This window comes from Drosophila serrata, unplaced genomic scaffold, assembly GCF_035046125.1.
Source record: "Drosophila serrata isolate PLE 108 unplaced genomic scaffold, ASM3504612v1 contig_18, whole genome shotgun sequence".
In the NCBI taxonomy this organism is placed as follows: Eukaryota; Metazoa; Arthropoda; class Insecta; order Diptera; family Drosophilidae; genus Drosophila; species Drosophila serrata.
The window spans coordinates 93299-144447 of record NW_028256916.1 but is presented as its reverse complement, the minus strand read 5'-3'; the positions used below and the strand labels follow the sequence as shown (position 1 = coordinate 144447).

At 39.6% G+C, this 51149-nt stretch overlaps 1 long non-coding RNA gene and 3 pseudogenes across 1 annotated transcript; 3 read left to right on the top strand and 1 right to left on the bottom strand.

Moving 5' to 3' along the window:
* The first annotated feature begins 24358 nt into the window (after nt 1-24358).
* LOC110180280 (uncharacterized) lies at nt 24359-48263 on the top strand. The gene is made up of 3 exons (XR_015270716.1): nt 24359-24488; nt 47846-47973; nt 48031-48263. It is a non-coding gene; the product is annotated as an uncharacterized LOC110180280 (long non-coding RNA).
* LOC147645104 (uncharacterized) lies at nt 26162-27607 on the top strand (annotated as a pseudogene).
* On the top strand, nt 31549-42007 carry LOC147645103 (uncharacterized; annotated as a pseudogene).
* Nucleotides 45989-47031, bottom strand: LOC147645102 (uncharacterized; annotated as a pseudogene).
* Nucleotides 48264-51149: the final 2886 nt, after the last annotated feature.

Here is a 51149-nt window from a genome sequence, read left to right as displayed (position 1 = left end):
CTACCGAGGCGACGCTCTGCCGACTGTGACTTCTGCTCACGATACAGTTACTGCGGTAGTCTAGACGGCAATCGTCGGCAGTACCATGACCCGGCCGTTGAGAAATTTGTTGATGAAACATCGATGAATTGTTGATGAAACATGAAACATCGATGTTTCATCGATGTGTCATCAACAAAACATCGATGAATTGATGATGAATTGTTAATGAATTTGTTGATGAATTGTTGATGAATCATCGATTTATTGTTGTGTGGGTCCAATTACTTCGCACTTGAAGTGCTGGGATTATCTCTTGGACGTTGACGCACTAAGGTCAGTACATTCAAGTGGCCCGTATGACACCAGGCACGTGCCTGTTTGGGTTAGGTGTTAGTAGGCGCGATGGAAAATATAGGACAGAACACGAGAAAATTTACTACAGGCGTGCTGCCAGATTGTTAGCTTGCATGCTTAACAAGTGTGTTAGTATTAAAGATTTTAATTTGGGAAGGGTATCAACGTTAGAGATTAGTGTGTACAAATCATTATAATTTGCACATAGCACTCTAAAAGGTTCATGCAGTTCAAAGGAGGTTCTACAGTGGCGCGACACTAATGGGATATAGGATCTAGTAGTTCTACATGGTACGTGGAAATTAAGCTGACTCAACAAGTCAGCACTTTCCACATCACCATGGATAAGGTTAAAAATAAAGGTTATCCCTAGCATCGTTCTACGATTGGCTAAGGACGGCAAGTTTATTAATAGGAGTCTACTAGAGTAGGAAGGTAATCTTTGGTTTGCATCCCAATTTAAACCGCGTAGAGCGAAAAGTAAAAAGTTCTTTTGAACCGACTCAATGCGTTTACTATGGACGCCGCACTGAGGGCTCCAAACGCAGCATCCATATTCTAGGATAGGACGAACTAAGAAAGTATATAAGGATTTAGTAACATAGGGGTCATTGAATTTCTTCGACCACCGTTTAATAAATCCAAGCACACCTCTGGCTCTATTCACCATAGACGAAATATGATCAATAAAGTTAAGTTTTGTGTCCAAGCAGACGCCAAAATCATCAACAGAATTAATTCTTTCCAAAGAGCAGCAGTTCAGCGTGTAAGTAGCAAGCTAAGGAACGACACGAGAGAATGTCAATAGCTTGCATTTCGAGCCATTTAAGTTTAATAAGTTTACACGGCACCAAGTTTAAAAATTATTAAGATCTGTTTGTAAATCCGACTGGCAGGCAACGTCTTTGTATTGCACGCAAAGCTTGACGTCATCCGCGTACATAAGTACTCTGGAGTTAGTCAAGACTCTGGGCAGGTCATTTATAAATAATGTAAACAATAAGGGACCCAAATGGCTTCCTTGGGGGACGCCAGATGTAACCCTTAGAACATTGGATAAATTATTCTTAAAGAGGACTTTTGCGTCCTGCCATTCAAATAACTTGAGATCCAATTAAGAAGATCACTTGGAAAACCCATTGAATCGAGTTTTCTAACGATGAGAGAATGGTTAACAGAGTCAAATGTTTTACTGAAATCAGTATAGATTACATCTGTCTGACAATTATTGTGGAAGCCCTTTATAACATAGGAAGAGAGCTCCAAAAGATTTGTTGTTGTTGATCTTCGCTTAATAAAACCATATTGAAATAACCGATCTACAAAGGTGCTGTAAATGAGGGGTGATAATATTTTCAAATAATTTTGGGATGGCCGACAACTTAGAGATTCCTCTATAATTGCTGGCATCCAATTTGCTACCTTTTTTGTGGAGAGGAATAATAAACAATTCCTTCCAAATAATGGGAAAATAGGAGGTTTCCAAGGAATAGGTAAACAATTTCAGAAGGGGATAGCACAGGGCGTCGGCACAATACCTGAGCACACAGGCAGGAATTCCGTCGGGGCCTGGCGAATAAACTGGCTTGACACGATGAAGATCTAAAAGAAGAGAGCTTTCGTTTAGGATAGGACAGAAAATTAAGTTTGATTTGGGTATGTCGTAGGAATAGGTCTGGTGTAGATACGAAGAGCTTGAATAGGTTGTTTGAAAAAACTGCGAAAATAGATCGGCTATTGCTTGATCATTATTTGCGGTAGTTTTTTCAAATGAAAGCGAGGAAGGATTTGTTTCAGGCTTACATTTAGTGAAATTATAAAACTGTTTTGGGTCTTGTGAGAACTGGGCCCTACAACGATTTAAATAGTTTTTATAACACTGCGCGTTCAGCACGGTGAAGTTTGACCGAGCTGATAAATAAGATGAAAGGGCAGATTGAGAACCGGTGAATTTAATTTTAGCATACTGTCTAGATTTTTTATTTTTAAGTCGGCTCAACTCTTTAGTAAACCACGGCGGTTTATTCGAGCTTGGCAACTGCCATGTCAGTGCACATGTATAGATCGGACCAATTGAACTCGTTTATAAAATTATTCAGCCGTTCAAAGTCCGTTTTGCGAAAACATAGGACTTTATTGGCTGGACGGTCAGAAATATTCTGTACGTCACACCCAATATCAAGAGTCATTTCGAAAGTTGGATGATACGGATCTTCGGGCTGCGTCAAAGGCGACACCCTTGCTAAACTGACTCTCGCAGGATCAGAGACGAAGCAAAGATCAAGCAAGCGTTGTAAGGAATTTCGAACATGGTTGACTTGAGACAGCGAAATGTCAAAAAAGCCAGCGATAAAGTCATGTTGTGTAGGTGTATGGAGAGTATTGGTGGAATTATTTGAGCACCAAATAGCACCTGGGATATTAAAATCCCCTAGAACTACCAACTGGTCTCTATCCAAAAGTCTACTGGAAACCATCTGAATAGGGAAAGGTGATTCCAATACATAGGAAGTTCCGACAGTGGAGGTATGTAGGAACAGGTAATAAAAATGGAGCTACCTTTGAAAGATAGCTTCACACAGAGAAATTCAACATCGTTACATTCCTCGAAGGTTAATAATTTTGACGTGAGTGAGGAGTCCACCGCTATAAGAACTCCACCCCCGCGTCTGATAGGGCGATCTAGCCGATATACTGTGAACACAGCTGGAAAAACTTCGGAGCTCAGAATCTCCGGCTTTAACCAGGTTTCTGTGAGCACAATAACCTGAGATACAAACGAAAGTCTATCAGAATACAAGTTAGGAAGCTTACTACGTAAGCCTCTTGCATTCTGATAGGAAATACCTAGGGAGTGGGTTAGTTCTTTGGATCGGGATTGGAAGACGTAGAAGGCGCAGTGGTATGATCAGGCCTGGGAAGAGTTATTCCTACAGGCCGCTTTTTCTTTTTCTTCGCCTCGAACTCCTTAACAACGATGTACTCTGGCCAGAAGTTGGGAGAGCAAATAGTGTTAAAGAGCTCGTTAGGGACATCTATTTTAAAAGATGAAATGTCCCTAGCGTAAGAAAATTTGAACTTTTCCACCTTTATCTTAATTTTTTCGGCTCTGGTTTTGCCTTGTATAAAGGCGAGAACATCTTCCGATGTTTGGTCAGGGGAGAGCCGCGAGACAAAAATATGTCTCGTTGGTGGAACAGCTATAAGGGCTTTTGGCAAGGCAGATTGGTTATCTGCGGTGCCATTGTCGGCCGGTATTCCGGGCCTAACACCCTGGGCAGATATATTTGTGTGAACGGGACTTTGAGGGGTCAATATTTGCGACCCCCCAGGGGATAAAACAGAAATCACCGGCGGTACGGGCACTCCCGCTGCACATTCGGATATCGAATCTTTTCTAGCGCTCGATCTCAGCACTCTTGGAATTAATGCTGAGGTCGAGGGCTGTGCCGTGGGAGGCTGCTGCTGAGAGCCTGTTGCAGGTAGTTGGGGTCCGTCAACATGCTGCCCACCAATAGAAGTTTTTTTGCGCCTAGGAGACTCATTTAATAGCGTAAGGCTATTAAATTGGGTGTCCAGCGCCAAGAACATATCAAGAGTTTTACGAAAACTCGTTAAAATGCCCTTAAAACCGCTTTTGGTTTGCCGCATGAAAGACGTCATCTCCCTTTCTACATCACGACAGGCCTCACAACAGTAACGCAGGCCGATGTTTTTTCTTACATCGTCCACCGTCCGAGCTGCAACTCCAATACACTTGGCGTGCATGACGTTGTCGCACAGCCTGCAGCAATTGCCTTTTTGCAGGTTTTGACGAAACAGACAATATTTCCGGACATTATTAAGACTTACCACTGTACTTGTACTTGGAAAAAATAACAACAGAGATATGAAAAGGGAGAGCGAGAGAGCGGGAGAGCGAATGAGATCAGATGAGATAAGAAGTGCAGCGGCACAGCTAAAGCGAGATAGGTAGATAAAACGTTTAGCTGTTGCGATGGCGCAAACAAAAGCTAGACGAAGAAGGCACAAAAAGGAATGCAAAATATGCAAAAGCAAACACTAGCAGCACAACTAAATTGGATAATAAAACCAATTATGTACACGAATTAGAATAGCTGCATGTACACGCGACGTGAACGGGAACTTTTAAACACAAATTAGAAAATTTAAGTTAACCCCGGTGGTTAGATTCAAACTTTAATACAAAACGAGAGCGCAAGAAAAAAACACGTCCGTTCACTTGGAATGATGATGATAATAACTAGCACGAAGTTATTCCACACAGCACGCAGTAAAAGCAATGACGCTGTTTTAGTTGCACAGAATCAACTGGTCAACCAAACTTGGTCCTTTACTACAATAACTATACACAGTGCGGCGGAAACTGCGGCCGCGGAAGTTATAGAGGTACTTTCCGTGGCCGTAGTAACAATTATAGTTACTACAACAATACCAACCATAACAATGGTCGCGGCCACTACAGAGGAAACTCAAGGGGCCGTTGCAACTCGAACAGAGGCTACAATAAGAACAATACAAATAATGTAAGAGTAGCCAATGACACTTCGGGAAAGTCCTAAAACTCTTTAAATACTCAACAAAAGAGAACGTAACAGGTCATACTATTAATCTCAGCCAGAATATATTCGTCTCATTCAACCATGTCGCTACCGGAAAGAACTTGTAATTTTGGTAGACACAGGTGCCGAAATCTCAATAGTAAACGAAAATTCCGATATATTTCGAAACACACAAGAGAATAACATAATGTATATTCGAGGAATAAGCCAAGAGATCACTAAATCCAAGGGCAATACAGACTACAAAGTACATAATTCTACACGATTTTCATGTCGTAGACTTAAACTTAGCTGTCCCTTGTGATGGCATATTAGGAATTGATTTCATTAAAAAATACAACTGTCAACTAGACTTTCAGCCATCAAAAGATTAGCTTATAAAAAGACCTTACATTTGAAAATTTCCAATTTATATTCCAATAACATACAGTTCTGGCAATAACTTAATGCTTTTGCCAGCAAGATCACAAGTCATTAGAAAAATAAAATTAAATTCAAAAAGAGGACAGTGTATTAATTCCAACTCAAGAAATTGAGCACGCCTTCATAAGACTACTGAATACAACAAACGAAGATAAAGTAGTCAGTGCGAATAATTTAGCATATGAATAAGTTTTGAACTACGAAGTAGTCGAAGGAAACAATGAAACTAGAGAATAGTCAGTATTATCCCAATTTTAAAAAAATTTCCCCCCACAATTCAAATTACAACTCTCCAAGTTATGTAAAAAAATATAATAACATATACGGATTAGAAACTGGAACAATTAGCACAAAAAATTTCTACAAACAAAAACTGAGATTAAAAGATGATGAACCCGTATACATAAAAAACTATAGAAGCCCACATAGTCAGGTGAACGAAATTCAAAAGCAAGTCGGAAAATTAATCATCGACGCGATTGTCGAACCCTCTGTATCTCAATACAATAGCCCATTATTACTTGTCCCTAAAAATTAGCTCCAGGATCCGAAGAAAAGAAGTGGCAGTCAGATTAATAAAAAATTACTGTCCGATAAATTTCCACTTACTAGAATTGATGATATTTTAGATCAACTACGTCGAGCAAAATACTTTTCTTGACTTGATTTAATGTCAGGACTTCACTAAATAGAACTTGAAAAAGCTCAAGAGATAAACCTTCCTTTTCAACGAGCAATGGCTCGTATCACTTCACGCGATTACGTTTTGGTTTAAAAATAGCGCATTTTGCATTCTCTGGACTTGAACCTTCACAAGCATTACTTTATATGGATGACTAAATAGTTATAGGTTGCTTCGAAAAACATATGCTTAAAAACTTAACAGCAGTTTTTAAGAAATGTAGGAAATACAACCTAAAGTTACTTCCACACAAATGTTCATTCTTTAAGCATGAGGTGACTTTTCTAGGTCATAAGTGCACAGATAAAGGAATACTTCCAGACGACAAGAAATATGACGTTATGCTGAGTTATTCAACCCCACACGATGAAGACAGCGCAAGACATTTTGTAGCATTCTGCAATTACTATTACAATTACGAATATTTAAAAACAATACTTATGGAACCTTCTTTGCTACAATATCCCGATTTCAGTAAAAAAATGTTTATAATTACAGATGCAAGTAAGCAAGCATGTGGAGCGGTTTTAACTCAAAACCATAACGGACTCCAACTTCCCATTGCATATGTATCAAGAGCCTTTACCAAAGGAGAAAGTAATACGTGTACTACCGAGCAGAAACTAGCTTCAATACACTGGGCAATATTACATTTTCGACCATACATTTATGGCAAACATTTCACTATCAAAATAGATCAAACACACCTTTAACATACTTGTTCTCCATGACAAACCCAAGTTCCAAGCTGACACGTTTGAGGCTAGAATTAGAAGAATACTACTTCACAGTAGAATATTTAAATGGAAAAGGCAATCACGTAGCCGATGCGTTATCAAGAATAACCATCAAAGAACTACAAAATATAACCGGAAATATAAATAAAGTCACTACAAGATACCAAAGTAGACAGAAATTCTGCGCAGGAGAAAAAGAAATAGACTTGCCTAGGCAATCTATAGAAAAAAAAGGTCAACGTATACGGATTCATAAACAAATGACGAAGTACGTAAAGTAGTGACATTGCACGTAAAAAATATGCTTTATAACAACGTAAGCACAGACGCAATAATGGACCCCCTAGGAGCGACCAACACGCACCCCGCCATTAACTGCCGCATAATAAATCTATTAAGTTGTAGGCGGGTACAATCAGATTGAGCACCGCTTCCGTGATGAAGGGAGAGTACAGAGGCACACCGGACCGGAGAGTACTTTCGCACCTTTTATCGAATCTATCGAATCTCCAAATAAAAGGGTAATTTTTTTAACTAGACAGAGGGCACTTGCTACTTCCGTAATAGTACATACATATGTACATATGTACATATCTAAAACTTGGCCGGCAACCGTCACTTCATGTTAGGGATGTTAGAACCAGTTGGGAATCATATGCGCAGTCGGGCGAGATTTAAATTCGAAAAATAGACTTGCAAAACAAAGGCGATTCACCCGTAAATTTAAAAAGATGCTAAACGACCTCAATCAGAAAAATCCGCCATAAATTTAAGAAAAATATTTAAATTAACCCTAAAAATTGTGTTTATGACGGCTTTTTAAACCTTTTCTAAGTTTTAGAAACATTTTCTGAATTCTAAGGGAATTATTTTTTATGTCGATTTTTTGTAAATCTAAAAATATATTTTTATGAGTGTATGCATATCAATATAGCCATAACTTTTTACCCCTCCAAACGTCTATCGAAATGCCCATAACTTATAGCTAAGGTAAACATGGTAAAGTTTTCGGACAGCTGAGGGTCAGTTGCAAAGTAATTTGCTACGTAGAGTCCGAATCCGGCGTGATAAGTCGCCCATCACATAAGGATATTAACGAACATCGTCGGTTTTTCTGTTGTAGAGAATAGGCAACGACTACAAACATGTAGTTATATATTAAGAGCTAGCATATTATATTTATTTATTTATAAACGAAAGAAAATATCAAATGTATGTCATTATAAAACCAACCGCGACAAAAAGGAGTGTTTTTTAATAATATGCTCCGACGCACATCAAGTGGGCAGAGGCCAAGCAAGGTGTCTTAACATATGTTATTACGTAAATTACTTTCGATTCACGATTCAAAATTTAATAGAAAATAATAATTATTATAAACGAAACAAAATACACAGAAAGTATCAAGCTCGTCAAAGTTGGTCTTACACATATGAAGGGCTATTGGAAGATGTCGAGTCTTACAGGGAACAGAAAATAAAAATTCAATAATTGAAGATTTATGTAAAAATTTATGTACTCTTCTGCACACCATCACCAGACTGTCAGAACAGTGGAGCGAAGCCACAGAACACTTAACGAGTTTATACGCTCATATATCTCAGTTGATAAAACAGATTGGGATGTATGGCTACAATACTTTGTATACTGATTTAACACAACCCCCTCTATGGCACATGATTATTGTCCATACGAATTAGTATTTGGGAAAACTTCAAACTTACCAAACCATTTCAAGAGCATAGATAGAATAGAACAATTTATAATAAAGAAGATTATGCTAAGGACTCAATCTAATTAGAACCGGCAAAGAGCCAGAATAATACTAGAAACTAATAAGAAACAAGAAAGGAAGCTAACTTCGGCACGCCGAAGTTTATATACCCTTGCAGATAGAAATTCTATGACTAGGAATCCATACAATATAAATTATATATATTTTTGTTAAAAAACAATGAAGTAATACCTGCTTTCATTTCATTCACCTATACATATTATATTTGCAGCTTTTCGTTCACAGATTTCCATTTTTCTTCTACATCAAACAATAGTTTGTATGGCACCTATATGATATAGTCGTCCGATTTTCATGAAATTTGACACAAAATGTAAGACTAATATAAAATGGCTACACCTCAAATTTGATGAAAATCTGTTGAAAACTGAAAAAGTTATAATTTTTATTTGTATTAATTTCTCGATCGTTCCTATGGGAGCTATATGATATAGTAGTCCGATTTTCATAAAATTTTATACAAAATTGTAGAGTATAATAAAATGGCTATATCTCAGATTTGATCCAATTCTATTGAAAACTGAAAATGTTAAATTTTTTTTTGTAAAAATTTTCCGATCATTCCTATGGCAGCTATATGATATAGTCGTCCGATCCGGCCCGTTCCGACATATATACGAGTGAGAGTATATAGAAGGCTAACTACAAAGTTTCATTCAGATAGCTTCAAAACTGAGAGACTAGTTTGCGTAGAAACGGACAGACGGACAGACGGACAGACGGACAGACGGACATGGCTAGATCGACTCGGCTGTTGATCCTGATCAAGAATATATATACTTTATATGGTCGGAGGTGCCTTCTTCACTGCGTTGCAAACTTCTGACTGAAATTATAATACCCTGCAAGGGTATAAAAACATAACATAACATAAATACGACAAAAATAGCTTATATTTAGTATTAAAAATAGGGGACCAGGTTTATTTAAAAAATGATACGGGCCATATGCTAGACTTTAAATATACCCTATACGGTAAAGAAGATATAACCTAATAATAATATTACAATTTTAAATTCAAAAAACCAAACTCAGACAGTTCATATGGAAAGATTAAAAAATTTTATAGAATAGATTTTTCAGGATGAACATTCGTAAGAAAAAAAATAAAATAACATCAAATTTTAGTTTCTTCACTAATGATATAGGAATAAAAATACGAAAAACAATAAAAATATTAATAATTAATAAGAAATAGTTTAGTAGTGTAGCGGCACATATACATTAGTATACATATTTAGATATGTAAGCGTTGGCCGCGGCGCTGCTCGGGCAGCTATGTGGTTTGTAAGCCCAGCCAAGGGATTCTCAAGTCAAGCAGGGCATTGATAAAATAAGCCCCGAACCGAAGATACTAATAAATAACCATATTGAAATCAACCAAATAAATCCCAATGTGTACTGAATAAATTTAACTTATTACAATACAGTAGGACGATTTTCTGAAAATTTTACACAAAATTGTAGAATGATATGAAATTGCTATAACTTAAATTTGACTGAAAAAGTTCTAATTTTTAATTGTATTAATTTCTCGATCGTTTCTATGGGAGCTATATGATAAAGTAGTCCGCTTTTCAAAAAATTTTACACAAAGTTTTAAAGTTATATAAAATGGCTATATCCGAAATTGGATCAAAATCTGTTGAAAACTGAAAAAGTTATAATTTTTAATTGTATTAACTTCTCGATCGTTCCTTTGGGAGCTACATTATATACATAGTTGACCGATTTTCATAAAACTTACGCAAATATATAAAATGATATGGAAAGGCTATATCTCAAATTTAATTAAATTCTGTTGAAAACTGAATATGTTATACTTTTTTTGTAAACATTTTCCGATCATTCCAATGGCAGCTATATGATAAAGTCGTTCGATCCTACCCGTTTTGACATATATACGAGGGAGAGTATATAGTATAGTATAAATACTACGTACAAAGTTTCATTCAGATAGCTTCGAAACTGAGAGACTAGCTTGCGTAGAAACTGACAGACGGACAGACGGACATGGCTAGATCGACTCGGCTGTTGATCCTGAATAAATATACTTTATATGGTCATAGGTACCTCCTTCAATGTGTTTCTTACTTCTGACTGAAATTATAATACCCTGCAAGGGTATTAAAATGAATTCATGACATTGTAAAAAATATCCACTGCAACTGGCATGTCATTGCACATTTATAGATCGGACCAATGGAATTCGTATATAAAATTATTCAGCCGTTCAAAGTCCGTCTTGCGAAAACATAGGACTTTTTTTTTTTTTTTTTTTTTTTTCTTTATTATTTATTTACAATCTGTCTAATTAACAATAGGTAAATTTTATGAGGAGTGTTAAGCTAACAGAAATAGCAGTTCTCCAGTGAGCTCTGCTATTATATATTTTACATATTTACAGTAGTTTAATTTATAGGACTTTTTTGACTGGATATATTTTGTACGTCAGATCAAGAGTCACATCGAAAGTTGGATGATACGGATCTTCGCGCTGCGTTAGAGGCGCTACCCTGGCTCTCGCAGGATCAGCGACGAAGCAAAGATCGAGCAAGCGCTGTAAGGAATTTCACACGTGGTTGACTTGAGACAGCGAAATGTCGAACAAGCCATCGATTAAGTCATTTTGTGTGGATGTAAGGAGAGTATTGGTGGAATTACCTTAGCATAAGAAAATTTCAACTTTTTCACAATAATCTTTATTTTATCGGCTCTGGTTTTGCCTTATATAAAGACGAGAATATTTTCCGATGTTTGATCAGGGGAGAGCCGCGAAACAAAAATATATCTTGTCTCAGTCCACGCAACACACAGAATGGTGATTCCTCGGCTGTTATCGATGACTCAGCTGCCGTTGACGATGAGTCTTTCAATTACTGAACGTGGTCGGACTCGTCGCATCTCTGAGCTTGTAGCCACCCAAGTAATTGATTCCTTTTCTCTGCACTGTCAGAATGCTCTCAGTCTAGGGAAAAGTATCAAGCTGCACGCTAATAGTGTCTAAATTGATGCCAACATTCATTGAAACGTGGCTTAGCAACTCTGTCTCGGACTGGCAACTAGATTGTCTATAGGCGGTACCGTCAAATACGTTCTAGCGGCGGCGTTCTTATGGTTGTGAAATCTGATCTCATTTCAGAACTGGTTTCCATAACCAACTCAGATAATACTTTGGAGATTGTTGCGACTCGTATTCAAGTTCATGATTATTTTGTCTATGTCTCATGCTAGTACATCCGACCCTGGTCCGACGCTGCTATATATCTTCAGCACCTGTCACTCAACTTTGGGTGTCTATGAGCACCTGATACCTATAGGTGATTTTAACCTTTTCTCCATATCTTGGATGCCATCACCTGACTCAAATTTTCTTGTTCCCTCTGCCCCTTCTGACTTAGTTCTTTGTCTTATCGACATTTCTTTGGGTCAATTGAATTACGTAAGAAACTTTTTGTCTGAGTTTGTCAAAGCCCTCATCTCAAGAACTGTTCCATTATCCTGTCCTGAACACACTTATTACCCCACACTGGAGATAAGTCTAGAAACCTCATCTCCTTCAATTCCTTTTCCAGAAGTCGAACCAGCCATTTTTCTTTATACTCTTCTTTGGACATGTAAGTCCCATCGTTTCCATTACCCAACGCGTCTCACAAGCCGCCATGGTGTTCTCGGCGACTTTCTTATTTTGAACACTTGAAGTCTGAAGTCTAAATTTACCAGTACTGGGACGCAAGTCGACCTTTAACCAACTAACTTCTAACTCACAATTCCCAATGTTTAAAAAATCACCTAAGTCGGTGTAGAAATAACGAACATATTTGCTCCAATGTTCTTTTCAACAACTTAAGGATCCCTGTAAGACTCGACATTTTCCAATAGCCCTTCATATGTGTAAGACCAACTTTGACGAGCTTGATACTTTCTGTGTATTTTGTTTCGTTTATAATAATTATTATTTTCTATTAAATTTTGAATCGTGAATCGAAAGTAATTTACGTAATAACATATGTTAAGACACCTTGCTTGGCCTCTGCCCACTTGATGTGCGTCGGAGCATATTATTAAAAAACACTCCTTTTTGTCGCGGTTGGTTTTATAATGACATACATTTGATATTTTCTTTCGTTTATAAATAAATAAATATAATATGCTAGCTCTTAATATATAACTACATGTTTGTAGTCGTTGCCTATTCTCTACAACAGAAAAACCGACGATGTTCGTTAATATCCTTATGTGATGGGCGACTTATCACGCCGGATTCGGACTCTACGTAGCAAATTACTTTGCAACTGACCCTCAGCTGTCCGAAAACTTTACCATGTTTACCTTAGCTATAAGTTATGGGCATTTCGATAGACGTTTGGAGGGGTAAAAAGTTATGGCTATATTGATATGCATACACTCATAAAAATATATTTTTAGATTTACAAAAAATCGACATAAAAAATAATTCCCTTAGAATTCAGAAAATGTTTCTAAAACTTAGAAAAGGTTTAAAAAGCCGTCATAAACACAATTTTTAGGGTTAATTTAAATATTTTTCTTAAATTTATGGCGGATTTTTCTGATTGAGGTCGTTTAGCATCTTTTTAAATTTACGGGTGAATCGCCTTTGTTTTGCAAGTCTATTTTTCGAATTTAAATCTCGCCCGACTGCGCATATGATTCCCAACTGGTTCTAACATCCCTAACATGAAGTGACGGTTGCCGGCCAAGTTTTAGATATGTACATATGTACATATGTATGTACTATTACGGAAGTAGCAAGTGCCCTCTGTCTAGTTAAAAAAATTACCCTTTTATTTGGAGATTCGATAGATTCGATAAAAGGTGCGAAAGTACTCTCCGGTCCGGTGTGCCTCTGTACTCTCCCTTCATCACGGAAGCGGTGCTCAATCTGATTGTACCCGCCTACAACTTAATAGATTTATTATGCGGCAGTTAATGGCGGGGTGCGTGTTGGTCGCTCCTAGGGGGTCCATTATTGCGTCTGTGCTTACGTTGTTATAAAGCATATTTTTTACGTGCAATGTCACTACTTTACGTACTTCGTCATTTGTTTATGAATCCGTATACGTTGACCTTTTTTTTCTATAGATTGCCTAGGCAAGTCTATTTCTTTTTCTCCTGCGCAGAATTTCTGTCTACTTTGGTATCTTGTAGTGACTTTATTTATATTTCCGGTTATATTTTGTAGTTCTTTGATGGTTATTCTTGATAACGCATCGGCTACGTGATTGCCTTTTCCATTTAAATATTCTACTGTGAAGTAGTATTCTTCTAATTCTAGCCTCAAACGTGTCAGCTTGGAACTTGGGTTTGTCATGGAGAACAAGTATGTTAAAGGTGTGTTTGATCTATTTTGATAGTGAAATGTTTGCCATAAATGTATGGTCGAAAATGTAATATTGCCCAGTGTATTGAAGCTAGTTTCTGCTCGGTAGTACACGTATTACTTTCTCCTTTGGTAAAGGCTCTTGATACATATGCAATGGGAAGTTGGAGTCCGTTATGGTTTTGAGTTAAAACCGCTCCACATGCTTGCTTACTTGCATCTGTAATTATAAACATTTTTTACTGAAATCGGGATATTGTAGCAAAGAAGGTTCCATAAGTATTGTTTTTAAATATTCGTAATTGTAATAGTAATTGCAGAATGCTACAAAATGTCTTGCGCTGTCTTCATCGTATGGGGTTGAATAACTCAGCATAACGTCATATTTCTTGTCGTCTGGAAGTATTCCTTTATCTGTGCACTTATGACCTAGAAAAGTCACCTCATGCTTAAAGAATGAACATTTGTGTGGAAGTAACTTTAGGTTGTATATCCTACATTTCTTAAAAACTGCTGTTAAGTTTTTAAGCATATGTTTTTCGAAGCAACCTATAACTATTTAGTCATCCATATAAAGTAATGCTTGTGAAGGTTCAAGTCCAGAGAATGCAATAGTCATCATTCTCTGAAATGAATTTGGCGCTATTTTTAAACCAAAACGTAATCGCATGAAGGGATACGAGCCATTGCTCGTTGAAAAGGAAGGTTTATCTCTTGAGCTTTTTCAAGTTCTATTTGGTGAAGTCCTGACATTAAATCAAGACAAGAAAAGTATTTTGCTCGACCTAGTTGATCTAAAATATCATCAATTCTAGTAAGTGGAAATTTATCGGACAGTAATCTGACGATAGTCAATCACTAATTGCCACTTCTTTTCTTCGGATCCTGGAGCTGATTTTTAGGGACAAGTAATAATGGGCTATTGTATTCAGATACAGAGGGTTCGACAATCGCGTCGGTGATTAATTTTCCGACTTGCTTTTGAATTTCGTTCACTTGACTATGTGGGCTTCTATAGTTTTTTATGTATACGGGTTCATCATCTTTTAATCTCAGTTTTTGTTTGTAGAAATTTTTTGTGCTAATTGTTTTAGTTTCTAATCCGAATATGTCATTTTATTTTTTTACATAACTTGGAGAGTTGTAATTTGAATTGTGGGGGGAAATTGGGATAATTCTGACTATTCTCTAGTTTCTTTGTTTCCTTCGACTACTTCGTAGTTCAGAAATGATTCATATCCTAAATTATTCGCACCGACCACTTTACAATCGTCTGTTGTATTCAATAGTTTTATAAAGGCCTTTTGTGTTGTAGCTTTGGTACTTGCTATATAAAATCCATACTCAATTTCTTGAGTTGGAATTAATACACAGACCTCTTTTTATACCCTTGCATGGTAATTTCAGTCAGAAGTTTGCAACGCAGTGAAGGAGGCACCTCCGACTATATAAAGTATATATATTCTTGATCAGGATCAATAGCCGAGTCGATCTAGCCATGTCCGTCTGTCCGTCTGTCCGTTTCTACGCAAACTGGTCTCTCAGTTTTTAAGCTATCTGAATAAAACTTTGCAGTTAGTCCTCTATATACTCTCACTCGTATATATGTCGGAACGGATCGGACGACTATATCATATAGCTGCCATGAAATGATCGGAAAACTTTTACAATAAAAATTCTAACATTTTTAGTTTTCAACAGAATTTGATCAAATTTCAGATATAGCCATTTCATATTATTCTACAATTTTGTGTAAAATTTTATGAAAATTGGACGACTATATCATATAGCTGTCATAGGAACGATCGAGAAATTAATTCAATTAAAAAGTATAACATTTTCAGTTTTCAACAGATATTCATCAAATTTGATACATAGCAATTTTATATTATTCTACAATTTTGTAAAAAATTTTATGAAACTCGAACTAGTACAGCTTTAATAGAAACGATCAAGAAATTAATACAATTAAAGATTATAACTTCTTCAGTTTTCACCAGATTTTCATCAAATATAAGAAATAGCCATTTTATTTTAAACTACAATATTGTGTAAAGTTATAAAAAAAAACCTGACTACTATATCACATAGCTGCCATAGGAACGATCAAAAAATGAATACAATTAAAAATTATAACGTTTTCAGTTTTCAGCAGATTTTCATTAAATTTGAGATATATCCATTTTATTTCAGTCTTAAATTTTGTGTCAAATTTTATGAAAATCGGACGACTATATCACATAGGTGCCATACAAACGATCGTTAGATGTGGAGCAAAAATGCAAATCTGTGAATGTAAAACTGAAAATATAATATGTATAGGTGAATGAAATGAAAGCAGGTATTACTTCATTGTTTTTTAATATTAACATATATATTTTATATTGTATAGATTCCCAGTCATCGAAGTTCTATCTGCAAGGGTATATTAACATCGGCGTGACGAAGTTAGCTTCCCTTCTTGTTTAATTTAATTTTATTTTTGTAATGACTTGTGATCTTGCTTTTGGCTTATTCCCCGTATATCTATTATGTTACTTTCTTGTATTTTTTGAAATGTATCGGAATTTTCGTTTACTTTTGAGATTTCGGCACCTGTGTCTACCAAAAATACAAGTTCTTTCCGGTAGCCACATGGGTGAATGAGACGAATATATTCTAGCTGAGATTAATAGTATGACCTGTTACGTTCTCTTTTGTTGAGTATTTAAAGAGTTTTAGGACTTTCCCGAAGTGTCATTGGCTACTCTTACATTATTTGTATTGTTCTTATTGTAGCCTCTGTTCGAGTTGCAACGGCCCCTTGAGTTTCCTCTGTAGTGGCCGCGACCATTGTTATGGTTGGTATTGTTGTAGTAACTATAATTGTTACTACGGCCACGGAAAGTACCTCTATAACTTCCGCGGCCGCAGTTCCCGCCGCACTGTGTAAAGTTATTGCAGTAAATGACCAAGTTTGGTTAACCAGTTGCTTCTGTGCAACTGAAACGGCGTCATTGCTTTTACTGCGTGCTGTGTGGAATAATTTCGTTCTAGTTCTAGTGTTAAAACGTCTGTTATGTACGCACTTTCTAAAACCTTCGTCATCTGCTCAATCTCTGATGTGTATGGATTGGCAGTTTTATTGCGTTGCTGTATATTCATCAACTTTGCTGACAATACTTCTACAGTCTCGCCATTGACGTTACTTTTTAATTTGGCAATTACTTCACCTACCGTTATTTCGTTTCCAATCAGATTTCTGGCTACACCCTTTAGCTTTGTTTTTATTATAGAGACAGCTAGGTTTGCTTTTTATTGACTCTATTATATGTAATGTATCAATGAAACTGGTTAAGTTTTCTGCTTTACCATCGAAAACTGGTATAAGCTTTGATGCAGTGTTAATGAAGTCAATATTTGTTTGTGCCATTTTGAAGTTGTTGTTCTCAGTTATGCTTGCGCTTGAGTCTGAGTCTGAGTCTGTTATATTATCTACGTTTGATAATAAAACGTCTGGGATAGTAAGATTATTTAAATCTTATTCCTTAATTTTCGCGTTGAATTCTTCTGACTCTGTCTGATCGACGCCAGTTGGCTCTTCTAATGTTAATTCTTCATCGGTTTCAACTGTTATTGCGGTATTAAGAGTGGTCGGTATAGAGATATCTAAATTGAATTTATCTTTTGTCGATATTCGATTTTCTCTGAGCCTTTCCAAAAATTTTGATCCTTTTGATCAATGATCATCACTTAATCTTTCTCGTTTCCCATATATTAATATACGCGCCTCGTTAAATCAGTTTACTATTATTTCTGAATCTTTCTTTATTATGCTCCATTGAATTGGTTTATTTTGATTAAGAAATTTGTAGGATTTATCGAATTCTGTTTTTATTTTATTCAATTTCGCATAAAAATTGTTCCATTCCATGGTAATCTTATCTATGTAATTTTACCAAAAGGATCGTGGTTTCACCGAGTATAGGATGGTAATCCACGACCACGATCCACGATGTCCGAAACGTAAACTTTCTGAATAATCTCTTAGATATTCATATTTTGAGAATAGACAATCATTCAATAAATTTATTATTTATTTATTTATTTATTTATAAAAAGAAAATAGCAATGAACTGCCATTCTTAAAATTATATTGTACCCTTACCTCTGCACAACAAAAGGGAGTGTTTTTTAACGATGTGCTCCGACTCACATCAGGTTGGCAGAGGTAAGGATAGGTAGGTTAACCGATTTTGGACATTTAACTCGTAGGACAATTCAACATGTAACAGAAAATAGTACTTATTGTACATGGAACATAGAACACGGAAAGGATCATGCTCGTCATTATTCGTCTTACAAACGTTAAGGGCTATTGGACGAAAATGACGAGAAGGCCTTACAGGGACTGCGAGACGTAATTTGCTTAATAAATACGTGGAGCAAAATTGACCATTGAGTAGCTTAAGTAAAAAGATAACGCCGTGGCAGGTTCGACGATCCTTTAGGGTGGGAAGACTTAAAAGTCTTAGCCTGTCGGCACACGATGGAAGATGACGATGTGGATCCCAGCGTAATTCACGAAGAGCGAACAAAAGGAATTGTTTCTGAACAGATTCAATAAGGTCTTGATACTTTGCATATTGAGGTGACCACACACACGAACAATATTCAAGAATAGGGCGAACGAGTGAGATATAAAGAAGTTTTGATGTGTAAGGATCATCAAACTCCTTTGACCATCGCTTAACCAAAGCGAAAACCCCTCGAGCTTTACTAATAATTAGACCAATGTGGTCATTAAAATTAAGGGTGTGGTTAAATAGGACTCCGAGATCTGTTACCGTATAAATGCGTTCAAGATCGCACGCACCTATAGAGTAATTGGCAAGCAGGCAATTCTTCCGGTAAAATGACATAAATTTGCATTTGGAGTTGTTGAGAAAGAGGAGATTATTAATGCACCAGGATTGCATGTTATTAAGGTCAGTTTGCAAAAGGTTGTGTGAATGAGAGTTCGTCAATGGCAAACAAAGTTTGACGTCATCTGCGTACATCATCACACTTGAGTGTAGAACCACTTCAGGCAAGTCATTGATAAAGAGGCCGAACAGAAGTGGCCCAAGGTGACTCCCTTGAGGAACGCCAGAAGTAACAAAAACCCGGTTTGAGAGAGAGCGCTTAAAGGCAACACGTTGACTACGGTTGGATAAATATGTTGCAATCCAGTTAGTCAATAAAGCAGGGAAACCAAGAAGCGTAAGTAATAGTAGGTGATTTACCGAGTCAAAAGCCTTGCTGAAATCGGTGAAGATAACGTCTGTTTGAAAATTTAATTTGAAACCGTTTCTAATGACAGCACAAAATTCTAGAAGGTTAGTAGACGTTGATCTGTTTTTCATAAAGCCGTGCTGAGAGGGGGACATAATTGAGCGACATTGGTGCTGCAGCTGCGCAGTAATCAGAAGTTCGAATAACTTTGGAATAGCACTAAGCTTTGCAATACCTCTGTAGTTTTCGATATTAGATTTACTGCCCTTTTTATGGAGAGGAATGATGAAAGATTCCTTCCAACTTTCTGGGAAAAATGAAAGACAAAGCGACATCTGAAAAAGAATTGACAGAGGTCGGCATAAAGCACCAGCACAGTGTCTTAAAACACAGCTAGGAACGCGATCAGGACTAGAAGAAAAGAAAGGTTTTAGTGTCTTGAGGTTCTGAATAACATCGTCTTCGCAAATAGCGGGCATGAAAATGGAATTAGAAAGTGGAAGAGAATAAAGATACGAAGTGGTTGTATTGTAGCCAATGGATTAGTACATAGACTGGAAAAATTTTGCGAACAGGTTCGCTATATCAGGCTCGTTAGACGCAGACTCAGTACTGAGATGAAGACAAGAAGGAAAATTTCCGGATCTTCGTTTTGAATTTACAAACGCGTAAAATTGCTTAGGATTAGCCTGGAACTCATCCCTACACCGATTTAGGTAGTTTCTGTAGCATTCAGAATTGTGGGCTAAGAATTTTGTGCGAGCTGTCAAGTATCTAGAAAGGTCCACCTGTGACCCAGTCCTAGTGAATATCTTGTGAAGCCTCGACTTCAAGTTTTTAAGGTAAGATAGTCGACGAGAAAACCATGGGGGCTTGTAAGACGCATCAGGTGAAGGAAAGGATGGGACATAAATGTCAAAGGCAGAATATAAAATATCGTAAAAGCGCATAACCATGTTATTGGGGTCGTCTAGAGAATCCAAAAAAGTCCAATCAGCTAGGGATAAATAGGAGTTAATGCCATTGAAATTAGCTCTGCGGAAGCAGCGAAAAGTTGTCGGTTCAACTTCTGGACTAGGAAGTAAAGGAAACGACGCTTCAAGAATTATCTCCAGAGTGGGATGATAAGCATCTTCAGGATAGGAGATAGGGTCAATTCTTGAGACAAGGGCGTTGGCGAACTCGGACGCAAAGATAAGGTCCAAGATTTTATCACTACAGTTCTTGACGTAGTTCAATTGGCCCAAAGAAAGGTCAATAAGACCTTGGACTAAGTCATGAGCTGCAGTGGGAACCAGAAAATTGGTGTCTGGTGATGGCAACCAAGATATGGAAGGAAGGTTAAAATCGCCCATAGCTATTAAATGGTCATTAACACCCAGAGTTGAGTGAATTCCCTGGATTAAGGACAGGTGCTGTAGATAAATAGTAGCGTCAGACCGGGGTGGGATGTAAGAGCATGATACATAGAGAGAATAGTCGTGAACTTGAACACGAACCGCAACAAACTCCAAAATATTATCTGAGTAGGTTGTGGGAACCAGTTCAGAAATAAGGTCAGATTTCACGGCAATAAGAACGCCGCCGCCAGTACGCATTTGACGGTCACGCCTATAGACAATATAGTTGCCAGCGAATAATTCGCAATCGGAAACAGAGGAGTTAAGCCACGTTTCGGTGAAAGAAATAACGTTGGCATCGAAGGAGGCACTATTAGCGTGCAGCTTTCTAAGTTTCCCTAACAAACTACGAGCATTCTGATAGTGCAAAGAAAACGAGTTAATTAGTTTTTTGGAGGCCTGGTTGAGGGAGTCAGAGGCACTCCAGCCCGTGGGTTGCTCTTGTAAAGAAATTCGTGAACAATAGCATGTACGGGCCATACGGAAGCATCAAGAACCTTACTATATAACGTGTCGGAAAGTGCAATTTTAAATGAGGAAATATCTCGTTTCTGCTTAAAATTGAACTTTGAGACAGAGAATTCAGTTAAAGGAACATTAAATTTGTTGCTCAAGTGGATCGCGACATCTTTCACGGTTGCATCAGGATTAAGGCGAGAGACAAAAACTATATAAAATTGAACACTCTAGCCTTTTTTTATTCTTAGATCTTATCTAGAACGTTTGCTATGCTTAAATACTTCTTCTTTAAACATTTATTTAGCAACTTGTTTATTTTGTAAAAAAGATTTACGCTCATTATGACAACGATTATTATTAAGAGTATATGAATACAGGTCAATATTGTTTGGTTCTACAATACTTTGTTAATAACGTTAGCAGTGGAGTCCACTGACTTAACGTCTACAATTCCCATTTTGGGTAGATATACTCCTAATATATAGGTATTATAATAATTACTATGATTTTCTGTAGAACATTTATTTATTTTATTATTATTCATTCATTTAAAGAAATTTTAATTAGATATATGTAAATATTCCTGTTTTTCCTTTTCGATAATCAGAGTGAAAAATTGGTGTTAGTTTTCATATAACTGATTTACAATATTTTGCTCTATATAAACCAATATCCGTTATATGTTGTTTGTATATAGCCTAACAGTGGTTAGTATTTTTCGAGCAGCGCTTTCGCGCATCGGCTCGGGTTAGATGCTTAAAATTAAAGGCAACTTAGGAATTGGCATAAATGCAGCCCTTGTTGCGTTACTTTGCTCGTTTTCAAAGTGTTTTGTAAAATTCTTTAATATTCCGTTCATGTACTTCATTCTCCTGCGAGGTCGTTGCAATATTCCTGTAGGCCTTTAGTAGTCTCCTTTGTTGCAGGAGTTTTACCATTTTTCCACTTATTTTCCGTTTGTGGATGGGTTTGCTGGACTCCTGTCGTGCCCTGTACTCACCCATGGTGAGGCGGCGAGGCTCATCGTTGGGAAACAACTCTAGGGACTCATGTAGGCTTGGGGCGTCCCTTTGCTCGACAGGAGCAGTTGCCTCCCACGATGCTGCAGAGGGCGGATTGCCTTCCGAATTTAATTATAATTTCAGACAGAAGTTTGCAACGCAGTGAAGGAGGCACCTCCGACTATATAAAGTATATATATTCTTGATATATTCTCAGGATCAACAGCCGAGTCGATCTAGCCATGTCCGTCTGTCCGTCTGTCCGTCTTTCCGTTTCTACGCAAACTAGTCTCTCAGTTTTGAAGCTATCTGAATGAAACTTTGCAGTTAGTCTTCTATATACTCTCACTCGTATATATGTCGGAACGGGCCGGATCGGACGACTATATCATATAGCTGCAATACGAATGATCGGAACATTTTTACAAAAAAAATTTTAACTTTTTTAGTTTTCAATAGAATTGGATAAAATTTGAGATATAGCCATTTTACTATACTCTACAATTTTGCAGAAAATTTTATGAAAATCGGACTAATATATCATATAGCTCCCATAGGAACGATCGAGAAATTAATACAATTAAAAACTATAACTTTTTCGGTTTTCAACAGACTTTCATCAAATTTGAGGTATAGCCATTTTATATTTGTCTCAAATTCTGTGTCAAATTTCATGAAAATCGGACGACTATATCATATAGGTGCCATACAAACGATCATTTGATGTGGAGGAAAAATGCAAATCAGTGAATGTAAAACTGCAAATATAATATGTATAGGTGAATGAAATGAAAGCAGGTATTACTTCATTGTTTTTTAACACATATATATATAATTTATATTGTATGGATTTCTATTCATAGAAGTTCTATCTGCAAGGGTATATAAACTTCGGCGTGCCGAAGTTAGCTTCCTTTCTTGTTTTTTTTTTAATTTTTGAGCTGAATTTATTATTGTACATTACTGTAGTGTAGCAACTTATACAATAGTGAGCGAGTGATAGAGTAACTTTATAAAAATCGAACTACAATATTATAAAGCTGCCATACAAACGATCGTTAAAAAATAGGGGAAAATGCAAATCTGTGAATGTCAAACTGTAAATATAATATGTACAAGTGAGTGTTTATATACCCTTTCTCGGTATTATAATTTCAGTCAGAAGTTTGCAACGCAGTGAAGGAGGCACCTCCGACCATATAAAGTATATGTATTCTTGATCAGGATCAACAGCCGAGTCGATCTAGCCATGTCCGTCTGTCCGTTTCTACGCAAACTAGTCTCTCAGTTTTGAAGCTATCTGAATGAAACTTTGTAGTTAGCCTTCTATATGCTCTCACTCGTATATATATCGGAACGGGCCGGATCGGACGACTATATCATATAGCTGCCATAGGAGTGATCGGAAAATGTTAAAAAAAAAATTTTTATCATTTTCAGTTTTCAACTGAATTTGATCAAATTTGATGTATAGCCATTTTATTATACTCTACAATTTTGTGTAAAATTTTATGAAAATCGGACTATTATATCATATAGCTCCCATAGGAACGATCGAGAAATTAATACAATAAAATTTATAACTTTTTCAGTTTTCAACTGATTTTCATCAAATTTAAGGTATAAATTAATTCAATTAAAAAGTATAATATTTTCAGTTTTCAACCGATTTTCATTAAATTTGAGATATATCCATTTTATATCAGTCTTAAATTTTGTGTCAAATTTCATGAAACTCGGACGACTATGTCATATAGATGCCATACAAACGATCGTTTGTTGTAGAGGAAAAATGCAAATCTTTTAATGTAAAACTGCATACATATATAATATCTATAGGTGAATGAAATGAAAACAGGTATTACTTCATTTTTCTTTTTAACATAAATATATAAGTGTGGGATTCGAAATATGCGGGTTTCCTTCGCGGCGTACTAGAAGCGGGTTAAGCTATCTGGCAACACATAATTAGTTTCGATATTTAGATAATAAGCGATAGTTTTAAGACCTAATAAAAAAGCTAGAAATAAGGGAGTCGTAGTTAGAGAGAGCTAGTGTGAAGTTGAGAAAAGAAGACGCTGTGTGTGAAAACAAAAGAAAATGAACTTGTGAACCTAATCTAAGCACTTATGTTTAAACCAATCTTGTAAATAAATTATTGTATGTGAATTATTAAACTAAATTCCCCTACATAAGATGTATATTGTATGGATTCCTAGTCATCCAAGTTCTATCTGCAAGGGTATATAAACTTCGGCGAGCCGAAGTTAGCTTCCTTTCTTGTTATTTTTGTATTTTTGAATTATTTCTTTTATAAGATTTTTTTTTATGTTGTCCGGGTCTTTTTGTTTCAGGCGGTGCCGGTGCTGGTCATTGGGCTTAAAACCATTTAACCCGAATCGTAATAGAAAATTTTAAGGGACCACATCGATAAAATCAAGCCAAATATTTTTGATTTTTTAATTTTAATTTTTGTGTGTAAGGCCTTTTATCTTATATGAAATTTGTAGTAAAATATTAAAATTCGTGTTTTTAGAATATGTGTATACATATATATAAATGATAGTTTAGGCAAATATGTATGTATTTTCGTTAATATTTGGTTTATATTACATAGCTCGGACGTTGAGGTTTGCTTGGCGAACGTGAGGCGAATTTGCGAAGAGAGCGAGAGAGCTTTACTACGCACCCGCCTTCGCCCAAAACTAACATAAACTAGACTTCAAGTTTCTTTTTATGCCCTTGCAGGCTATTATAATTTAAGTCACAAGCTTGCAACGTAGTGATGGATACATTTCCGACCACATAAAGTAAATTTATTCTTGATCAGGATCAACAGCCGAGTCGATCTAGGCATGTCCGTCCGTCTGTCCGTTTTTAATCAAACTAGTCTCTCAGTTTTGAAGCTATCTGAATGAAACTTTGTAGTTAGTCTTCTATATAATCTCAATCGTATAGATGCCGGAACGGGTCGGATCGGACGACTATATCATATAGCTGCCAAAGAAAAAAACATTCTTTTCCAATTTGCAACACATTTTAATATAATTTGAGATGTGTCCATTTTTTATTATTTTACAATTTCGGTCTTAATTTTATGAAAATCGGATTTCTATATCATATAGCTGACATACAAACGATCGTTAGATAAAGAAGTCTAGCAGGGGCATTGATGAAATGAGCCCCGAACCGAAGATACTAATAAATAACCATATTGAAATCAACCAAATAAATCCCAATGTGTACTGAATAAATTGAACTTATTACATGGCGACCGTGACAGTGAATAGTGCAATCTTCAAATTGAAAACAAAAGTGAAAATCAATAAAAAAAAATAATATCATAAAGTGAAGTGAATTTTTTTTTTAAATATCTAAGAGCTGTAAAATTAAGGAAAGCCAACACCAGCCTGTGCAATCTGGCACGTGTGTAGTATTCCCAACTGATTCTAACATCCTTGGCATGAGATTACGGTTGCCACAGAACTCTTAGATAAGTACATATGTATGTATGTTTGTTCGCAACATTTGCAAGCAACAACAAAAAACTCATGAGTATGTTAATTATTAATGTAGACATTAGACTAAGTAAAAAATATTTATTTAAGAAAATTTTAGCACAACAAATCTAAATTTAATCATATTTGAGATTAAAATTGTAGAAATACGGGAAAATTGTAAAAGAATTTTGGGAATTAGAAATAGTTCTTGGCCTTAAAATATTTAAGAACAGTCATAATTACATCAAGAATTTTTGGGAATCAAAAATCTGAAAATGTTCAGGATTAAATCAATTTCCTGTTCCAATTTTTGGGATTACAATTTTGAAGATTAGCGGGATTGAATAAAGAATATTAGGAATTGAAACAATTAAGTGCCTTCATTCTGAAAACAAATTATGTCTACTTGGGCTTGGGCTTTGGCAACAACATCCCGAATTTTTTTTGTCTGTACTCATACTGAGTCGGTTGCTCCGTCTTCACTTCTTTTAGTATTAAGGCAAATCAAACTCTTCTTCCGGCACCTGCACTCCAGTGGCAACCATTTAGAATTGATTTTTGTATTTTTTTGGCACGAAATTTATTTCGGGGCTTTGTAATTTTATTTTTTATTTTATTTTAAAAACCCTCTATGAGGGCGCCGGCTGGACAATGGGCACTGTACTACCCCGTAAAATGGTAATGCATAGCGCATGCTCTGTTCGGGGTAATTTAGTACCTAGCTAAGGCTTCGATTAAATTTCTTCCCATTAAACGCCGACGAAAATGAATCACTAGCCATGGTTGGAGGTGCCTGGCGGCAGGCATAAAACGCAAGTGGGTGGTTCCCCGGAAATAAACAAACTTTTTTCGCAGGGATGGAGAAAGGAGATGCCCAACCGGGGCTGGGAGGTCAGCTCAAACGTCGGTGGAAGGCGTGACTGATTTGACGGGAGCAGGTCACGTCAGTTGTAACGCTTCTGCCACTAAAAGGACGCAGAGAAGGTTAAGCTGCACGGGTGCCGTAGCCTATACAGACTCGGACCTGGAGAGCGTGCAGATTTGAAAAGAGTAGGAAGAAAGCCTTCTTCGCTAGCCGGAACCAGGTACCAGCTCCAGGCATTGGGACGGGCCGAAGCGGTCAAGCGAGGGAAAGAATGCGAATACGCAGTATTAAGCTGCCCTTCGCATGCAGAGCCCGCTTCAGACAAAAGCGGCCATATCCGGTAAAACTCAACTGGGCCGAGCAAAGGATCGAGGAGAGCATGGCATCAACGACCGGTTTCGCCAACAAGGTGGAGGAGATGCTTGCCACCAAGTGGCAACGCGTGCAACGCGTGCCCAAGGAACCAGGCCCCCCCCTTGAAGGCGAAGAAACACAATGAAAAGAAAATCGCGAAGGCCAGTGAGGTGACCAAACGACATTTGATCGTGGCATTCATTAACAGGAGCTATGAGAAGTAGTGGAAGACGGTGAATGCGCGGCTCGTTGAAGTATTGATTACACGGTTGGAGGAGGAGACCCTTTAGCGCCCATGCCCACTTTTGGTGGTGCCGGGTGGCTAAATGGGGTCAAAATAATAAAGAGTACGGATGACCCGACGAGAAAGTGGTTGACGCAAACGGTCTGCCAGATGGAAGCGCTGTGGGACGGGGCAAAATAATCCCATCCATCCCAAAAACAAAGGTACTTTTCCACATTGCTATCCAAGGGGACCGAGCCCTGAAGCTGCTGCAGCGCCAGAGTTCGGACATCCCAAACCTAGACTGGAAGGTACTGCACATCACGAGCCCGTTTCCCAAAGAAGGGGCCAATGCGCAGTCCTCCATATTAACAGGGAGGCAGAGAACAGATACGGGAAGATGGCGTAGGGTATGGGTAGCGTACACCTGCACCTCAAAAAGTGCCATCCCGGCGATAAGGATGATCACACCCTGAAAGCAGGCGAGGTGGGGAAAGACCTAGGTCTTGAAACCATTGTCGACGCCGCCCAGGAACTGAGGCTGGATGAGTCCGAAGGGGAGGAAGACGGTGACCTGACCGTAATAGTCAACCCGTCGAGTGGAGTTGAGCCCGGTACCCATGTCCCTAAGGGTGCTGCAGCTCAATCTCCATAGGAGCAAGGTCGCGTCGGCGGAACTCCTCATTGTCATGGAGTAAGGGTCCGCCGATGTAGCTCCTGTCCAAGAGCCATGGATTGCCTGGGGCAATGCCATCGCTGGACTAAAGTTCCCAAACTATAAGACGTTCTACACACCATCGGTAAGCAGGAACAGAACAACCGTACTCGTACGGAAGGGTGTTCAAGCTGACCTATGTCTCTATGTTGCTAGAAAGCAAGAAGAAGCGGCTACTGCACAGCGGGAGAAACGGCTGATTTAGCGGCAATTTATTGATAACTTCCGCAAAGTAGATTCTATTTTCGTACAGATAATTTAATTGTGTAGATAAATATACCCCAAATCAAAATTAGTATTGAAATATTTTTTTCTTCCAGGGTAGGTAAATGAAATTTTTTTTTTTCTAATATCATTAAAAACTGCTCTATTTGATATCTGGTCAGTTTATCTCGATTCTGAGGAATCTTTTCCACCAATTTTCAAGCATTTTTTTATTTGAGGAATATGTATATTATATACATTTTTATAAAATTAGGTATGAATTGGACAACTATATAAGTGTAATAAAGACTCATATAATCAGAAATATATTCAAAAATTTTGTTTAAACTTTTTTTTTCTGGAAGCATACATTTATTTATAATTGAATATAACACGGAAAAAATAATTTTAAAAATGACTTTTTCAATTGAACATCTAGTCTATTAAATTTATAATTTCCGAAATTGTAGCTCTACTCGGTATCTGATTAGGTGTATTCTGAAAAGTTTTCCTCTAAGTCTTTATTTAAAGTAAGGTTGATAATATCTTTTTGGAAGGGGAAACTGAACTTTTTGATAGCATAGTTATAAATGGGTCTGATGAAATGAGAAGATTATGAGCCAAGTCTTCTATTGTGTCGATGCGATTTTTTTTTCAAAGTTCGTGAGAATTCAATGATTTTCTCTCCATTTTAACGCCAATTTTTTGGTGAAATTTTTTATTTTGACAGCTATTTTAGCACATTCACTATCTCCATAAATAGTTTTATTAATAATATTGCTGTAATATGCTTCTACAGCCAAAAGATTTTTGCAAGCATCTATTTCCATATGTCATACTAACAAATCACTCGTTTGGAAACTGACATTGTACCTGAAAAAATGTATTTAAAAATAATATGCGGGAATATGCGGCTCAAATTAGAAATTTTCACAGCGCAAAACGTTGACCAATTTAAACAAAAAATATTTATATCGAACCGGGTCGAACCTTAAAAGTTCAGCTCTACCAAAGATTAGTTTATCAGTAAACATAAAATCTCATCAAAGCACTACAAATAGTAGTGAATTTTGGAACAAAACACAATCACAGGTCACACACACTTATTTTTTCTTCAATAACCCACCTCGTTCTTCATATAATAGCAAAAAGTTGGATAGCGATGTGAAAAAATTTAAATTTTTTGCAAATATCATCGTGTCGTCAAAAATTGCAGGAAAACGGTTGACAGCAGGTGATGACACATATGTTGAGTTTGAAGCTTTACTACTCTGCGACTATGGAAACAAATGCGAATTGTTAAGTGTTTTTTTCCTATATGATACATTAATAATCGATTATAGATCGATATTGGCACCAAAATTGAAGTTGAAATCTGAATTTATCGCTGCTAAATCAGCTGTTTCTCCCACTGTGTACTGGTAGCTTCCTGCGACATGGCACACGATAGGCCAGCTCCACCGGAAAACCTTAGAGCCTGGTAGATCCCGGCCCAAAGGACCAGCAACTGCTCATCGGTTCAGACGTCAACGCGCACCACATCGTATGGGAAGGCCCCGATATAAGCGACAGTGTTAAGTCACTTTTAGACTTTATACTTTCAACTAGTTTAAATATAGCAAACGTGGAGTAGGAACACACCTTTGTAGACCCAACGTCGTCCAACGTGCTAGATATAACAGTCGCAGCGGGACTAGAGGTGCAGAAACATCGAGTGAAACATCGATGTTATCGATGTTTGCAAATCATCGGAACCATCGATGGCTGGGTCACCACCAACGAACTTTTTTCACACAACTCCGAAAAAGAAAACCTTGCAGAAAATGAAGACCCTCTAAAATATTGGAAGGAAAGACTTTAAAATTGTTATGCGAAAAATGCTAAATAACAGTTTTTTTTATAGATGAGTGCTCTTTAAAATTGGTAGCACCCAAATACTTGTCTATACAAGCCTTGTCATGCGAAGCGGAAAGAGTGTTTAGCAAAGCTGGACAAACTATTAGTGACCGCAGGACAAGGTCTGTGGACAAGCTTTTATTTAACAATATGAATTCACATTTCAATAATACTATTGATAGTCCTGATATCACAGCTCCCGAATAAAATCTAGTCATATTGTTAAATTACATTTTTTTTTTAAGAAACATCGATGTTTCACTCGATGTTTATTTTTAAACATCGAAAACATCGATTGACGCACACATCGATGTTTTCTGCATACCTAACGTAGCCCCGAGCTTGCATATAGATGCGTTCAGGGACATAGTGCAGGAGATCGCCCTGGACGCCCGTGGTCGATCACCGGTATTAATCGCTGGGGAGTTTAACGCGTGGTCCAGAACCTGGGGGAGCTAATGGACAACTCAGCGGGGAACTTTCTCTTGGATGCCCTATTTATCTTCGTCAATGTCGGAGGAAGAAGCACCCACAGCAAGATAGGTAGGGAGTCTGTCATTGACCTGATCTTCGCCAGCCCAGAACTCTCCCGGAACATCCACTGGGAAATATGAGACTTGCTCACATACAGCGACCACACAGCAATAATAACGCAGATGATGCTCACGCACCAGGGCCACCCATTAGGGAACCTGAGTACAGGGTACACACCCTAAATGTGGACGTGCTCATAGCCAGCATGGATGGCAACGCAATCAATGGCGATGCAAACACCGGTCCTATCAAGTTAACTGCAAAGATACAGGCTGCTTGTGATGCCGCCATGGCGAACTGCATTAGGGGAAACGGAAGGCGGCCAGTCCCCTTGTGGAACCAGGAGATAGCCGTTTCGAGCAGGGTGTGCCTCTCTGCAGCGAACCAGAGGACGTCCCACGCAAGCTCTGTTCGACTCCCGCTACAAGGAAAAAAAGGGCTCTTAAGACAGACTGGAGCTGTGTGATGCAGCAGACCAAAAAGCATTCTTCTCGGCCTACTATCTGGTCATAGGCAAGCTGTGGTCTCTACGCTGTTCCCTGCGCAACCACCCCTAATGCCTCCCAGCATAGCTGCGATCGAAGCGATCCTTATCAGCGAAGAGGAAATCCTGTGTGCGACTATTAAAGCAGCCAAGGCCCCGGGACCAGATGGCATTAATAACGCTACACTGCATGTCACTCAAGTTAATTGCCTTTCTATTACTTGCGCATTGCTTCATACGATTTATTATTATTTTGAACATAATGTCAACTTGCTGTGCCACGGATTGTCCACATAGCCGCAAAATTACTTCGCGGCAGGCCACCGTTTATTGTTGGCTGTGCACTAATGCCGCACACCCTGGCTTCGCCGATCTTGGGCATGTTGGCCCGCGCATCGCCGACCGCATACGAGATCACGCTGGCTTGGATTGGACGTGCCCGAGCTGCCTTCATATTAAATCCGAAATGCGGATTTTTATGAGACAAACTCATTTACAGTTTCAATCTTTGGCGGCTGGGTTCAAGGATTTGGCAAGCCGTTTCCAAAAAACGCCAAATAACAACACGGGACCTATTCCTAATAATTTTTTGCCTGTTGCAGACCCTGCGAGCCCTCTTTTGCTGTTTAGCCCACGCAACCCACCCAATGGTCATACCACGGGTGTTGCTGCCGATGTCGCTGCGTCGGGTCAAGCAGCGAATGCTTCCCCTTGTCCTGGACTAGCTGATATCGTCGCATCTCCAACCTTGCAGCCAGTCAACATGGATCTGGCGTCTACGTCGCATGCTGCCGCAGCAAACAAAGCCCTGCTGGCCTCAAACCATCTGAAGGATGCTCACTCTGCGGTTGGCCCGGCGGTCATCATCGCATCTCCTCCGACTTCTAGTCCCAGAGTTCAACTTTCAACTATCTCTGGTGTCGCCCCAAGGAGTCCGGCGCCTCTTGCCGGCGTTGCCCCAAAAAGGCTAGTTTTTGTCTCTCGCCTTAATCCTGATGCAACCGTCAAAGACGTCGCGATTCACTTGAGCAACAAATTGAATGTTCCTTTAACTGAATTCTCTGCCTCAAAATTCAATTTTAAGCAGAAACGAGATATTTCCTCTTTTAAAATTGCACTTTCCGACACGTTATATAGTAAGGTTCTTGATGCTTCCGTATGACCCGTACATGCTATTGTTCACGAATTTCTTTACAAGAGCAACCCACGGGCTGGAGTGCCTCTGACTCCCTCAACTAACTACTCGTTTTCTTTGCACTATCAGAATGCTCGTAGTTTGTTACGGAAACTTAGAAAGCTGCACGCTAATAGTGCCTCCTTCGATGCCAACGTTATTTCTTTCACCGAAACGTGGCTTAACTCCTCTGTTTCTGATTGCGAATTATTCGCTGGCAACTATATAGTCTATAGGCGTGACCGTCAAATGCGTACTGGCGGCAGCGTTCTTATTGCCGTGAAATCTGACCTTATTTCTGAACTGGTTCCCATAACCTACTCAGATAATATTTTGGAGTTTGTTGCGGTTCGTGTTCAAGTTCACGACTATTCTCTCTATGTATCATGCTCTTACATCCCACCCCGGTCTGACGCTACTATTTATCTACAGCACCTGTCCTTAATCCAGGGAATTCACTCAACTCTGGGTGTTAATGACCATTTAATAGCTATGGGCGATTTTAACCTTCCTTCCATATCTTGGTTGCCATCACCAGACACCAATTTTCTGGTTCCCACTGCAGCTCATGACTTAGTCCAAGGTCTTATTGACCTTTCTTTGGGCCAATTGAACTACGTCAAGAACTGTAGTGATAAAATCTTGGACCTTATCTTTGCGTCCGAGTTCGCCAACGCCCTTGTCTCAAGAATTGACCCTATCTCCTATCCTGAAGATGCTTATCATCCCACTCTGGAGATAATTCTTGAAGCGTCGTTTCCTTTACTTCCTAGTCCAGAAGTTGAACCGACAACTTTTCTCTGCTTCCGCAGAGCTAATTTCAATGGCATTAATTCCTATTTATCCCTAGCTGATTGGACTTTTTTGGATTCTCTAGACGACCCCAAAAACATGGTTATGCGCTTTTATGATATTTTATATTCTGCCTTTGACATTTATGTCCCATCCTTTCCTTCACCTGATGCGTCTTACAAGCCCCCATGGTTTTCTCGTCGACTATCTTACCTTAAAAACTTGAAGTCGAGGCTTCACAAGATATTCACTAGGACTGGGTCACAGGTGGACCTTTCTAGATACTTGACAGCTCGCACAAAATTCTTAGCCCACAATTCTGAATGCTACAGAAACCACCTAAATCGGTGTAGGGATGAGTTCCAGGCTAATCCTAAGCAATGTTACGCGTTTGTAAATTCAAAACGAAGATCCCAAAATTTTCCTTCTTGTCTTCATCTCAGTACTGAGTCTGCGTCTAACGAGCCTGATATAGCGAACCTGTTCGCAAAATTTTTCCGGTCTACGTACTCATCCATTGGCTACAATACAACCTCTTCGTATCCTTATTCTCTTCCACTTTCTAATTCCATTTTCATACCCGCTATTTGCGAAGACGATGTTTTTCAGAACCTCAAGACACTAAAACCTTCCTTTTCTTCTGGTCCTGATCGCGTTCCTAGCTGTGTTTTGAGACTCTGTGCTGGTGCTTTTTGCCGACCTCTGTCAATTCTTTTTCAGATGTCGCTTCGTCTTTCATTTTTCCCAGAAAGTTGGAAGGAATCTTTCATCATTCCTCTCCATAAAAAGGGCAGTAAATCTAATATCGAAAACTACAGAGGAATTGCAAAGCTCAGTGCTATTCCAAAGTTATTCGAACTTCTGATTACTGCGCAGCTGCAGCACCAATGTCGGTCAATTATGTCCCCCTCTCAGCACGGCTTTATGAAAAACAGATCAACGTCTACTAACCTTCTAGAATTTTGTGCTGTCATTAGAAACGGTTTCAAATTAAATTTTCAAACAGACGTTATCTTCACCGATTTCAGCAAGGCTTTTGACTCGGTAAATCACCTACTATTACTTAGAAAACTTACGCTTCTTGGTTTCCCTGCTTTATTGACTAACTGGATTGCAACATATTTATCCAACCGTAGTCAACGTGTTGCCTTTAAGCGCTCTCTCTCAAACCGGGTTTTTGTTACTTCTGGCGTTTCTCAAGGGAGCCACCTTGGGCCACTTCTGTTCGGCCTCTTTATCAATGACTTGCCTGAAGTGGTTCTACACTCAAGTGTGATGATGTACGCAGATGACGTCAAACTTTGTTTGCCATTGACGAACTCTCATTCACACAACCTTTTGCAAACTGACCTTAATAACATGCAATCCTGGTGCTTTAATAATCTCCTCTTTCTCAACAACTCCAAATGCAAATGTATGGCATTTTACCGGAAGAATTGCCTGCTCGCCAATTACTCTATAGGTGCGTGCGATCTTGAACGCATTTATACGGTAACAGATCTCGGAGTCCTATTTAACCACACCCTTAATTTTAATGACCACATTGGTCTAATTATTAGTAAAGCTCGAGGGGTTTTCGCTTTGGTTAAGCGATGGTCAAAGGAGTTTGATGATCCTTACACATCAAAACTTCTTTATATCTCACTCGTTCGCCCTATTCTTGAATATTGTTCGTGTGTGTGGTCACCTCAATATGCAAAGTATCAAGACCTTGTTGAATCTGTTCAGAAACAATTCCTTTTGTTCGCTCTTCGTGAATTACGCTGGGATCCACATCGTCATCTTCCATCGTGTGCCGACAGGCTAAGACTTTTAAGTCTTCCCACCCTAAAGGATCGTCGAACCTGCCACGGCGTTATCTTTTTACTTAAGCTACTCAATGGTCAATTTTGCTCCACGTATTTATTAAGCAAATTACGTCTCGCAGTCCCTGTAAGGCCTTCTCGTCATTTTCGTCCAATAGCCCTTAACGTTTGTAAGACGAATAATGACGAGCATGATCCTTTCCGTGTTCTATGTTCCATGTACAATAAGTACTATTTTCTGTTACATGTTGAATTGTCCTACGAGTTAAATGTCCAAAATCTGTTAACCTACCTATCCTTACCTCTGCCAACCTGATGTGAGTCGGAGCACATCGTTAAAAAACACTCCCTTTTGTTGTGCAGAGGTAAGGGTACAATATAATTTTAAGAATGGCAGGTCATTGCTATTTTCTTTTATATAAATAAATAAATAAATAAATATTAAAGGCCTTCCCGAGTTTGTTTGCATGGGTATACAACAGGTAAATCATGGAGAATACCTTCCCGAAAGTTTGGAAGGAACAAAGGCTAGTTCTCATCCCGAAACCAGGCAAGGGGAATGACGACCCGTCCTCATATCGCCCCCCCTGCATTCTCAACACATTGGGGAGGATATTCGAGCGCATCATCTGCCCAAAAATGGAGAGAGAAATCGAAGAGAGAGGAGCCCAATCAAAACGGCTTCATGAAGAAGCGGAGTATGATCGACGTGATTCGCGAGACGGCAAACGCGATCTAAGGTGAAAGATGGCAGAAAAGCACCCTTGGCGTCAAAAACGCATTCAATTCGGCAAAGTGGAGCCTAATCCTGCAGGCACTCCAGCGCGGTGGCATTTCTGGGAACCTAACCCTCCTGATGGCCGAATACTTCAAAAACCGAGTCCTCATAAACACATCCGACGAAGGCAACCAGGTACACCACGTGACTGGAGGTGTACCCTAGGGCTCTGTTCTTGGGCCAATCCTGTGGAACATAATGTACGAAAGGATTTTGCGGTTTGCACTGCTGATGGCTGCGTCGAGTGAGGTTCGCTGGCCGACGTCTCCGCCAATTCCAGCTTTCCAATCGACATGATGATGTCCTGGCTTACAGACATCGGACTTTGGCTTGTTGAACACAGTGAGATGGGACAACGCAAGAACAAAGCGAAGCACGTACAAGATCATCCCCGACCTAACTCTTTGGCTGAAGAGAGGTCACGGACAATTAGACTACTAGACCACGCAGATCACCACAGCACATCGACATCACAGGACATCACCACAGGCGTACCTGCACAGGTTCAAGTACGAGGTCGACCAGGAATCAAATTTGTTTTTTTTTTTTAATTGAAAGTGAAATATCTGATAATTTTAAATTAATTAAAGCAAAATTGACGAACTTCAGAGTATTTTTATACTTTTTCGTTAAAACTTTTTTTTTGTTTTTTAAAACCCTAAAGCGTTTTTTCCCACAACTCACATTTTTACTCACTTCAAAACTCCTGCACAGATCCATTTGAAATTTTAAACACTATTTCTGTACATATTTTATGAGGCACCGCTGTCGAGTTTGTTTGTTTTATTTGTAAACCCTTGCAGGGTATTATATTTTAAGCGAGAAGTTTGCAACGCAGTGAAGGAGGCACCTCCGACCTTATAAAGTATTTATATTCTTGATCAGCATGAACAGCCGAGTCGATCTAGCCATGTCCGTCTGTCCGTCTGTCCGTTTCTACGCAGTTTGAATGAAACTTTCTAGTTAGTCTTCTATATACTCTTACTCGTATATATGTCGGAACGGCCGGATCGGACGACTATATTATATAGCTGCCATAGGAATGAACGGAAAATTTTTACAAATAAAAATTTTACATTTTAAGTTTTCAACAGATTTCTATCGAATTTGAGATATTGCCATTATATATTATTCTTCAATTTTGTGTGAAATTTTTTGAAAATCGGACATATAGCTCCCATAGGACGTATATCTCCCATAGGAACAATCGAGAAATTAATTCAATTAAAATGCATAACTTTTTCAGTTTTCAACAGACTTTCTTCAAATTTATGATATAGTGACTTTATATTATTTAAAAAATTTTTGTAAATCTTTTTAAAAATCGGACGATTATATCATATAGCTGCTATACAACCGATCGTTTGATATAGAGGAAAAATGCAAAACTGTGAATGTAAAACTGTAAATATAATATGAATACATAGGTGAATGCAATGAAAGCAAGCATTACTGCATTTTACATATATATATATAAAATTAATATTGTATTGATTCCTAGTCATCGAAGTTCTATCTGCAAGTGTATATAAACTTCGGCGTGCCGAAGTTAGTTTTCTTTTTTGCTTGTTCATAATTTTGATTTCACAATGACAAATTAGATGATTTTTTCCCAAAAAATGGTGCTTTTCACTTCAGTCTTCGAAAAAATTTAATTAAAAAAAAATTAATCTAACAAGAGAACTTGAATTTTTTTATTTCTGATGATTCAACATTTTTTTCTAGATATTTCCGGACAATTGCTACCATTGCCAAACTTTTTAATATTCCTTTGTAAAAATTTTATAAAACATTCTTCGAATATTTGATTCCACCCCCCGCTAAGTACCGCTTGCCGTCGGCATAAGGTCTAGGGCGCATTTTCTCCGCGAACAAGAACCAAGGGTTTTTCCACCATTACGACTTGAAATAATTTAACATTTGCAACTAATAATTTCCGGCATTAACAATAAGTTAGAGAGCTACCAATACAACCAGAATCTGAAAACCAATTTTAGCCGTCGGGATACCCAAATAACGCCATACGAATTTTTTTGCCTACGATTTTTTCGTATTGGCATTTGAACTGGCTTAAGGCTCTTTTCCATTTCGTTTAAAAGCCAGAGAGAGAAAGCGTTCTAGAGCCAGCCGCTCTCGTGTACGCATACAGCGACATCCGACGATTGTTTATGTGCACACGAACTCTCATGGGTCTTATATACTCTTCACTTTTGAACGTCTAAGTTCACTTTATTAAAAAAGTAATATTTTATATAATAATTATTCAAATATAGTACATTTGATAGTAATGACCCGATATTGATACACAATATAATTTTTATATGACATCACATTAGAACAATAGGGTATTAAATCGATTTACGGACGTTGATGCACTACGGTCAGTACATTCAAGTGGCACCAGGCACGTGCCTGTTTGGGTTAGGTGTTAGGAGGCGCGATGCAAAATATAAGACAGAGGAAATTGACTACCGGCGTGCTGCCAGATTGTTTGTTTGCATGTTTACTGTTAGTACTGAGTTAGTATTAAATATTTGAATTTGGGAAGGGAATCTACGTTAGAGACTAGTGTGTACAAATCATTATAATTTGCACATAACACTCTAAAAGGTTCATGCAGTTCAAGGGAGGTTTTACAGTGGCGCAACACTAATGGGATATGGGATCTAGTAGTTCTACATGGTACGTGGAAATTAAGCTGACTCACCAAGTCAGCACTTTCCACATCACCATGGATAAGGTTAAAAATAAAGGTTATCCCTAGCATCGTTCTACGATTGGCTAAGGACGGCAAGTTTATTAATAGGAGTCTACTAGAGTAGGAAGGTAATCTTTGGTTTGCATCCCAATTTAAACCGCGTAGAGCGAAAAGTCAAAAGTTCTTTTGAACCGACTCAATGCGTTTACTATGGACGCCGTTCTGAGGGCTCCAAACGCAGCATCCATATTCTAGGATAGGACGAACTAAGAAAGTATATAAGGATTTAGTAACATAGGGGTCATTGAATTCCTTCGACCACCGTTTAATAAATCCAAGCACACCCCTGGCTCTATTCACCATAGACGAAATATGATCAATAAAGTCAAGTTTTGGGTAAAAGCGGATTCCCAAATCATTAACTGAATTAATTCTTTCCAAAGAGCTGTAGTTCAGCGTGTAAGTAGCAAGCTTAGGAACCTCACGTCATTTGCTTGCATTTCGAGCCATTTAAGATAAATAAGTTTATGCGACACCATGGTTGAAAATTATTGAGCTCTGTTTGGCAGGCGACGTCATTGTATTGCACGCAAAGCTTGACTTCATCCGCGTACATAAGCACTCTGGAAATAGTCAAGACTTAGGACAGGTCATTTATAAATAATGTAAAAAATAAGGGTCCCAAATGGCTTTCTTGTGGGACGCCAGATGTAACCTTTAGAACATTAGATAAATTATTCTTAAAGAGGATCTTTTGCGTCCAGCCATTCTGATAACTTGAGATCCAATTAAGAAGATCACTTGGAAAACCCATAAAATCGAGTTTTCTTACGGGGAGAGAATGGTTAACAGAGTCAAATGCTTTACTGAAATCAGTATAGATTACATCTGTCAGAAAATTATTATGGAAGCCCTTTATAACATAGGAAGAGAGCTCCAAAAAATTTGTTGTTGTTGATCTTCGCTTAATAAAACCATATTGATATGGAAAAATAACTGATCTTCAAAGGTGCTGTAAGTAAGGGGTGATAATGTTTTCAAATAGTTTAGGGATGGCCGACAACTTAGAGATTCCTCTATAATTGCTGGTTGAGAAAAATAATAAACGATTCCATTTAAATAATGTGAAAGTGGGATGTTTTTAAGGATAAGGTGAACAATTTTAGAAGGGAGTAGCTCAGGGCGTCGGCACAATACCTGAGGACACAGCCAGGACTTCCGTCGGGACCTGGCAAGATCGCTATTGCCTGATCATTTTCAAATGAAAGCGAGGAAGAATTTGTTTTAGGCTTACTTTTAGTGTTAACATAATTATTAAACCTTTTTTTTTGTCCTGTGAGAACTGGACCCGTGTTAAATAGTTTTTATAAAATTGCGGGTTCAGCACGGTAGAGTTTGACCGAGCTAATAAATAAGATGAAAGGGCAGATTGGGAAGCGGTGAACTTAAATTTAGCATAGTGTCTAGATTTTTTTTCTTAAGTCGGCTCAACTCTTTAGTAAACCAGGGCGGCTTATTCGAGCTTGGCGGATAATATAACGGAACACATTCAGTAAAAAATGAATTCATGGCACTGTAAAAAATATCCACGGCAACTGCAATGTCAGTGCACATGTATAGATCGGAACTCGGAGATTGAACTCGTTTATAAAATTATTCAGCCGTTCAAAGTCCGTCTTGCGAAAACATAGGACTTTATTGGCTGGACGGTCAGAAATATTCTGTAGGTCACACCCAATATCAAGAGTCACATCGAAAGTTGGATGATAAGGATCTTCGGGCTGCGTCAGAGGCGCCACCCTTGCTAAACTGACTCTCGCAGGATCAGAGACGAAGCAAAGATCGAGCAAGCGCTGTATGGAATTTCGCACATGGTTGACTTGAGACAGCGAAATGTCGAACAAGACAGCGAAAAATCAATTTGTGTAGGTGTATGGAGAGTATTGGTGGAATTACTTGAGCACCAAATAGCACCAGGGATATTAAAATATCCTAGGACTACCAACTGGTCTCTATCCAAAAGTTTTCTGGAAACCATCTAAATAGCGAAAATGTGATTCTAATAAATAGGAAGTTCCCACAATGCACAATTACCTCAGATGAAAACAAAAGGCTACCAGAATACAAGTTAGGAAGCTTACTACGTAAGCCTCTTGCATTCTGATAGGAAATAAGGCGGAGTGGTATGATCAGGCCTAGGAAGAGTTATTCCTACAGGCCGCCTTTTCTGTTTCTTCGCTTCGAACTCCTTAAGAACAATGTACTCTGGCCAGAAGTTGGGAGAGCAAATAGTGTTAAAGAGCTCATTAGGGACATTTATTTTAAAAGATAAAATATCTCTAGCGTTCAATTTAAACTTTTCCACCTTAATCTTTGATTTATAGGCTCTGGTGTTGCCTTGTATAAAGACGAGAGAATCTGCCGATGTTTGATCAGGGGAGAGCCGGCAGATTGGTTATCTGCCGTGCCATTTTTGGCCGGTATTCCGGGCCTAACACCCTGGGCAGATATATCGGAATACACGGGACTTTGAGGGGTCAATGTTTGCGAACCCCCAGGGGACAAAACAGAAATCACCGGCGGTGCACATTCGGGTAACGAATTTTATCTAGCGCTCTATCTCAGTACTCTTGGAATTCTGAGTTGAATTCTATTGAATGCTGAAGTCGAGGGCTGTGCCGAGGGAGGTTGCTGCTGAGAGCCCATTGCATGTCGTTTGGGTCTGTCTGCAGGCTCCCCACCAATAGCAGTTTTTTTGCGCCTAGGAGACTCATTTAATAGCGTAAGGCTTTTAATTCGGGTGTCCAGCGCCAAGAACATATCAAGAGTTTTACGAAAACTCGTTAAAATGCCCTTAAAACCGTTTTTGGTTAGCCGCATGAAAGACATAATTTCCCTTTCTACATCGCGACAGGCCTCATCATCCGAGCTGCAACACCACCACACTTGCATGACGTTGTCGCACGGCCAGCAGCCGATTGTAAGATCACCTACAGAATAGCCTTTTTGCAGGTTTTGGCGAAATAGGCAATATTGACCACTGTACTTTAACTTGAAAAATAAAAAGGAAAAAAACAACAGAGCTATGAAGATAAGAAGTGAAGAGTCACAGCGAGAGCGAGAGAGCGCGAGAGCGTGGGAGATCAGATAAGATAAAAAGTGCAGCGGCACAGCGAAAGAGAGAGGGTGGGAGAGCGAGGGAGATAAATAGCAAAAACGTTTAGCTGTTGCGACGGCGCAAAGAAAAGTTAAATGAAGAAGGCACAAAAAGGAATGCAAAATATGCAAAAGCTAGTACTAGCAGCACAACTAAATTGGAAAATAAAACCAATTATAAACACAAATCAGAATAGCTGCACGCACAAGCGAAGTGAACGGGAAGTTATTAACACAAAATAGAAAATGTAAGTCAACCACGGAGGTTATTTTCAAACTTTAACACAAAACGAGAGCGCAAGAAAAAAAACACGTCCTTTCACTTGGAAAGATGATTTTGGCCTAAGCGTGCGAAGTGTGAAAAATATTCGAAGACAACGATTTCAATTTTTAATGCTTGTGCTTGTGAACAAAATAGCACACATACGCTTGATCGTGTGTACTCATTCACAAGCGCGATTATTATTGCAATACAAAAAAAAAAATTGGTAAAAACACTTATTAAGTTAAACGGTTTTATGTTAAACATACATGTTTAAGATAAATGTACTAAAAACCAAAAAATAATAAAATAGATACAGTCGTCGTCGTTGCTCGAAAACAAGTGACGACGCGAACGCTATTCTTTCCAAGGGCCCTCTAACCAATGAAGGTTTCGTCTCAGCGTGGCGAAGTCTCACCGACAGCTCTGAAAATCGACGGCTATTGATTAACATCATAACGCTGCACGGCGGTAATCAGCGGAGTTTCCAGGATCCGGTGGCCACGTCCGTGTGGTCGACATCCGTACTGCGCGGGGACTCATCAAACGCCCTCTAAAGAAGGTCGTTCTCCTTCCGATGGACGCGTCCGCCTAATCACAATAACCAGCGACCATTCTACTCTAATGGTCCGACGACCCTGTGTTGTCTCGTATCTCTTATCCGTAGTTCCAATTCGTAATTTGAACCAGTACTGATACCTTTCCCCTTTTTCTTTATTCTCGTCATATTCCGGCAGTCATACCCAGCACGATGCCTCCAGCGCCACCGCACTAGAAAGCAGATGTACTTAAAGTACTCTGTCCTAACGTTGCCGAGGCTGCAGTGGGACCCACCTATTGCGGAGTGCCGAGAAGTGGCTACTGGCAGCCTTCACCAATCGTTATTGCCCCATCCCACTATTGACTGACCCTGGAGCATTCCGACGGAGCGTGTCGGCGAGGGGATTGTAGCAACCGGATCATCACACGCTGTTGCATCTGTTGGTGCGGCCGCTAGCACCGCGACAGCCGCGTACTTAGCCTTATTTTATGGTGCGATTTAAAATAAACACAACCGAACTTTTTAAGTGACAGAAACTCGAAACTAGTCCCCAATTTTGAACAATTGATTTTTGGAAGGTAGGTTACAGTGGTGAGGCCCATTGCTGGGGCCTCCAATTAGAGCTCAGCTCCTTTTTGTTTCACTCCCTCTGTTTTTTGTTGTTATCCACTATCAGTACCATCCAGAGTCAGCAAGGAAACCTAGGATTGCTGAAACTTTCAGTTTTCCTATGCTTCTCAGTGACTCCATCTGGTAGGCACCGAAGTGGCGAAATCTGATGTGGTTTAGCGCTGGGCAGAAGCAGAGCAGATGTTCCGGTGTCTCTTGCTCTGTAGGTTGCTTACAGCTTCTACAGATTGCGTTGTATGGCAGTCCCAACTTCATTGCGTGCGAACCGATCGCCCAATGTCCCGTGGTGAGTGCCGTGAACCTGCTGATATCCCGCTTGCTGTTGGATAGCAGTTCCCTGGTTCGTTTCTTGTCGTACCTCGGCAACATTCCCTTGACCTTCTGTGATCGCTCTTTCTTTGCCATTCTTTACTAGCTATATAATATATAATACATTCTTTACTAGCTATAATAATATATATCTCGTTGTGTCCCGGTACCCATGTTACTTGTACCTTATTTTTTTTTCGGCAAGTCTGTTACGGGCCTTCTTGCGTTCTGCCACTAGTTGTGAGTTTGTTTTAACGGCAGATAGGGATTTTATAGCCGCTTGGCTATCCGAGTAGATTCGAACTCTTTTGCCCCTGAGGTCCTGCCTTAAGGAAAGTTTGACTGCTTCCCTTATGGCTAGTAACTCAGCCTGAAAGACCGTCGCTGAGTTGGAGAGATTGAAAGCCTTTTCAATTCCCCAATTTTCAGCGAAGATCCCTGCCCCTACGCCGCAGCTCATTTTTGAGCCATCTGTGTAGAGGGACACCTCGTTCTCCACTACTACTCTGCCCCTACTCCAGTCATCCCTTGATGTATGATGTCGAGAATGCGTTCCCGAATTTCATTTCCGCGATCATGTAGTCGGTCTTAACGTCTGTGTTAATGCCGCTGTTTGCAAGGATCTTGCCGTGCCCGGCGCCGTAGTCCCTCCAGCAATTGCTCGCCTTCAGTCTTACTGCGCTCTGTGCCGCAGTGTCCTTCACGAACAGCTCTATCGGCATTATATCTAGGATAGCGTTGAGAGCAGCCGCGGGGCATGAGCGCAATGCACCCACGGCCCCCGCACTCGCTGCCCGTTGTATCTTTGTCAGCTTCGTTCTGTTGTAAGCGCTAGTTAGTGCCGGCCACCTTACTAGGGCTCCGTATGTTAGTATTGGCCGTACAACTGCTGTGTAGAGCCATAAAATTATCTTTGGGTGCAGTCCCCATTTCTTCCCAAAAATTTTCCTGCAGGAGTGAAATGAAATGCTTGCTTTCCCTACTCTTTCTGCAATGTTTTCTTTCCATGAGAGCTTTTTATCCAGAATTACTCCTAGATACTTCGCTCGATCCGCTAGTTTTAGCTCCATGTTGTTTATACTGGGCATGTTGAAGGGTGGTATCTTAGTTCTACGTGTGAAGAGCATAAGTTCCGTTTTAGTGGGGTTTATACCTAGTCCGCAGGTTTCTGCCCATTTGTTTAAACGACCTAGCGCACCCGTCATTATTTCGCTAATAACGTCAGGGTATGGTCCTGATACTAGCAGTACTACGTCGTCCGCGTATGCAACTGCTTTGACTCCACCCGTATTGAGATCTGTCAATATGGCGTTCATATTTGTGAGCCAGAGTAGGGCCGATAGTACCCCGCCCTGAGGTGTGCCTCTCTTCACAGTCCGCGTGAGGTGAGTGCCACTCAGTTCGGCTGTGATCGTCCTGCTCTTTAGCATGACTCCGATCCACTCTCTGATGCCTCTCTCAATACCTAGCAAGTTGAGGGAGCCCAGGATAGAGTCGGAGTTCACGTTATTGAACGCGCCTTCGATGTCTAGGAAGGCTGTCATCGTGTATTGTTTGTATTGTAATGTCTTCTCGATATGATGTACAACTACGTGTAGCGCTGTTTCCGTAGATTTTCCTCTGCGATACGCATGCTGCGCATCCGAGAGTTGATGCCCTTCTAGAGACTCTCGGATGTGGAGGTCCAGGAGTCTCTCTAGTGTCTTCAGGGTGAAGGAGGTAAGACTTATCGGTCTATAATCCTTTGCTAGGATGTGCCCCCTTCTGCCCGGTTTCGGTATAAAAATGACTTTAGCCTCTCTCCACAGCAGTGGGACGTGCGTCAGTCTTAAACAAGCTTCGTAAATAGCTTTTAGCCATTTGCAAATATTGTCCTTAGCTGATTGTAGCATTGCCGGTATTAAGAATCTATTGCCCACTGGATTCGCTCAGTGGTAATGATGTCTTTCGTAGGTATCCATTTGAGAGCTCGTTCCCTTCTCGGGTTTCGAGCTCACTCTTAGGCTTCCTGGGAAGTGGGTGTCAACTAGTAGCTCTAGTGACTCCTCAATTGTTGTCGTAGCAGAGCCGTCTGTCCTGTTGATCAGGGTAGGGCTTATGTGACCTTTGGCGAGGATTTTGCTTACTCTCGCCGCGTCCTTTATGCTTTCCAGTGACTCGCAGTAGTTTTGCCACGACTCTTTCTTGTATACTGCCTTCTTGTAAATTTTTTGTGCCTCTTTGTATGATCCCCAATCCCGGGTTGCATAGCTGTGTTTAAAGGACTTTCTCGCGCTCTTCCTGAGCTCGCTTAATTCCTTTGCCCACCACGGTGGGTATTGCTTCTTCGAGAATGTTAGCTTACAAGTCTCTTTGAAGGCGTTGTTCAGAATATTCGTTAGGTCCTCAACCTCCTTGTCGAGTGCCTTTGCAGTGGATATTGTCTTGATCCTCCTGCCGTTTACTTTAGATCGGACAATTTCGCTGAAATTGTTCCAATCCGTCTTACGGGGGTTTCTTTATGGCACCTGTTTCTTAACTGGTGTCGTTATATCAAAGAAAATGTATCTATGTTCTGAGAAGGAGTGTTCCGTTAATACCCTCCAGTTCTCGACCCTGTAATTATTTTGTTCTATAAGTAATGTGAGGTCTAACACCTCTTCCCAACCTTAAAAATTTTCCGTGCTCGGAAAGATAAAGGTCGGGGTATTACCCTTATTGCATATCGTTACATTTCTACATATTATATTGTCAAAGAGTGACTCACCTCTTTCATTAGTCTCCGAACTACCCCAGAGCGTGTGCCTCGCGTTCGCATCACACTCGAGCACCAGGGGCGTCTTCGTCGCTTCCGCCCATTGCAGCAGCTTTACTACCGGCTCAGGCGGGGCCGGCTCGTCATGGGCCATGTAAGCCTATGATATGGTGACTCCGCTCCCATCCGCCGCCACGAATCTGGCCACTGCTAGGTCAGGTGTGCTGAGATTGGGACAGAGAAAAGCGTTAAATTGATTCTTGATTACAATGCAAGCTCTCGACCTACCATTCGAGTTTGTGCACAGTAGTGTGTATCCTTGGATTCTCAGTCCAGCGACTTGCCCGTCCCTGGTCCAAGGCTCCTGAATCAGACCGATGTCGATATCCCTCTCCCTTAGAAGGATCGTGAGATTAGCTGAAGCGTGCGAGCTGCGCTTCAGGTTAATCTGCACGATTTTCGACATCGATGTTGGTGGGGGTGGCGTCAGGAGATTTGTCGTCGATGACCATGTCGTCCAACAATTTGTTGGTGTCATCGACCTCCTCCAGAATCTCGTCCGGCTCGGCCAAGAAGACCTTAATCTTGGCCTTCCTGATGCCGTACCGGACCTTGTGGTCGTTTGCCTCCAGCTGGGGCAGACATTGCTGGTTAATCAGCAGGAGGAAAGGCTGGCTCGCCTTCATTACCTACTCTGCCCTGAGGATGGTCCAGTCCTCTGTATGTATATCTGGGTTCTGGGCCTTCAGACAGGCAATCACCCTTGCATGGTCAGTTTGGCCCTTAGGCAACCAGATGAGAGCTCTGGATCTCCTTGGGATCTCCCTGGCGTGGACTAGCCTAATCTTAAGGCCAGCCCATGTGTCGCTAATCTTAGCCACACACTCCGCCAGGAAGCTTCGGGAGAACCCGTCGTCGCACCTGATGACCCGGTGCCCTCTGGCCACGTCTGAGGAGTCGGAGGAGGGGATGGGGCCGGTCGGCATGCTGACCAACCTGTCGGTCACCATGTCGGCCAACTTGGCCTCGATCTCCTCCCACTTCTCCGACAGCAGGCGACCGTCGTCATGGAGCTCGTCCACCAGTGCCATAGCCAGACTGTCTCTGGCCACCTCGCTAAACTTCTTTGCCTGGCTGACAAAGTTAGTCGCACGCGGCTTACCCTATGGGTCCTTCGCTTTCTTAGGTGCGCTTTCGCTCACTTCCTGTGCCGCTTTGTATTGCTCGAATTCCGCGATCTCCGCAAGGAATTTGGCCTTGTCCTCGGCATCCCAAGGGTCAGTTTTGCCCTCAGCCTCATTCTTGGCTATCTTGCCGAGAACGAAGCGGGCTCTGTTGACCCTCGCTCGTCTCTGATGGTGAGACATTTTCGCTAACTCTGAGGTGGTGCTCATCTGAGCCCCCCCTGTGTGTTTCGATTGGGGAGTGCTACTCGCTCTCCCCTCGGATTGCGACTCTTCTCCGTCGGTCTCCGATGCAATGTGAGATGCAGCGACCAGTCTCGGCCTCTGCTCCTTCTCGTCCTTCGTTGACATTGTTTGGGGTTTATCCTCTCCCGGGAGTTTCGAAGCTCGGTTTTTGGAAGTCATTACAATACATGAACGCCCGCTTTGCTCGACCTGGCAAGCGCAGCGGGCCAGAGGGGGTTTGGGGCTTTGAAGAAGGTCGACCGCAGCTTCGCCCCAAAACTGCGGCAAGGCCACTTACGACCCACGGTTGCCTGGCCCTGGGAAGGCTCCGTGCAGACACAGCTGGCTTTACCCCTCAGCTGCGAACCTGAAAGTCAGTGTGCACGGGTCGCATCACACACCTGACTTGAGGGGAGGCTGATTAAAGACTGCCTAGGTCCGCCCGACTACAATTGATCAGCATCCCCCCTGGGGACCTGCTTCCAGCCGCCCTCTCTTGGAGAGTATAGTCGCACTACCGATGGTGTACACAGTTACGGCAGATGACGCAGTCATCCGTTTATCCCCCTGTGCACCCTATCGGCTGACGGCCATTGATTTTTGACTAATATAAGTGAGTAAATAAAAACAGACTTGACAAAAACCTTATTCAATCGTTTAATTTTGTTGTACTATAAGTATATAAGTCCGTTGTGAATACATAAATAGAGTTAAACAGTAATAGACCAACTATTTGATTACTTAAATAATAAATATATAATTATTTATTTAGAGTAATGGCTGCCGCAATGTCTCTAACATTTGGACGGGGAGGAGCGCTACTTGGAAACTTAATATTCGGATTTCTTATTGACTACAATTGCACTATTCCACTTATTCTCTTTTCGGGAATGTTATTTTGTAAGTAAAATACTAATTATCGCGTAAAATTAAGAAGTCAATATATTTTTTATTTAGTATGTGCGTTCTTATGTTGGCTTTTACCAAAGACTGGATCGGAAGCACTGGATTAAACCTACAATAATGGAAAAATCTTCTATACTAATCGTGTTAATATTAATTGAGAATCAATTAATAATCAAATCAAATCAATCAAATTAATAATTTGTAGAATAAAATAGTTGTAACTTTTTGCCTGTTGCTGATATATAAAATGTTGCTACCATTAAAACGTATACATATTATTTTCACATGTTTTCTTTTCGATTTTTTCTTTGCGTTAAATTATTTTTATAAACTACCATCTTTTTTTATGTTTTTTATTCCATTTAATTTCACAGTTTCTTTTTTGTATTGGCCACGACTGCATCTCGGCGGAGTCCGTTAGTTTAATTGCGGAGCACAGAGTCTGTGTTCATTTGCGATTTCTCTAGTTTATATCATTCAACAGTAAATTCAGAAGCCAAATAAGAAAACATCGAACTGAGCGAGAACCTAACATCTCAAAAGAGAACTAAACTTTTAGCTTTTCACTTTTTTTTAAGAAAGATGGTTGTCAAAGTATGGGTGCAGTTATTCCTGAAATATCAGAGAATCAGCAGTTTTGGATAGTTTCCTGTTAAAGATATGCCCAGTGATGACACTCTTAATACTGGCCATACATCGAATCAAAAAAACGACTTCCAACGGTATAAAATAAATAAATGGAATGGTTAATTAAAGAACTGGTAACAATGCATGAGAGTGTTAAGTAAAATTGCATCAGTTGGAAATGCGAATTGATAAGGAGTTTACTATGAGTTCGTTTAACGAAAAAATCGTAAATAAAACTCAAAAAAAGGTACACTTCTATTTTTGGCAGAGAGTGAGTTGGCTTGTTGTAATCTTCTGTCAAGTAATGCAAAAAATGTTATTTAGGAGTAGTTAATAAAAATTAAGTTGTTTTTACATTGTTGTGTTGTGAGGTTGTGATAAACTGTCAGTGCTCAGGAGGCTCAGGGATGAATTGTATTTGGTTCAGGTGGGGTTGTTGCAAGAGATTCCGACCCGGGTCTCAGTGCAGTAGCCGGAACGACCGATCTTGTTGCGTTAAATCAAAAAAATTGTTGACAAAATTAATGTATATGGCCTATCTATTCTGAAAGTAGATTGTCCAACTAAATGCAAACCAATGCTGTTATATAAATATGGGCTTATACCAGAGCTGCAAAATTCATTAGCCGATCAGTTGGCTGTGGACCAAAAAAAAAATCGGAAAACTACACATAAATTTAAAACTTTCCGGATTTTTTTTATTTTAACCAAACAAAATGGAAATATTAGTTATGGTATCTAATAGACTTCTGCATGAATGTACTCATTTGCAGCACAACAGTTCTGTAAAGTAGGGTAGTGTTCTTAAAAATACTGCACTCATTCTTTACTGTACAGTATTCTCTATAGGCCAGAAGAAGATAGCACAACATTTTCAGTGTTCTAACTCCGAGTGAGAACAGTATATGGTTGTACTCTTCGTGAGTACTATATTTGTCTCTTTTTAAACAGCTATATAGGTTGTTAGTTAACTGTGTACAACTGTGCAGATGAGTGCAGTATTTTTTAATAAGTGCATAAACATGGATTGCAAAGAAAACAGCGCTCGATGCACATGCACAAGACATAGATAATATATTTGCAGATTATTCGGAACCTGTTCGGAGCACTAATATTTTACAATATATTCAGAATAAACTTCAGTTCAGATATTTTATATTCTGCCTTTGACATTTATGTCCCATCCTTTCCTTCACCTGATGCGTCTTACAAGCCCCCATGGTTTTCTCGTCGACTATCTTACCTTAAAAACTTGAAGTCGAGGCTTCACAAGATATTCACTAGGACTGGGTCACAGGTGGACCTTTCTAGATACTTGACAGCTCGCACAAAATTCTTAGCCCACAATTCTGAATGCTACAGAAACCACCTAAATCGGTGTAGGGATGAGTTCCAGGCTAATCCTAAGCAACTTTACGCGTTTGTAAATTCAAAACGAAGATCCCAAAATGTTCCTTCTTGTCTTCATCTCAGTACTGAGTCTGCGTCTAACGAGCCTGATATAGCGAACCTGTTCGCAAAATTTTTCCGGTCTACGTACTCATCCATTGGCTACAATACAACCTCTTCGTATCCTTATTCTCTTCCACTTTCTAATTCCATTTTCATACCCGCTATTTGCGAAGACGATGTTTTTCAGAACCTCAAGACACTAAAACCTTCCTTTTCTTCTGGTCCTGATCGCGTTCCTAGCTGTGTTTTGAGACTCTGTGCTGGTGCTTTATGCCGACCTCTGTCAATTCTTTTTCAGATGTCGCTTCGTCTTTCATTTTTCCCAGAAAGTTGGAAGGAATCTTTCATCATTCCTCTCCATAAAAAGGGCAGTAAATCTAATATCGAAAACTACAGAGGAATTGCAAAGCTCAGTGCTATTCCAAAGTTATTCGAACTTCTGATTACTGCGCAGCTGCAGCACCAATGTCGATCAATTATGTCCCCCTCTCAGCACGGCTTTATGAAAAACAGATCAACGTCTACTAACCTTCTAGAATTTTGTGCTGTCATTAGAAACGGTTTCAAATTAAATTTTCAAACAGACGTTATCTTCACCGATTTCAGCAAGGCTTTTGACTCGGTAAATCACCTACTATTACTTAGAAAACTTACGCTTCTTGGTTTCCCTGCTTTATTGACTAACTGGATTGCAACATATTTATCCAACCGTAGTCAACGTGTTGCCTTTAAGCGCTCTCTCTCAAACCGGGTTTTTGTTACTTCTGGCGTTTCTCAAGGGAGCCACCTTGGGCCACTTCTGTTCGGCCTCTTTATCAATGACTTGCCTGAAGTGGTTCTACACTCAAGTGTGATGATGTACGCAGATGACGTCAAACTTTGTTTGCCATTGACGAACTCTCATTCACACAACCTTTTGCAAACTGACCTTAATAACATGCAATCCTGGTGCTTTAATAATCTCCTCTTTCTCAACAACTCCAAATGCAAATTTATGGCATTTTACCGGAAGAATTGCCTGCTCGCCAATTACTCTATAGGTGCGTGCGATCTTGAACGCATTTATACGATAACAGATCTCCGAGTCCTAT